The sequence below is a fragment of the Ranitomeya imitator genome, chromosome 6 (genome assembly GCF_032444005.1).
Source record: "Ranitomeya imitator isolate aRanImi1 chromosome 6, aRanImi1.pri, whole genome shotgun sequence".
NCBI lineage: Eukaryota > Metazoa > Chordata > Amphibia > Anura > Dendrobatidae > Ranitomeya > Ranitomeya imitator.
Window position 1 is genome coordinate 398,384,474 of NC_091287.1, and position 72,089 is coordinate 398,456,562.

The 72,089-nt window shown below is 40.9% G+C and overlaps 1 protein-coding gene across 7 annotated transcripts; it reads left to right on the forward strand.

The window, feature by feature from the left end:
• The first annotated feature begins 909 nt into the window (after positions 1-909).
• GATA6 (GATA binding protein 6) lies at positions 910-55,413 on the forward strand. 7 transcript variants are annotated; one of them, XM_069731186.1, is made up of 7 exons: positions 910-930; positions 6,591-7,506; positions 18,209-18,375; positions 38,989-39,114; positions 39,413-39,503; positions 43,230-43,339; positions 52,284-55,413. In XM_069731186.1, exons 2-7 carry the CDS (start codon positions 6,636-6,638, stop codon positions 52,452-52,454), a joined length of 1,536 nt encoding a protein of 511 aa, XP_069587287.1. In that variant the 5' UTR covers positions 910-930; positions 6,591-6,635; the 3' UTR covers positions 52,455-55,413. The 7 variants fall into 7 exon arrangements, with proteins under 7 accessions (XP_069587287.1, XP_069587282.1, XP_069587288.1 ...); XM_069731181.1 differs by lacking the exon at positions 910-930 and adding an exon at positions 5,744-5,831; XM_069731187.1 differs by lacking the exon at positions 910-930 and adding an exon at positions 5,875-5,894.
• The last annotated feature ends 16,676 nt before the right edge of the window (positions 55,414-72,089 follow it).

Here is a 72,089-nt window from a genome sequence, read left to right on the forward strand (position 1 = left end):
TTGAACTTTTGTTTGGTGTTTTCTCCATATACTGCCTATTATTTTTGTTCTTTCTTACTATTATTTATTAATTGTATTATTCTTACATTTGAATAAATAAAGTATATATGGATTCTAGACTCCCGATTCTTTAGAATCGGGCTGCCATCTAGTAATATATAATTAAATATGAAATCTAAACTTTTCTTCATGGTTGAATATGACTGAAAAGTAGAGAAAAGATGGATGTTATAGTTTTCATTACAGTACACCCTCAAACAATGCACAAAGAAACAGCCAAATGCCGTGTTTGGTATTTCATTTAGTAAAAGAAAGGAAATGATCAAACAATGCAATGAGAATAAGATAATTTCTACTTATATAGGATAGATTATTCAGCTAATGTATCCAGTGTCTGTGAAGAAGCAAATCATATATAATTAACGTATTGTTATAGCATGATTTTCAAAATCATTGGGGCTGAAATCATGGTTATATATTTTTTTATTCTTAAATTATAAACATGCAGAAATCCTAATTATTAAAATATTAATCATAATTATATCTACTAAGTGTGGACAACATTATTATTATTATTTGATTTTTTTCTAATATTATTATATTTAGCACATTCTCTACATTAGTAGTAGCTATAGTAGTAGTGGTATTTAAAAGTGCATCTATCTGCCGCTACCTGACAACCTTCCCCGCTCACTCACATGTCATATCACATAGCACCATGCATTATCAGTCAGAGACTAGAAATCATTGACTGTTGGGATGGTAACCACTGACCGCCATTGTCTTCCAAGATATCATTACCTACATCACATTATAGACACAACGGGAATAACATTTTCTCCATTGCAACTATTCTATCAACGCATCTGGCCAACAAATAGCTAATTCTGCAGACAGGATAGAGAAAAGGAAAAAGAAGAAAAATGAAAGGTGACTGTAGTATGTGTGGGGGAGGGGGAGATAAAGCCTGGAGTCAGCTCTTATCAGTTGGGTGCAGGGTATAAAGTAGGTGAGACCCACAGCATGGAGGAGAGGGGTCTGTACCCCAAACCTCACCTCTGCCAGCAGGGCTCATGCCTCTCCTGCAACCTGCTCTGCTAGAAAACACACACACACACACATATATGTATAATGCATCGGATGCCATATCTGATACAATGATATATATATATATATATATATATATATATATATATATATATATATACATTGAATTTACACTGAATTTATTGTCTGTACATGTCACCGCTTAATTGTAAAGTGCCGCGGAATATGTTGGCGCTATATAAATAAAAAATTATATATACATATATATATATATATATATATGATATAACAATGATATGTGTGTTTGTTTATTTCTGTAATTATAGTTATGGTCATAAATAATTTGTTCCACAAAACTAATGACTAATATATATACTTGTTATATATATATAAAGTTTGGAAGCTTGCTATATATTTTAAGACGGTGTGTGCATATATATATATGCACATGCACACACATATTTATATATAACCATATAATATATATATAATTATATATATATATATATATTCTATAATTTCCCACGGGATCAATAAAGTGTATCGTATCGTATCGTATCTATATATATATATATATATATATATATATATATATATATATATATATATACATATATATATATGTATATATATATATATATATATATATATATATATATGCACACACGCAGGTTATGTATATATCCGCCTATGATTGGAGTGCTTGTGAAGGTGTGTGCTATGGGGGGTGATGGGTCCCCCTCTAGGAGTCTGTGGTGAGAGATGCTGTGATAACTCCAGCACCCTGTGGCTCAGGTGGGCTCCAGCGCCAGGGTGACAATCCCATTAGTGCGGCCCCTGCTGAGCCCCAGTACATGGTGGCATTGTGTATGGTAATTCCTGGTAAACAGTCGGCTAATCATCAGCCCTCTCTGCTGTATATATGGGGTGTCTGCAGATAACGCCGGGTCACTGGGGCTTATCACTGGGCTGCCTGGACTCAGACACACCGACGGCAACACTGCGGCTCCCACCTCTCCCCCACCCCAACTGCGACCTCACTGTTGGGCAATAATGGGGTCTAGGACAAAAAAAATGGTTTATTTATTTGTTTAATTTAATTAGACATAGAACTAATGAAAATCCAGAATTTCCTGGAAAGTCGCAGTGCAGGGTGGAAGGTGCAAATCTCCGGTCACATCAGATCAGTAGTGTATAATTATTCCTAAACCGTGAACTCCACATTATATCATATATCCGTGACACTAAGCCCACCTCGCCGACAAGGGCGATACATGTAGAATATATATATACACGTGCATTAGTTAAGTCATTTCAAACTTCAGAAGCAAATAGAAATCTGTAGTTTTAGATTCCTACAATGTAACATCAGGTGATCATGATATATTATCCTCACTTATAAGTTTATTTTTTTTAGTATTACTTTTTTGTGTACAAAGTGACCCCCTGACATGTTGGTAATTACTAACTTCTTTCCTTATTTCTTTTATACCGCTTACTCCGTATTACTATCTGTAAACTTATAGGGACTGGACTTTCTTTTTCTAATTTGCACAGTTTACATGGCAGTTGTTTCGCTAAGTTATAGATTGTGTATAATATGATGATGATGATGATGATTATAATTAATCTGTAAGACAGAAACAAGAAAGAAGGAAAGAAAGAAAGAAAGAAAGAAAGAAAGAAAGAAAGAAAGAAAGAAAGAAAGAAAGAAAGAAAGAAAGAAAGAAAGAAAGAAAGAAAGAAAGGACATTTTTTCTGATATTATTGGTACTGTTTCTCTGGACACCGCATTTTTGTATGCATCTAGCCCCATTTGTGGGACATCGTACAGTTTAAATTCTGCTATAATATTTGAAAATGATAGAAGTTTATGTTTTTTTTGTGAGGATTTTCTTTACTCTGCAGAAAAGAAATAGTGTTTCAAATGTTATTATTTCATAGTAACCGTGGCCTCCAGATAAATGATTAGAGAGCAGACTTTTGTTTCTCCTTATCTGACAGCAAACCACATAAATAAAGGTGAAATCAGCAGCCTGTGGTCTTGTATGTAGATCAGAGCCTGCGATGGGAAAACACAGTCCAAAATATGCCTGGAAACTATGGAGTTAAATTGCACAGGTTCATCCTTATGCAAGAGACTGATCAAAGATTATGCATGATCTTACAGGTAGGGTGTGCTCCAATATATACCCCCAAATCTGAGACTTTTAAGGTACTGATATTATTATTATTATTATTAGTCAAAATTATTATTATTATTATTATTATTATTATTTCAATACAACCATATTACAAAAAGCAGAGCCACATCTTGATTGTGTAATTGTACAATGTTAGGGAATAATAATAACAATAATAATAATAATAATAATAATAATAATAATAATAATAATAAAAATAATAACAATAATACGTTTTATTTATATGGCACCAACATATTCGGCAGCACTTTACATTACTTGTTCTGACAATATCAGTCATTACAGAGCAGCACAATACAAGTGGTTGTAATTGTGTTCACTATATAACAAATAAAGCAATTCCATTGTTTAGCAATCTGTGTCTCATGCCATTTGTGTAATTTTCCTAAAAGGGAGTGAATTACCTGCCTCTGCCTGACAATGGGTAAAATACTAGTTTTATCTGGAATATTTGGAAATAAACAATATTCTGCTATGTGCAATGAAATAAATAATGAAATGATATAATGAATCTCTGGAACAATTCAATATACCACAATAATTCAGTTATATTGTATATTTATATACTTGTAAGTATATTCTATTGTATTGAAAGATGATTTCCTATCTCCCCTTCTGCCTATTCACCAGAGGACATACATCATAGCAGTACTGTAATAGTAAGAATAGCACAAAATAATAATATTAATAGAGGCAGGTTTACAAAAAAAAAAATGTTCTCTTCAATCCACCACAATGACATCAATTCATTTATAAACATAAAAGGATTAATATAGAATTACCTTCACAATAATCAGATTCTACTAGGAATTAAATCCAATTTGCAACAAAACAAGATAAAACACACACGAAGACTTAAAAAATGAAGCCTATCAAAAAAGTTTAAATTATATTTGTATCCATTTCAAAAGACCCAATGCATATTGTCATGTGTGGGAGTCAGACAGTAATGATGACATTTCTATTACATGTGATGTTTCCTGTAGATACCTGCCTGTGATCTAGTGCTCATTATACTCACCCCTCACTTATGTATCATGGCAATATGAGGCTGGGATTTATGGAGCTACAGAGGGCTGCTCCTATATGGTGGGTGCTGGTGACAGATCTGCTGCTGATAACCTCAGCTACTTTATATGAAGTCACTTTCCTGCTGCTCCAAAACATCACTATGTCCACATAGGAGATAACTAGTAGCTGCTCTCCCAGGTGTCAGGAGACCAACAGTCTTCATGGTGACTCTCTGTACTTTACATGCCACTGCCAGACATTGCACACAATCTGAGATTCAAATATAAATATATATATTTGAATTTCAGATTGTGTGCAATGTCTCTAGATAGATAGATAGATAGATAGATAGATAGATAGATAGATAGATAGATAGATAGATAGATAGATAGATAGATAGATAGATAGATAGATAGATAGAAAAATAAAACAAAAAGCAGCACCAAAAGAAGACAGAGGGTGCAAAAAATCCTTCCAGGTATATACCAAACCTCATGCTACTGTCCAGAAAGATGAAGGCAGCACTCCAATAGAAAAAATAAGAGTATTTTATTGGCCCATGTGCGAAGTTTCAGTCCAAAGTGTGGACCTTTCTCAAGCAGGAGAAAGGTCCACACTTTGGACAGAAACGTCGCACATGGGCCAATAAAATACTCTTATTTTTTCTATTGGAGTGCTGCCTTCATCTTTCTGGACTATATAGATAGATAGATATTATATGTAATATATACACACACACACATATACACTCACACATGTACACACACTCACACACACATATCCACACACTCACACACATATATACACACATACACTCACACACATATATACACACATACACTCACACATATACATTTACACTCACACACACGCATACACACATACATATACATACATACACATATACACACACACTCACACACATATACACACAAAAACATATACACACATATACACACACTCACACACATATACACACATATACACACTCACACATATACATACACACACATACACACATATACATATACATACACACACTCACACATATACATACATATATACACACACTCACACACATACACACACACACACACACACACACACATATACACACACACACACACACATTACAGTTTCTTTCCAAAAGCTAACATAACCCACATCTCTGGTGTTACCAAATAATGAAAATTCATGAATGATAATGATCACTGTATATTTTTGTGGATTTCCCCAGTCTTGTGCGCCATATGTGTTGCTTATGCATATAGATATTTCGGGCTGCAGTGAGTGGGCTGTAAAGCTATTAGAATCGCTTTGATCAGTAGTCATTACTGTGTTTGTGTAGCCCCTGGTTGGCTCCTATACACACAGTGAGCAGCAGTCAGTGTAGGTGGCATGTGAGGAGCTGGCACCCTGGGGAGAGCAGGAGTCCAGTCCTGAGTGGCTGCAGTTTGCAGGCAGAGCTGTAAGAGGCGCCTCCTCCTCACACTGTGCACACACTTCTGCTCTGACACTGGCGCTCGGACCGCACTCGGGAGACCCATGGACACAGCTCTGCATTATTAGGTTTGCACCTTTCCTTGCTTTCTTTTCAGACTGGTGCCTACAGATCACTACACTGGGAGGCGTGTAAGGATTCTGGATTTGGATCTTTGGGATCTGGGTTTTGGTTGGTGACTGCTCTGCAGATAAGGGGTTAAGGTGTAGTAATGAGATAAGGCTGCCACTTCCCTTCTGCTCGTTCCTTATTCCCAGGTGAGACCACAGTCCAGACACGGGCAGCGGTGAGGTAGGAGAGCTGCACTCTCTCTGAGACTCTCAATGTTGATAGTGGAGAGCTGCCATCCCTAAGGTGTGTTGGAACATGTAACCAAAGTGTAAACCTTGGGAGGCCCTAAGTAAATGGTGCTGACTGGCACGGACCTACTCCTGAAGACTGGCTTCCCCTCCCATAGGACTGAGTCAGAGAGTGTGGCTGGAAGCTGAGCACCAGCTCCTTCCAGGAGGGCAGAAGAGCAGAGCTCCGCAGAGCCTCCATATGGTACTGCCAGTTACTGGGGCGCTTGGCCTGGTGCGCCTCCCTGTGCTCACCCCCGTCATTGAGGACTTGTGATAATGGAATCATTGTCCAGGGGGCTTGTTAATGAGTCTGATCCTATTTACTTCTCCTTTGCATTGCACCATCTGATTATGTTTCCTTTGTCTAGAAGCAGATGATTAATTGAATTAAAGGGATTTCATTGTCCAATTTTCGACTCTATTTTCTAACCTTGTTCTTCTTTGTTTCCTTTTTCATATATCCACTTTATGGGCTGTGCTTTAAAGGACTCGAGGTTCCAAGTCCCCATTTCTTTCCAGCTCCCTACCTGGATGGACCTTCCTGAAGACGCCTGGTCCGATGTCAGGAGGCTCAATGTGGGGAGCTCTTTTTATCCAATCAAAGTAAAAGGAACTGACAGCTCCTCATCCTCGCCATCAGCCAGCTCACAAGGAGGAGAGCTGAGCTCCACCAAAGCCCACCACCAGCCTGACACCGACAGGAACCATCCAGCGCAGGAGGCCAGGTCGCCCACCGCCGCCCACCACTTTGGGGTCACTCATCTCTCCAGCTTGCCCAATCCGGAAGATATTATACTTTTTAGGGATTTGGATCACATCAACAAACTGATTCTGCCCAACAGGGACTCCAGGTTTAGCGCTTTGCCTGAACCACAAGGGGATATGTACCAAACTTTAGCCATCACTGCGGCTCAGGGGCCGGTCAGCTATGATGGATCTCCTGGAAGTTTTATGCACTCCGCTGCCAGTTCTCCAGTTTATGTGCCCACCACCAGAGTTGGACCCATGCTCACGGGCATCTCCTATCTGCAAGGGACCGGACCTTCTCAAGCCCCCCACTCTGTGAACAGTCACTCGGTGTGGTCCCAACCAACCTCGGAGAACTCCTCATACAGCAGCAACAGTCCACACACGTCCAGCAGATACCACTACTCGCCCAGCCCTCCTATGGCCAATGGAGGCAACAGGGAAAGTGGCTACAACAATGCCACCATCAACGTGAATGGCAGAGATCAATACACACCTCTCGCTAGATCGCTCAATGGATCTTACCCTAATCCCTACACATCATACATGACACCACCTCTGACTTCAGCCTGGCCCACTGGACCATTTGATAACTCCATGCTTCACAGTCTTCAAGGCCGACCGACACCAATCCCTATGAGAGGGCATCCTGGAGGTAAGGCCAATCCCTATGATAGAACACGTAGCTGTGCTGTGCTCTGTATGTTCAGATCTTAACATTAAGCGACATATGGATGGATCATTTTGCAATAGTATCATTGGAGAAAATAATGGACTTGTTGTTTTATGTTAATGGTTAATCCTAGGCTAAATTGCATAATGGCCACATAGCCTAGCTGGTTAGGCAAATTTTACTGCACACTGGTAAAGGGAAATTACCCTGTGTTGTAACTGATTACTGTACAAAAGGAAGATGCAGAATGACCTGAGGAATTGTATGGATTCTAGATTCTTTTTAATTTCAATCAAAAGGTGCCAGACATGTCCTGAAGTGGATCTTAGGCAGTGACAAACAATGACAGTACCTGCACACGTGTATTACCAGCTGGAGCTACACTTTTTCACTTTTTCCATTTTGTACACCCCTGTTAACAATTGTATCAATCAGTGAATATATATATATATATATATATATACATATATATATATATATATATATATATACATACACTCACGCACACATGTGTTGTTGAACTGGGCCTTGAAAATGCCACATTATTAGGTTCTTTCCACATACTGCCTAATATTCTAATGTATAATAGAATAATAATCCAAATATACTGTCGGTAGAAGCTGAATATTTCCCCCAAGGTTGTAAGCTGGGGCTAGAAGCAATGTAAACCTTCAGTGACAGAGCATTCTTCATCCTTTCTGTTATCATGTCAGGCTGTCTTATCAGATTGATTAGACCACTTTAGTAGAAGATCCCATGAAATAACAGGAGGGATGAAGACTTCTCCAATGTGCCATGTGCCTCATGGCTGAGTGCACTCATGGATCCAGCTGTCACAGAGTAACAAGCCATGCTATCAATGCAAAATAGGAATGTGCAGCAGCAAACTCTTATTCACAATAATATCATACTGTATATGGAGAAAATATCACTGATGAATAACAATCATAATATTTATTATTAGTCCTCTTTTACATCTCTGCAGCCATCAGGCTCTTTATCCCCTCTGGTGTGCCAGTGAAACTATAGGGGCATTTACATTCATCCAGCACATCAGTAGTAACCCTTCAAGGAGTTGGATCCAGAACACTACACCTTGAGGGTTTTTTTTCAATCCTGTTCACCAATTTCTTTAAAAAAGAAAAATGTTAATGGTGAAATAACCCAATGACAACTGATGCGGTTTTAACATCAATTGATGCACAAGAAAATGATCCTGGTGGAACGAATAAATGGAAACAGAGTCTAATTGATACAATCCTTATTATTATTATTATTATTAGAACAGTACAATGTGCTTTGCGATCTGAAGGCGATGCAATAAATTGAACAAGTAGCAAAGACGTTTGATCACCGATCGTGCCCAATAAGATGCCCAACCAAACTGAACCCAATTACTATATTATTAGTTCAGGTACCAGGCACCGCTTATCTCCGAGGAAGAGCAGAGAAGTGTATCAAACAGCTGCTTCCTTTTCCCACTTCACAGCTGGCACCAGTTGTCCATCATCCAGGCACCACAGTCATTGCTCTGCTGTCTGAATATAAAACCAATATTAAAGTACATAAAATAAAAAGAATAATGGAAATCCATAGTAAAACATTCTGCTTAATTGTAGGGACTATGGTGGAAAAAAATGTATTGTACAATTGTCAGTATTGTACAGTCACCTTTTTATTGTCTATTCGAAGGGTTATTGATGGGATGTATTTTTTCTTTTTTACTTAAACCACCCATATACATTAGATTCATGATTAATGGTTGACGACACATAAAAAACAATGATCGGGCATGTTGGCTTGCAGACGTGTCTTGTCCTCCTTGCCCTATAAAGCATCTGAACCCTGTGTGTGTATTTAGGGGGTCTGATGGGGGCTGCTGTCTTTTGTATATATCTGTATGGTTATGTATGTGCTTCAAGCAATTTGGTGGTGATCAGCCTTATTTTTCAGGTCTGTCAATAGAATGATGCTTTATTATTTAGGAACAAGCTAATGTACCAAGGGATAATTGATAGCCTCATTGGCAGGCATTTATGTGCTTTTTTTTCTGACGTTTTTAAAGTCCTAAAGAGAAGACTGTGCCATACCAGAGCATTCTGCGTTTTGGAAAATAAAAATAAAAATTACAAATTGTAAAAAAAAACAAAACAAAAAAAAAAACGCAAATATAATGCGGTGTAAGGAGAAATCTTTGAAGATGTTAATGAAAAACCGTGAAAAAAACTGCAACCTGTGTTCTGTATATCCAGCCATATCTGCTCAGTGTTCACACATCACAGGCTCTATTTATTGCGCTGGTAGAACCTGAAAACCAATTTGTGGGCATGTTTGTTGCTTATGTGCCCAACAGCAAACTATCATTTTCGAAAGATGCTTTTTATTTATTTATTTTTCTGAAAAATTCAACAATTATTGCTGGTTTTAGAATTACAACAGTTATATACAAAAAAAGGACTTGTTTAAATGTAATAGCATTTTTGGAACAAATTTGCAGATTCACAGTTTCTGCTGCAATTTTTTTTTGCTTGTAAAAATGTTATGAACTTAATCATTTATCAGCTTTTTGTTATTTTTTTCTTCGCTCAAACATTTCCACAAGCCCTGTTTCACAAAAGTGAAGAAAATCAGTTTAACAAAATGAAATTACATTGTGGTGCCATTTATATTTAATTATTGCTCTAATGCAAACATAAGGACACTGTAGCTGAATAAAGGGAAAACAACAAGGAAACTTTTTTTTTGTTGTTTTTCTAAAAATGATGCTTGTGAAACTACATCATGAGAGCTTCAAACATAAAATAATCCCTTCCCTGATTTATTTAGTGGAAGTTGTTCATGCCCACATATAACCACCGCTGTGCCACTGACTGGTAGTGAAAGTGGCCAGTATTTATAGCTATCAGCAGCTTTCGCATACAGAGTATAAAAGCATTTTGTGTAGCAGCAAGATCTGGGGTTTTGAAATTCTGTGACTATTTTTTTCCCTTTTTTACTTTTTTGTGCAACATCCTAAAGCTCTGTTTTGTTTTGTTTTTTTGTGTGTTGCTTTTTATACAGCTCATAAAAAAACTTTAATTTCACCTGAAAAAGGGTACAATTCAAAAAGCGCCAAATAAAATATATATTTCAAATATATTCCAAAGAAAAATGCTTAGATCTGCAGTTGATATAATATTATAATATTACCGTATATGTATTTGTTTTACTTCTCTAATTTTGTTTGTTACATATGTTTGATGTTTTTAGTGTATCAAATACCTACCCATTATGGTTTATAATAATAATCATCATCATCATATTTTTATTTATGGTTTATGTGACTGTCCAGGTTAGTATTTGTGACCGTGGAACACAAAATGTAGAGACTTGTCTGATTTTGATCCACATAGTGGCTATGGTCACACTATTAGTATCTGTAAGCCAAAACCAGGAGTGGGTGATAAATCCAGAAGTGGTGACGTGTTTCTATAATGTGCACACGTTGCGGATTCTCTGCGGATCCGCAGCGTTTTTTGCGGTGTAGAAACACTGCAGATCCGCAATTGATTTACAGTACAATGTAAATCAATGAGAAAAAAAAATGCTGCGCACACTTTGCGGAAAATCCGCTGCGGAAACGCTGCGGTTTAAAAGAAGTAGCATGTCACTTCTTTTTTGTGAATCTGCAGCATTTTTGTACCCATTCCATTATAGAAAACCGCAGGGGTAAAAAACGCAGCAAATCCGCAAGAAAACTGCAGTAAAAACGCACAGAAACCGCTGCGGAACCGCACAAAAAGCGCAACAAATCCGCAGGTGCGTTTTCTGCCAGGAGAGGCAGAATCCGCACCAGAAATTCCTAAGCCTAATCCGCATCATGTGCACATAGCCTAACACTGTGGTAGATCGGAAAAGTTTTTGTAATTTTAGGCTATGTTCACACTTTGCAGTTTTGTTGTGTTTTTTTATCAATGCAAAGTTTTAAGATGCTTTCAAAAAGCAGCATTTGATGAATATTTTTGCTCACATTGTGCGGCGCTTTTATTGCTGTGTTTTTGTCAGGGTACATTTGTCTCTTTTGCATGCTGCTAAAGTTTAGTGCATAAAAAAATAATCTGATTCAACGTGCTTAGGTTTTGGCATCAAAAACTCAGCAAAACCCGATACCTGCGTTTTTTTCATCATTTTTGCAGTGTTTTTTTGCACTGTTTATTTTTTTCAATGGTAAAAAACGCTGCAAAAATAGTGAAAAAACGCTGAAAGAAGTGACATGCTGCATTTTGCAAAACAGGAAAAAAAAAAAAAACAATTTCTGAAATCTTTGTGCTGGTACCGTGAAACGTAGCTGAAAATTTGCAGAAACAAAAATGCTGCAATAATGCAACGTGTGAACATAGCGTAATTATTTTTTTTTTCATTTGAGAAAACTCACTAATCAAACACTTGTGTCAAAAAAATGAAACATTGATGAAAATTGAACCGGTATTCGAGTACGGGAATAATCACTGATGTTTGAATGAGGACTAAATTATTTGCTGATTACTAACAAAAACTCACAGAAAGGAAAATTCACACAGAGCAGAATTGTGTCATGAGTTTCCACAAATTTAAAAAATAAATAAATGGAAAAAATAGTTTAAAGAGTTAGTTTCTCCATCATGGACATGGATTCCGAGAAGTTTCATGCAAATATATGGGACATCTGGAGACATTTCTGTAGTACACCTGCCATGTGTGATCTTACCCTTATATGAATACATAGTGTATGGGCATAACCATGGCAACCAGAATAAATACATCAATTGCGTACATTGCTAGTTATTTCTCAATGAGACATTATATACAAGGGTGATGAAATTGATATTAAAGTAGGACCTATTTTTTCAGTTTTAAGTAAATTTTAAAACTTTTTTCAGCTGAAAGGCATTTTTTTTGCATTATGATTATCTTTCATGTGCTTCAAATGATCCCATCTAATGTGCAAATATTTCTACTGCAAAACTGGTGATCTGCATCACAAATGTAACATGTAACAGTTTCTGACCCAGCTTCTTGAAGAATCGGGAACAATAGCTGACCTGCCAGATGAATGGGAACGATCAAATAGAAACTGGGACCAGCTCCCACATCGGTTCCCCCCTCTGGCATTTCTGTTGCACGTTGCAGGAAAAATAGCTGGATAAGTGGTAACAAGGCCCAACATAGTCCTTTAGTATAGGAAACAAAAAAGAAATATAAACAAAAGAAAAATCTAAATGAATTATCCGTAAGTCCACACAAGGGCATATATAATATATAAAACCGACAAGAAACAAAATGAGCAAAAACCTGCTGTAACTAAATAAGTAAAAGCAGACGTGCATATAAATAACTCGGGGTTCTTAGTAACGCTGATCAAAAATAGCATAAAAGCCATCCCACCACGACAAGGTGACTCTGATCGGGACAGTCCTACACTGTCTAATATTAAAAACCTTACCATGTGGCAGAGTTGACCTCAGTGTGTGAATAAGAAATATAAACAAAGGAAAAATCAAACTGAATTATCCGTAAGTCCACACAAGGACATATATAATGTATGTACATATATCTCCTTGTGTGAACTTATGTCCATATGTATGTATAGGAGACAGGAGGAGAAATAAACTTATACTATAATGTATACATAAAACGTAGTATTATATAATAATATCATATAAGTTTATTTTTTCTCCTGGTTTCTGGATTAGTAGTAAGTAGTAACGTGTTAACATGGCATTATAAAAGGCACCAGATAATAACAGTTATACCAATAAAGAGTAGCAGTTCTAGAAACAATAAGCACATTAGGAATTAGGAGGATGATAGGGATATGGGATTTTAGGGAGTATATGAGGGTTATAAAGAAAAGGTCAGAGAGCTCTGCTTTAGGGGTAGCAATAGTTGCATATTTAGGATGTATCTATATGGATTTATATAGGTTAATACATTATTTGCTGTATTCCTTGTTTAATATGATTTGAGGTTAAAGTAGTTGGAGAAAAAATAAATATAAATATCTGTGCGTGCATGCGTGCGTGTGTGTCCAAAGAGCTGACCTCCCCCTTACAAATAATGTCATTCTGATTTGGCCTTGGTGCATGTATGCAGTAGTTATAAATACACCTACAAAATATAACAGGTTCCCAATAAGGCCCCCACCTGCTGAAGCTTTTAATCCCCCAATATGTCCCATATATTTGCTATTTCACCCAATCTGCTAGGTAGGCAGGGTGCGCAATGAAAGGCCATATATCAGGCCTGATTCCCCCAGCACAACTCCCTCCCAGCCTCACTGAGCAGGCTGCAGACTATGGTGCCACTTCCAGAGATTTATTAATGTGCAGCTCACTGACAGTCTGTTTATCATAAAATTCCTCAGAGATTCTTCTTACAGTCAGGCAGGATCAAGGGGGCAGACGATTTAAGACAAAACATTTTCCTTTAGTTATAGGTAAGTGATTTAGATCACAGAAAATCATTTATTCTTTTCAGTTGAGATGATGGTATTTTAAATAATGCACGGATAGTTTACAAATATTGGTCAATTATCCTGTAGATGCACTCTAAAATCATTTGTAGCAGTAGTGCATTAGTACAAATTATTATAGGGTATCATCTTTTTTTTCCCCATGATTTTTAATAGTTATACATAAATAATATCTGTACAGTATATGTGCTATTATGTATTTATAAACATTGAATATTCAGAGAGAAAAAAATGCTACTAAGAAAACATATAGACACAGGGACACTGTGAATATTTAACATTTATAGCATCGACAACAGACGGAATATATATATATATATATATTAGTCCGTAAATATATGTTATTCCGTCTGTTATTATTATTACTATTATTATTATTTATTGTTATAGCGCCATTTGTTCCATGGCGCTTTACATGTGAGGAGGGGTATACATAATGAAAACAAGTACAATAATCTTAAGCAATACAAGTCATAACTGGTACAGGAGGAATGAGGACCCTGCCCACGAAGGCTCACAATCTACAAGGGATGGGTGAGGATACAATAGGTGAGGATAGAGCTGGTCATGCAGCGGTTTGGTCGATCTGTGGTTACTGCAGGTTGTAGGCTTGTCGGAAGAGGTGGGTCTTCAGGTTCTTTTTGAAGGTTTCGATGGTAGGTGAGAGTCTGATGTGTTGTGGTAGAGGGTTCCAGAGTAGGGGTGATACGCGAGAGAAATCTTGTATACGATTGTGAGAAGAGGAGATAAGAGGGGAGTAGAGTAGGAGATCTTGTGAGGATCGGAGGTTGCGGGTAGGTAGGTACCGGGAGACGAGGTACCTGTTATCGATATATAAATATATATATATATATAAAATGGCTATAAGTAGGTGTTTAGATTTAATTTTATTATATAATATAAAATACATGAATTTTAAACAAATACTGGGGAGAATTGAATGAAGTCATATTTCGAGTTAATGTTTCATTAAACAGTGAATATGACTGCTGCTCGAAAGGTCAACTTCTTGTAGATCCTGATAGATTAAACCTTGTATTTCTATGTTATTTGTCATTGCACCTCATTGTGCAATATAGCAAGGACTCATCCAGGTTGTAACTGATAACTCCCATTGTCCTTGAAGTGTCTCTGCAATGCTAGAAATTGCAAAATCTTAAAGTAGAATTGTCTTGTCTGGAAAATATACCGGTATTTCCCTTTTTTCAGAATGTAATCAATGGCTAGGTTCATGAAAGTGAACACATAAGGCATAGACATTAGATCTAATAGCCAGGATCTGCTGATCTGTACAGATAACTGGACTTCTGTGACACAGACATTCTAAAAATTCCTGGGTGTACCCTATCACATGATGAAAAACAAGAAGCTATATAATAGTTAAAATATATTGTAAGATGCAGTCTCTATAACGGATTGCATTAGTTCTACAGTAACAGCCAAAATTGGATGTATCATAGATTTTATTTTATGACACAAGTCAGATGTTACATCAAGAAGATGTCATATATTATAATAAAAAGATAAAAAGGAAGAGAAAAAAACATTAATTTAGTTAATGTTTTTTTCCATAAGTGAAAATGTATCTATTTACAGACAGTCATATAAACAGTATTTGCTTGCTTTTTTGATTTTTTCTTACATATGGCAGATGACTTTCTGTGGATATTTTTTTCTCCCTTTTATTGTATGGATCTTGCCTAATATAAAGTTGCACCATAATCCTATAAAGAATATCATCTCAATATTAAATATTTTTGTCACATGTAATCGAAAATATATTCTATAATTTACGACAAGTGGTAAATTTACTACATACAATTGAAAAAGATTTTACACACACACACGTACATATACAAATATTATTTTTTCATTATATTTATATGTATTAGCATTATATCAGAAATACGAGATAAGTAGAATAAACCTACACTACAATTACATAGATGCACAACATGCGTATGTGCATACATAGGTATAGTATGAATTTATAAAATATACAGCATTGTTATCAGATGGAATATGAATATTTAATAGAATAATCTTTCCCGCCATGACCAATTGAAATTTTTTGCTCATTCATTTTTTTTCCCCTTCCTTTTTTCAACTTTTCTATATGTATATTTTCTTTAATAGCTTTTAAATTAACAGTTGTTCGGGGGACGAGTTGTAGTTGTAAATGACACCATTTGCTTTACCATGTAAATTAATGAAAAACTAAAGAAAAGATTTCAGATGTGATGAATTAGAGAAAAACTATGTAATCCCAACATCGTTATTCTTTATGGTGTTCAATGACTGGTAAAAATTACACAACTCTCCAGGTCAGAGCCATAAGTGTGATTGATACCGAACTTGCAAAGTTTTCTTTTTTATTTTTTTTTATTTAAGATGGTGAAAACGTTTAGGGATATTTGTAAAAAAACAAAACAAAAGAAAAAACAACTGGTTTGTTTCACAAGAGTATGAGACCCATAATTTTTTCACCTTTCCATACATAGTACTATGTAAGGGCTTGCATTTTTTTTGTATGGAACAAAGTTTACTTTTTTTATCACTTTTGGGCACATACAATGTTTTGATCACTTAATATGACATCTTTTTTAGGGAGAGGTGGTGACTGAAAAGTCTCAATTCATTTTTCCCTCTATACAGCATTTACCGTGCAGGTTAACTTTTAATTTTATACACTGATAGATCGGGAGTTTACAGTGATACAAAATATGTTTTTTTTTTATTTCTTATTTTTTAAACTGGAAAATGGATGTGATTTGAATGTTGTTTGTTTTTATTTTTAATTTTATTTTTTAATCTTTATTTTTTAGTCCGAGCATTACAGAAAAAGATTGTTTTCCTAAGAAGCCCAGCCACAGACATGGCTGGACAGCCTATCGTTACATTACCATTGTTTTGGCAGTTGATAAACGGTTAGCACTGTTAGGGTATGTGCACACGTATTCTGGAGGACTGCGGATTTTTCCGCAGCGGATTTGGAAAAACCGCAGTGCAAAACCGCTGCGGTTTTTCCTGCGGATTTATCGCGGTTTCTACTGCGGATTCTGCTGCGGTTTTACACCTGCAGTTTTCTATTGGAACAGGTGTAAAACCGCAGCGGAATCCACACAAAGAATTGACATGCTGCGGAAAATAAACCGCTGCGTTTCCGCGCGTTTTTTTCCGCAGCATGTGCACTGTGGATTTCGTTTCCCATAGGTTAACATGGTAATGTAAACTCATAGGAAACCGCTGCGGATCCGCAGCTGCAGAAACGCTGTGGATCCGCAGCAAAATCCGCAGCGTGTGCACATACCCTTAGGCTGCCGTCACACTAGCAGTATTTGGTCAGTATTTTACATCAGTATTTGTAAGCCAAAACCAGGAGTGGAACAAATAGAGGAAAAGTATAATAGAAACATACGCCCCACTTCTGCATTTATCACCCACTCCAGGTTTTGGCTTGCAAATACTGATGTAAAATACTGACCAAATACTGCTAGTGTGACGGCAGCCTTAACTTTGTAGCATTGTGTTCCTGGTTCAAATGCCACCAAGGACAACATCTGCAAGGACTTTGTATGTTCTGACCATGTTTGCGTGGGTTTCTTCCAGGTTCTCCGGTTTCCTCCCACGCTCCAAAGACATACTGATGGGGAATGTAGATTGTGAGCCCCAGTGGGGACAGCGATGATAATGTCTGTAAAGTGCTGTGGAATATGATGGCGCTATTTAAGTCAAGCATGATAAATGCTGTTACAGGCAGATACTAGATGTGTAATATAGCTGACAATTGTTAGGTGTGGTGCAGGCTCACTTCCCCAGCTTGCTATATAGTACACTCCAACACTGATAACAGCTGATCGGTGAGGGATGCCGGGTGTTAGACCCCGGCTGATCAGACATTGATGACCTATCCCAAGGATAGGTCATCATTGAAAAAGTACAACCTCTTTAATGTTTTAGATAGGTTAACAACATCAGATCCATCATGTTCTAATTGGCTGGTTTCATACATATATTTATTATAATACACATACTCCTTGTAGTCTCATATTTGCTGGAATTCTGCAGATTTGGTCAAGGACTTTTTTAATCGCATTGGTCATATGAGATTGGTCTTTGTATTGATGGCTGCTCTTTATAGGCTGGTTCTGTGCTGCTCGGTGCTGTGTATAATAACATCTCTTCTCCTTGCAGATGTGCTGGATGAGCTGCCGGAGAGCCGGGAATGTGTGAACTGTGGCTCTGTGCAAACCCCACTATGGAGAAGGGATGGTACTGGCCATTACCTGTGTAATGCCTGCGGCCTGTACAGCAAGATGAATGGCCTGAGCCGACCCCTCATCAAACCCCAGAAGAGAGTGGTGAGTGATCTCATATATTATAATAACCTGTATTATTATTATAAGTAGAAATGAGCAAACCCAAACTTTACAGTTCAGGGTTCATACCGGACGGTGCTGAACTCTTCGTGAAGTCCATTTTAGTGTTCGGAGTTCCGGGAGGTGAAAGAGAGGAGAGAGATTCCTAATTCTAAGCAATATTATTAGTCAGATTGAGTTACGTTAATTGTGAATCATGTCATCCCCATACTCATAACCATTTTCTCTATTAATGAATTACTATCAAACTGTATGGTATTTCAAAGGTCATAAATAATAAGAAAATGTGAGCATTGTTCTTTCTGCTTACATTCATTAATTTATAGTTTCGGGAGGGGGGAATTTTCCGTGATATATTTATCCAAATGAGTTTAGACACATAATATATATTCCTGGTATAGAAATAAGGATTATAATTGTGACATACATTATAAGGCCGGTGTCACACTTGCGAGTGTGATGCGAGAAACTTGTGCGAGTCTCTCACATCAATACCCGGCACTGCCGCCGGCACTCGGGACCGGAGGCCGACACACGGGACCGGAGTGTGCGGTTGCATGTATTTGTATGCAGCTGAACGCTCCGGTCCTGAGTGCCGGCGGCAGTGCGGGTATTGATGTGAGAGACTCGCACAAGTTTCTCGCATCACACTTGCAAGTGTGACCCCGGCCTAGCCTCAGGGTTGTTCTAATCTTTCTTCAGGTGTGTGCCGCACCTCTGCATCCTGGTTTCAATGCCAGATCAAACCTTGTAGAGGCCCCTAGGCAGTCAAAATCTTCGGGCCCCACCAGCAAATTATTTCCTTATGCTTTTTAAATATGCTAACAACTATTTTAATGCACCAATTACATTTTATTAAACAGAACAGAAATTAAGTTAATAAAATTAAATTATAACCCAGAAAAGGTAATTAACAAAAGTTAACCTCAGATGAATACTATATGTATATATATATATTTATATTGGAGCATTTTTCAATTTTAACATTTAAGAAATTGAGGCAGTTAAGGTGTATTGTGACAGATCACTGTCCATTCTATTTGCCCCACTATATCAAGGTCATTATGTCCGACTGTAAGGACAGTTGCCTGTTGTTGTGTTTCCCGACTTGTCCACGACCTGTCACTTTTGTGCAGGGTTCACTTCTGTATTGTTGGGGCTCAATACTGTGCTGTACCAGCTGCTGTGAATTTTGTGGTACTGAGTTTAATCTTGTAAACATATGGGATGATAATGAGTTTTGTTGTAAAGCGGCACCATAGTCTTCTGCTTTTTACAATTCAGAAAATGCAAGTACAGCACAGACAAAATCGGACATTAAAGGGAAATAAACTAAATAAGGATTCAATCTATTTAAAGAGTATGGCCTAGGCTCGGACCCACATAAAGTGACTGCAGACCGCTTAATCGTGACAGCATGTGGTGTGCATGCCTTCTTGATTCCCTGTATCCCTGGTGCAAGAGGCCGATCATGTGATCGAATGTGTATGTGATCTTCATACTTGTGATCACATGCCGACTAGACATGAAAAAGACTTGAGAGAAGCCCGGGGAGACTAGTCGGCACATGACCATAAGTATGCGAATTTTCCACATGAGATTACATAACTACCCATTCACACCAAGAATACCGGGGGGTTCGTGAAAGCATGTGCACCATGCACTGTCATCATATACTGACAACAGACTTTTGTCCCAAGTACAGACAGTTACTTTAAGTGAAGATCCTGCTTGCAAGAGCTTACAATCTATGCATAAAAAGTGGTGACACAAAACATAGAAGTGTTCATTCCATAGTACAGCTTTTTTATACCATATAGCAGTGTTCCCCAAGTCCGGTCCTCAAGAGCCACCAACAGGTCATGTTTTCAGTATTTCCTTAGTATTGCACAGGTGATAATTGCATCACCTGGACAGGCAAGCATTCAATCACCTGTGCAATATTAAGGAAATCCTGAAAACATGACCTGTTGGTGGCTCTTGAGGACCGGACTTGGGGAACACTGCCATATAGGATGGTACACATAATGCTGCATGATCCCTGTACTAGAAAAAAATGAGGTGTATTAGACAGCAGGACTTGTAAGAGAGCAGCAAATTAATCTGAGATCCACAATAATAATCCTACACGACTTTAGAAATAAAAAGAATCCCAATTGTATTCTTTTTAGTTACTTTGACTGTAATGAAGCAGAATCTGCAGTAATGTTGTGCAGTTTTCTGTTCAGCTGTTCCGGCAATTGGTGATTATTCAGTGATTAAGTTGAGGGCCATTAGAAATAGTCCCACCAGATGTTTGGTATGGCAAATGCAATTATATGCCAGAACTTCCATTAAAAACGAGATCTCACAATATACTTTGTCATAAAGATACAAAAATCTGGTTTCATACAGAATCACAGGGGTCTTCCCTTTAAAGTAGCTCTACTCTATCACTAGTCCCTATTATATATACCGTAATTCAGTTAGTATTACCTTATTTACTTTTCCCTATTTATCTGGGAATTCATGGGGTACGTCACCAGTTATGTCAAGTGACCATATGTTGAACCCTTGGGAATTAACTGGGTCTGTGATCTCTTCACTGGGTCACCATTTCAGTTACCTAAACTCCTTATATGATGCAATTTCATGGCAGGCACCACACACTTTCTCCATGGGTAGGGGAAATTAAACACATATCACAGTTATTGATGAAGATTACACAGCTAGTGTCACACACTTATAATGTAGAAGATCACAGCTCTACCTTCTGACTATATATTGGTAAGCGACTAGCTCATTTAGGAAAATATAAAGGAGAGGATGATCTCTCTGTCATCCCTTCAGGCAGACATCATGTAATGCTAATCTGATATATTATGGTGTTTATAGCTGAGCATTGAGGAAAAAATACAGAATAGAAGCTAAAAATAAATTTGTCCAAATGGAAGATAATCGTAGACTGAACAACATGTATAAGACAAGTTCAAAGTGTGACCAACAATTGGGTGGGAGTGCAGTTAGAGAAGAAAGAAAAACCTGGGGGTGTTTCTTTAAATACCTGATTTTTGTTATTCAAGGTATATCTGCAACACTTTGACATTTTTAAAATCATGAAACCCCTGGGAAGATAGTAATAATATTAATAATAGCATAAGGACTTAGATGTGTTATATAACAATGGACGGCTGCAACTACTGTACATACAGGCTGGTGTTACGGAACTGCAACACAGAACTAGGATAGAAGGGGGAGAACTGACCCAGCACTGAGACTAGGCTGATACCCTACGATGGAGTGGGCGACCCATTCCTTGTGAATAGACCCACCGACGATCCTAGGTTAATCTCAGCGAAGACCTATAGATTGGGGAAGGACGTCCCTAAAAGATCTAAGGACTGGGTATAAAAAACAGGTCACCTCCTAATAGAAAACACAGACACGGCTGCAGAAACCAACAGAAACTAAAGATAGCAGAACCAGAGATCCCAGAACTGCACAATATCAAACACAGAAAGCTATCAAAGCACCTAGCCAGAACTCTAGCGGATTAACACTGTTGTCCAGCAAGGACTGGGAGGCAGGTGCTGGGTAATAAAGGGTGATACAATCACCTGACCAAGACAACCCAGCACCAGGGGAAAAAGACTAGCAGCCAGAAAACCACAACACGATGGCGGATGGTCAAAAACAAAACAGATTCTAACAGTTGGTGCTGCATATAATAACTGCCTACCTACCTCACTACCAACTGGTTGGCACTTTACTAGGGAGGGTCAATGGAAAAATTTGAATGGCACTATATAGCATTTGCAAAAAACGGTGCAGTAACCTCAAAAACTGGCTTCCTCAGTGTCCCACCTCACAGTTCTAAAAGCACTCCTATATAATATACTGGCTATGTTTTTTTTATTTACTGGAATGGTTCTGTTCAATGGTTTAGAAAAGTTACTTTCCTAGAAAGGATCTGGTATCAGACAGGGCAGTGGTTCTTGTTAACTATAGCTGTATCCAGTCTATTTGATGGCACATTACTTTTTCAATTTATAAATACATTTTACAGGGTTTTTATCCAATATAATAAAAACACTTGTACAAAGTGTAAAACATTTGCCTGGCAGTGTGATTAGGCACTACGGGTTGTGTTGTTTTATCATTTGCAGCAGTAGTAGCATCCATTTGTGTAGGCGATCAGTAGCAGATATCTCAGATTTTGAAACCAAAGCTGACGTGCTAAGACAGATATGTTCATAGCTGTATACAGAGAAACAACTAGAAATCCATAAAATATTAATTTTGTTGGTTTAAATGGAGCAGCACATGATGGAGCCTGCTATTTTGCAAGCTGCATTAATATCCAAAGCACTTTTAGAGATGGATATTACCAATAGGATCATAGCCTACACCTGATGAGTTTTCTCAACTAGACGGCTTATCCCTTAATGACCGCCAATACGTCTATTAACTGACCTGAGATATAAGAGAATAGCCTCCCCATACAGGTGACAATCCAGCAGCTGTCAGCTGTACACTATAGCTGACAAGTTGTTGCATCAGCCACGATCAGTGTTTGCACCGTCCAAATCTGTTTAACCCCTTAAGGTACCGTCACACTAGACGATATCGCTAGCGATCCGTGACGTTGCAGCGTCCTCGCTAGCGATATCGTCCAGTGTGACAGGCAGCAGCGAACAGGCCCCTGCTGTGCTGTCGCTGGTCGGGGAAGAAAGTCCAGAACTTTATTTGGTCGCTGGACTCCCCGCAGACATCGCTGAATCGGCGTGTGTGACACCGATTCAGCGATGTCTTCACTGGTAACCAGGGTAAACATCGGGTAACTAAGTGCAGGGCCGCGCTTAGTAACCCGATGTTTACCCTGGTTACCATCCTAAAAGTAAAAAAAACAACCACTACATACTTACCTACAGCCGTCTGTCCTCCAGCTCTGTGCTCTGCACTCCTCCTGTACTGGCTGTGAGCGTCGGTCAGCCGGAAAGCAGAGCGGTGACGTCACCGCTCTGCTTTCCGGCCGCTGTGCTCACACAGACAGTACAGGAGGAGTGCAGAGCACAGCGCTGGAGGACAGACGCCTGTAGGTAAGTATGTAGTGTTTGTTTTTTTTACTTTTAGGAAGGTAACCAGGGTAAACATCGGGTTATTAAGCGCGGCCCTGCGCTTAGTTACCCGATGTTTACCCTGGTTACCGGCATCGTTGGTCGCTGGAGAGTGGTCTGTGTGACAGCTCTCCAGCGACCAAACAGCGACGCTGCAGCGATCCGGATCGTTGTCGGTATCGCTGCAGCGTCGCTAAGTGTGACGGTACCTTTAGATGCTGCTGTTAATAGTGACTACATCACTATAAATGGTTAACAGAGTGTGGGGGCTTCCTCTTTATCCAAATTGGTGCCCTCAGATCATGATTGTGTGGTCCTGATGTTTGCAATGGCAATTCATGACCAAATAGTGGCCTGAGGCCATGTGCACACGTTCAGTATTTTTCCGCCTTTTTGTTCACTATAAAAACGTGATAAAAACGTGAAAAAAACGCTTACATATGCCTCCTATTATTTAAAGTGTATTCTGCATTTCTTGTGCAAATGTTGCTTTTTTTCCGCGAAAAAATCGCATTGCGGAAAAAAAAGCAACATGTTCATTAAATTTGCGGAATTGCGGGGATTCCGCACACCTAGGAATGCATTGATCTGCTTACTTTCTGCATGGGGCTGTGCACACCATGCGGGAAGTAAGCAGATTATGTGCGGTTGGTACCCAGGGTGGAGGAGAGGAGACTCTCCTCCACAGACTGGGCACCATATAATTGGTAAAAAAAGAATTAAAATAAAAAATAGTGATATACTCACCCTCTGATGGCCCCGGAGTCCTCCCGCCTCTCATCGGTGCATGCTCTCTCTTCCATTCCTATAGATGCTCTGTGTGAAGGACCTGCGATGACGTCGCCGTCTTGTGATTGGTCGCGTGACCGCGACGTCATTGAAGGTCCTGCACACACACACCATGTATAGGAACGGACGCCGCTGAGATCGACTGTCTGCAGGTAAGTATAACCTTTTTTTTATTTTTTTTATTATTTTTAAACATTCTATCTTTTACTATTGATGCTGCATAGGCAGCATCAATGGTAAAAAGTTGGTCACACTTGTCAAACACTACGTTTGACAAGTGTGACCAACCTGTCAGTCAGTTTTCCAAGCGATGCTACAGATCTCTTGGAAAACTTTAGCATTCTGCAAGCTAATTTCGCTTGCAAAATGCTAAAATAAAACGCGAAATAACGGGAAAAAAATGCAAGAAAAAAATGCGGATTTCTTGCAGAAAATTTCCGGTTTTCTTCAGTGTGCACATACCCTTAGAGTCTGCCGGCTGTAGTAATCTGTTCAGAAGTTAGAGACATTTAGGTGGTAAAAATACACATTTTCATTTCTGTCATGCCACTTTGCATTAATTCCTGTAAAGCACCTGAAGGGTTAATAAACTACCTGACTGCAGTTTTCAATATAATAGGGGGTGCTGTTTTTAAAATGGTATCACGTTTGGGGGTTTCCTTATATATGGGACCCCTAAAGTCACTTCAAACCTGGATAAGTTCCTAAAAAAATAAATTTTGAAAATTTCCTTGAAAAAATGAAAAATTGCTGCTACAATTTTAAACCTCCTAAAATGCTAACAAAATAAAATAACATTTTACAAATGGTGCTGATGTAAAGCAGATACGAGGGAAATGTTATTTATTAATGGTTTGCTGTGGTATGACCATCTGGATTAAAGGGATAATCATTCAAATTTAGAAAATTGCAAATTTTTTAACACTTTTCTCAAATTTTTGATATTTTTTATAAATAAGCACAAAACATATTGACCTAAATTTACCATTATCATAAAGTATAATATGTCATGAAAAAACAGTCTCAAAATCACTGGGATTTGTTGAAGCATTGCAGAGTTATTACCACATAAAGTGACACTGGTCACATTTTAAAAATTTGGCTCCGTCACTAAGGAGTTAATAAAGCTTGTGGATAGAATTATAGCACAAAATAACATCAAGCTTTCACATATGCATCTTTAAAGCATATACAGGCCCTTTGGATAGATTATCAATATGTGATCAGTAGTAGTGTGTTGAGCCACCTCCCTAATGTTCGGGTTCGGTGCGGTTCGTCGAACAGGGAGGTGTTCTCTGAACTGTTCGTCAAACACCGTCGAACCACATTGAAACCAATGGCAGGAAAACACATACAAACACATGTAAAACAGATAGAAAACACCTTAAAAGGTGTCCAAAAGCTGACAAACTGCTCAGAAGACACAACAAGCATGGAAAAGTCACAACTACATATAGTCATGCGAAAAGAAAAGAGGTGGAGGAGTAAAAGGAGGAGGAGACACTGATATAGGCATGTCATGCCCTTCTAAAATCAAGAAAGGCTGGAGTAAAAATCTAAACTCACTCTACCAACACCCAGACATCTTGACAAAAAAAATAAAAAAAGAAATATCTTTAGGTAGAATGACGGCGGGTCCATTCAGAACACTTTCCTTAGAAGTCGTAGTGGTACCCCCATTGGGAGTTGTGCCAAAAAATGAACCCAATACATTCAGACTAATCCACCATTTGTCATACCAAGGGGCAGGTCAGTAAACGACAACATCGACGCGGAACCAAGTACAGTACTATGTGCTGTACCTCCTTTGATGAGGCAATCAGGCTGGTCAAGAAGTTGGGAAGGGGCACCCTAATGGCCAAAACAGACATTGAGGGGGCATTCCGGTTACTACCTGTGCCTCCGAATAGTGTCCTCCCATTGGGCTGCTTCTGTGAAGGAGCATACTGCATAGATCGCTGTTTGCCCATGGGCTGCTCCATATCCTGCTCACTATTTGAGGCGTTTAGTTGCTTCCTTGAATGTGTTGGCATGGACATTTGTAAGGCGGCACATATTATCCATTACCTCGATGACTTCTTATACCTGGGCCCAAAAGATTCGCCACAGTGTGAAAACACGCGGTAGTCCACCTGTGAGAAGGAGAGAGCTGGAGGGAGAGTGGACACCCCAGAGCCGAGGGGTTAGATTGAGAAAGAAAGAAGGCGGTGTAGCTTGCTTCATGGGTGGGGTACTCTGCTGAGTAGCAGAAATTGGTACTAGGCCCAAAAGGATTTTCTGGGCTAGATGCCGTTACAAAATAGTAGTTAGGTAAACAGGCGGTGTAGCTTGCTTCATGGGTGGGGTACGTTGCTGAGTATCACTAAATTCTACTTGGCCCAAAAGAATTTCCTGGGCTAGATGCCGTTACAAAATCATAGTTAGGTAAACAGGCGGTGTAGCTTGCTTCATGGGTGGGGTACGCTGCTGAGTAACACTAAATTCTACTTGGCCCAAAAGAATTTCCTGGGCTAGATGCCGTTACAAAATAGTAGTTAGGTAATAGTCGGTGTAGCTTGCTTCATGGGTGGGGTACGCTGCTGAGTATCACTAAATTCTACTAGGCCCAAAAGGATTTCCTGGGCTAGATGCTGTTACAAAATAGTAGTTCGGTAAACAGGCGGTGTAGCTTGCTTCGTGGGTGGGGTATGCTGCTGAGTATCACTAAATTCTACTAGGCCCAAAAGGATTTCCTGGGCTAGATGCCGTTACAAAATAGTAGTTAGGCAAACAGGCGATGTAGCTTGCTTCATGGGTGGGGTACGCTGCTGAGTATCACTAAATTCTACTAGGCCCAAATGGATTTCCTGGGCTAGATGCCGTTACAAAATAGTACTTAGGTAAACAGGTGGTGTAGCTTGCTTCATGGGTGAAGTACGCTGCTGGGTAGCACCAAATTCTATTAGGCCCAAAAGGATTTCCTGGGCTACATGCCGTTAAAAATAGTACTTAGGTAAACAGGCGGTGGGTGGCTGGGCTACTCTGCTGACAAGCAGAAACTCTGCAGATGACCCCACCCACCTGGAATTGACGATGGCAACGTCATGTAAAACTCAGCAAGGGGACTAAATAAAAGAGTCTCCATTTTTTCCAAAAATTCGGCCACTTAAGTGGCATCAATTTCGCCAGAGTTTTTTAAAACGGTTGGTGAGGTGATTTTCAAAAATCATCAAGCTTTTAGTCTCCCCAAGATGACACAGGGGTAAAAATGTCCTTGCGGATCCAGGATTTGTTCATCTTGATGAACGTTAGTCTGTCTACATTGTCACTGTACAGCCGCGTGTGCTTATCTGTCAGCACACCACTAGCAGCGCTGAACACACGTTCAGAGAGAACGCTGGCTGCGGGGCACGACAAGATCTCCAAGGCGTGAGTGGCGAGCTCAGGCCATTTTTCAAGATTGGAAGCCCAAAATGAGCAAGGGATCAGATCCACAGTCATGGCATAAATGTTAACTTGGAGATACTCTTGTAATATCCTCTCTAGGTATTGGCTGTGCATCAGAGTTCTTGTCTCCTGTGGCCTTGCAAAGGATGGTCTAAAAAAATCTTGAAACGATTGGAAAAAATTGCTGTTGCTACCAGATACGATGTTACTGTTACGGTTTGAGTGATGACTCGATAGTCCCACAGTTGGCAAGTTAGAACTCAGAGATTGACTACGTGCACCACTGGTGTTTTGTGGAAAAGCAGATGTTAGATTCTGTAACAGTCTCTGCTGATACTCCTGCATGCGTGAATCCCTTTCTATGGCAGGAATTATTTTGCCAAATTTGCTTTTGTACCGGGGATCTAAGTGTGGCAACCCAGTAGTCGGCATTACTTTGGATTCTGACAATCCGAGGGTCATGTTGCAGGTAGTGCAGCAAGAAGGCACTCATGTGTCTTGCACATCCAGGAGGACCAAGTCCTTGTTGTCTTGGTGGTGGCGAGGTGAGAATCATGCTTCCTTCGTCTGCCCTCTCCCCCCAACCTTGCACAACAGAAATTTGATCAAGGTCTCCCTCATCTGATGAGTCTTCCATGCCCAGCGCCAGTTCGTCATCCACTTCTTCCTTGCCTCCTGCACCTTCCTCAACAGTTTGGCTTCTACCATGCGCCCTTGGTAATCCCTCTCCCCCTGCCTCCAATGCCAGCCGCCTTGGTGCTGCCAACCTTCTTGACCTTGGAGATATGATTCCTTCGGCATACAACTCCTCCTGTTCCTCCTCCTCCTCCTCCTCTTGTTCCACCACCTGACTCCGAACACTGTGTAAGGTGTGCTCCAGCATGTAAATTACCGGAATAGTCATGCTGATAATGGCATCGTCAGCACTAAACATCTTTGTTGCTATTTCAAAACTGTGCAGAAGGGTGCATAGGTCCCTGATCTGAGACCACTCCTGCAGCGTGATTTGCCCCACCTCTTGATCTCGTTGGCCCAGGCTATACGTCATAACGTATTGCACCAGGGCTCGTCGGTACTGCCACAGTCGCTGCAACATGTGCAGAGTTGAATTCCACCATGTGGTCACATTGCATTTCAGCCGGTGAACTGGCAGGCCCAACAACTTCTGTAGAGATGCAAGTCGTCGAGCTGTGGGATGCGAACGGCGGAAGTGAGCACACAGCGACCGTGCCCTCTGCAGAAGCCCATCTAGTCTGGGATAGTGGGATAAAAATTGCTGGACAACCAGGTTCAAAACGTGAGCCATACAAGACACGTGTGTGACATTGCCCCGGCGAAGGGCCGCACCCAGGTTTGCAGCATTGTCGCACACAGCCTTCCCTGGCTGCAGGTTGAGTGGAGACAACCATTGATGGAACTCGGTCTCCAGAGCTGACTACAACTCCTCTGCTGTGTGACTCACATTTCCCAGACATTTCAATGTAAACACTGCCTGATGCCGTTGAGCCCTGGCGAAAGCATAGTGAGGAGGTGTGCAGGATTCCTTCTGCGCAGTTACAACGCGGGTGGCATTACCAGACAGGCTTTGGATCCAGGTGGAGGACCGAGAGGAGGCTGAGGAGGCAGAAACAGTGGAGGAACTTGTAGATACAGAGGATCGATGAGCAACTCGTGGCGACGGCAAGACTTGGACAGCAGCCCCTTCTCCTGATGTCGCTGTAGTTACCCAGTGCCCAGTCTGTTGTGAATTCTGTGGCTGAGTTCACTTCTGTGGTCACAAGTGGTATTGCAGTCTCTGGGCTTCCTCCCTCAGGTGTTTTGGTGAGCTCGTTGGCTGCCTTGCTATTTAGCTCCACCTGAGTCTGTCTTCCTTGCTCCTTGTCAATGTTCCAGTGTTGGATCTGAGCTACTGCATCTTTCCTTGGGCCTGCTGCTCTGCTAGATAAGTGCTTCTAGTTTGTTTTCTGTTTTTTCTGTCCAGCTTGCTATTAACTTTTGCTGGAAGCTCTGAGAAGCAAAGGGGTGCACCGCCGTGCTGTTAGTTCGGCACGGTGGGTCTTTTTGCCCCTTTGCGTGGTTTTCGTTTTAGGGTTTTTTGTAGACTGCATAGTTCTCTTTGCTATCCTCGCTCTGTCTAGAATATCGGGCCTCACTTTGCTGAATCTATTTCATTCCTACGTTTGTCTTTTCATCTTGCTAACAGTCATTATATGTGGGGGCTGCCTATTCCTTTGGGGTATTTCTCTGAGGTAAGTCAGGCTTGTATTTCTATCTTCAGGCTAGTCAGCTCCTCAGGCAGTGCCGAGTTGCATAGGTAGTTGATAGGCGCAATCCACTGCTGCTTACAGTTGTGTGAGGATAGTTCAGGTACTGCAGTCTACAGAGATTCCACGTCTCAGAGCTCGTCCTATTGTTTTGGGTTATTGCCAGATCTCTGTATGTGCGCTGATTACTGCACGCTGTGTTGCCTGATTGCCAGCCATAACAGTACAAGGAGCCAATCAATGATTTCCAATAGAGGGAAAAAAGAAATCCTGACATCATTTTTTTTTCTTAGCTCTGTCTTCAGTCTTTTTTTTCCCCTAGACATTAGAGTGCTTCAGGACACAGCTGTGGACATGGATATTCAGGCTCTGTGCTCCTCAATGGATAATCTCGTTGTAAATGTACAAAAGATTCAAGATACTATTGATCAGAAATCGATGCTAGAACCAAGAATTCCGATTCCTGATTTGTTTTTTGGTGACAGAACTAAGTTCCTGAGCTTCAGAAATAATTGTAAGCTATTTTTGGCCTTGAAACCTCATTCTTCTGGTAATCCTATTCAACAGGTTTTGATTATTATTTCTTTTTTGCGCGGCGACCCACAGGACTGGGCGTTTTCTCTTGCACCAGGAGATTCTGCATTGAGTAATGTTGATGCATTTTTCCAGGCGCTGGGATTGCTTTACGATGAGCCTAATTCAGTGGATCAAGCTGAGAAAAATCTGCTGGCTTTATGCCAGGGTCAGGATGATGTAGAAGTATATTGTCAGAAATTTAGAAAATGGTCAGTACTCACTCTGTGGAATGAATCTGCACTAGCGGCTTTGTTCAGAAAGGGTCTCTCTGAAGCTCTTAAGGATGTAATGGTGGGATTTCCTATGCCTGCTGGTTTGAATGAGTCTATGTCCTTGGCCATTCAGATCGGTCGTCGCTTGCGCGAGCGTAAATCTGTGCACCATCTGGCGGTATTGTCTGAGAGTAAGCCTGAGCCTATGCAGTGCGACAGGACTATGACTAAAGTAGAACGGCACGAACACAGACGTCTGAACAGACTGTGTTTCTATTGTGGTGATTCTACTCATGCTATTTCTAATTGTCCTAAACGCACTAGGCGGTTCGATAGCTCTGCCGTTATTGGTACTGTACAGTCCAAATTCCTTTTGTCCATTACCTTAATGTGCTCTTTGTCATCATATTCTGTCATGGCGTTTGTGGATTCAGGCGCTGCCCTGAATCTGATGGATTTGGATTATGCTAAACGTTGTGGATTTTTCTTGGAGCCTTTGCGGTGTCCTATTCCGTTGAGAGGAATTGATGCTACACCTTTGGCCAAGAATAAGCCTCAGTACTGGGCCCAGCTGACCATGTGCATGGCTCCTGCACATCAGGAAGTTATTCGCTTTTTGGTACTGCATAATTTGCATGATGTGGTCGTGTTGGGGTTGCCATGGCTACAAACCCATAATCCAGTATTGGATTGGAACTCTATGTCGGTAACCAGCTGGGGTTGTCAGGGAGTACATGGTGATGTTCCATTTTTGTCTATTTCGTCATCCATTCCTTCTGACATCCCAGAGTTCTTGTCGGACTTTCAGGATGTATTTGAAGAGTCCAAGTCTGATGCCCTACCTCCGCATAGGAATTGTGATTGTGCTATCGATTTGATTCCTGGTAGTAAATTCCCTAAGGGTCGTTTATTTAATTTGTCCGTACCTGAACACACCGCTATGCGCAGTTATGTGAAGGAGTCCCTGGAGAAGGGACATATTCGCCCATCGTCGTCACCATTGGGAGCAGGGTTCTTTTTTGTAGCCAAGAAGGATGGTTCGCTAAGACCGTGTATTGATTACCGCCTTCTTAATAAGATCACTGTTAAGTTTCAGTATCCCTTGCCATTGATATCTGACTTGTTTGCTCGGATTAAGGGGGCTAGTTGGTTTACTAAGATTGATCTTCGTGGTGCGTATAATCTGGTGAGAATCAGGCAGGGAGATGAATGGAAAACGGCATTTAATACGCCCGAGGGTCATTTTGAGTATCTGGTGATGCCGTTCGGACTTGCCAATGCTCCATCTGTTTTTCAGTCTTTTATGCATGACATTTTCCGTGAGTATCTGGATAAATTCTTGATTGTTTACTTGGATGACATTTTGATCTTCTCAGATGATTGGGAGTCTCATGTGAAGCAAGTCAGAATGGTTTTCCAGGTACTGCGTGCTAATTCCTTGTTCGTGAAGGGATCAAAGTGTCTCTTCGCTGTGCAGAAAGTTTCATTTTTGGGGTTCATCTTTTCCCCTTCTACTATCGAGATGGATCCGGTTAAGGTTCAGGCCATCCAGGATTGGACTCAGCCGACATCTCTAAAAAGTTTGCAGAAATTCCTGGGCTTTGCTAATTTTTATCGTCGCTTCATCTGTAATTTTTCTAGCATTGCCAGACCATTGACCGATTTGACCAAGAAGGGTGCTGATTTGGTTCATTGGTCTTCTGCTGCCGTGGAAGCTTTTCAGGAGTTGAAGCGTCGTTTTTGCTGTGCCCCTGTGTTGTGTCAACCTGATGTTTCTCTTCCGTTCCAGGTCGAGGTTGATGCTTCTGAGATTGGTGCAGGGGCGGTTTTGTCACAGAGAGGTTCTGGTTGCTCAGTGTTCAAACCATGTGCTTTCTTTTCCAGGAAATTTTCTGCTGCTGAGCGTAATTATGATGTGGGCAACCGAGAGTTGCTGGCCATGAAGTGGGCATTCGAGGAGTGGCGTCATTGGCTTGAGGGTGCTAAGCATCGCGTGGTGGTTTTGACTGATCATAAGAACCTTACTTATCTTGAGTCTGCCAAGCGCTTGAATCCTAGACAGGCCCGTTGGTCGTTATTTTTTGCTCGTTTTGATTTTGTGATTTCATACCTTCCGGGCTCTAAAAATGTGAAGGCGGATGCTCTGTCTAGGAGTTTTGTGCCCGACTCTCCGGGGTTATCTGAGCCGGCGAGTATCCTCAAGGAAGGAGTCATTGTGTCTGCCATCTCCCCTGATTTGCGGAGAGTGTTGCAGAAATTTCAGGCTAATAAACCTGATCGTTGTCCGGCCGAGAAACTGTTCGTCCCTGATAGGTGGACTAGTAAAGTTATCTCTGAACTTCATTGTTCGGTGCTGGCCGGTCATCCAGGAATCTTTGGTACCAGGGAGTTGGTTGCTAGATCCTTCTGGTGGCCATCTCTGTCACGGGATGTGCGTGCTTTTGTGCAGTCCTGTGGAATTTGTGCTAGGGCTAAGCCCTGCTGTTCACGTGCCAGTGGGTTGCTTTTGCCCTTGCCGGTCCCGAAGAGGCCTTGGACACATATTTCGATGGATTTCATTTCTGACCTTCCCGTTTCTCAAAAAATGTCTGTCATTTGGGTGGTCTGTGATCGCTTTTCTAAAATGGTCCATCTGGTGCCCTTGGTTAAATTGCCTTCCTCCTCTGATTTGGTGCCTTTGTTCTTCCAGCATGTGGTTCGTTTACATGGCATTCCTGAGAATATTGTTTCTGACAGAGGTTCCCAGTTTGTCTCGAGGTTCTGGCGAGCCTTTTGTGGTAGGATGGGCATTGACCTATCTTTTTCCTCGGCCTTCCATCCTCAGACTAATGGCCAGACCGAACGAACCAATCAGACCTTGGAAACATATCTGAGATGTTTTGTTTCCGCTGACCAGGATGATTGGGTGTCATTTTTGCCGTTGGCTGAGTTCGCCCTTAATAATCGGGCCAGCTCGGCTACCTTGGTCTCTCCATTTTTCTGCAATTCTGGGTTCCATCCTCGTTTCTCTTCAGGACAGGTTGAGTCTTCGGACTGTCCTGGTGTGGATTATGTGGTGGACAGGTTGCAGCAGATCTGGACTCAGGTAGTGGACAATTTGACCTTGTCCCAGGAGAAGGCTCAGCTTTTCGCTAATCGCAGACGCCGTGTGGGACCCCGACTTCGTGTTGGGGATCTGGTTTGGTTATCTTCTCGTCATATACCTATGAAGGTTTCCTCTCCTAAATTTAAACCTCGTTTTATTGGTCCGTATAGGATTTCTGAGATTCTCAATCCTGTGTCTTTTCGTCTGACCCTCCCAGACTCCTTTTCCATACATAATGTATTCCACAGGTCGTTGTTGAGGAGATACGTGGCACCTATGGTTCCATCTGTGGAGCCTCCTGCCCCTGTTTTGGTGGAGGGGGAATTGGAGTATATTGTGGAGAAGATTTTGGATTCTCGTGTCTCTAGACGGAAACTCCAGTATCTGGTCAAATGGAAGGGTTATGCTCAGGAAGATAATTCCTGGGTTTTTGCCTCTGATGTCCATGCCCCAGATCTTGTTCGTGCCTTTCATGTGGCTCATCCTGGTCGGCCTGGGGGTTCTGGTGAGGGTTCGGTGACCCCTCCTCAAGGGGGGGGTACTGTTGTGAATTCTGTGGCTGAGTTCACTTCTGTGGTCACAAGTGGTATTGCAGTCTCTGGGCTTCCTCCCTCAGGTGTTTTGGTGAGCTCGTTGGCTGCCTTGCTATTTAGCTCCACCTGAGTCTGTCTTCCTTGCTCCTTGTCAATGTTCCAGTGTTGGATCTGAGCTACTGCATCTTTCCTTGGGCCTGCTGCTCTGCTAGATAAGTGCTTCTAGTTTGTTTTCTGTTTTTTCTGTCCAGCTTGCTATTAACTTTTGCTGGAAGCTCTGAGAAGCAAAGGGGTGCACCGCCGTGCTGTTAGTTCGGCACGGTGGGTCTTTTTGCCCCTTTGCGTGGTTTTCGTTTTAGGGTTTTTTGTAGACTGCATAGTTCTCTTTGCTATCCTCGCTCTGTCTAGAATATCGGGCCTCACTTTGCTGAATCTATTTCATTCCTACGTTTGTCTTTTCATCTTGCTAACAGTCATTATATGTGGGGGCTGCCTATTCCTTTGGGGTATTTCTCTGAGGTAAGTCAGGCTTGTATTTCTATCTTCAGGCTAGTCAGCTCCTCAGGCAGTGCCGAGTTGCATAGGTAGTTGATAGGCGCAATCCACTGCTGCTTACAGTTGTGTGAGGATAGTTCAGGTACTGCAGTCTACAGAGATTCCACGTCTCAGAGCTCGTCCTATTGTTTTGGGTTATTGCCAGATCTCTGTATGTGCGCTGATTACTGCACGCTGTGTTGCCTGATTGCCAGCCATAACACCAGTCACCAACATGTAACGCCCCTGTCCATGTCTACTCGTCCAAGTGTCTGTGGTGAAATGCACCCTGTCAAACACAGAGTTTCTCAAGGAAGCGGTGATGTTGTGTGCGATATGCTGGTGTAGTGCAGGCACAGCTTTCTTTGAGAAGTAGTGGCGACTGGGCATCTGGTACTGGGGCACTGCGACGGACATAAGGTCTCAAAAATCCTGTGTCCACCAGGTGGAAAGGCAGCATTTCTGTAGCCAACAGCTTGCAGATGGAGAAATTCAACCTCTTAGCTTTGTCATGGCTAGGAGGAAATGGTCTTTTACTTGTCCACATCTGAGGGACTGAGGGCTGACTGCCGTGCTTAGACGGAGTTGAGTAGGGTGTCCCCGGCAAACTGCTGGTCTGTGAGGAAGGTGCAGGTGGAGATGTTATGTTGCCTTGATCAAAATGTGGTGTTGATGTCGGAGAGCGCTCAACACCAGCAGGTGTTTCCACTAGCAAATGTCCTGATGACCTGCCAATCACACTGGCTGTTGCGGGTAAAGAGGTCTGCATCCAAAACCATGTGCGACTGCTGTCCCCACAGTCACAGAGGATGAAGAGGACATGGATGCACTTGATGGGGCAGACTGTGGTTGACCCGGCCCACTAGGCCGCATTGTAGCACAGTGAGATTCCCACTGCAACTTATGCCTCATATCCATGTGACGGTTCATGAATGAAGTACTCAAGCTAGTGATTTTTTTGGCCTCTACTGAGATTTTGATGACAAATCTTACAGACAACATGAGTTGGGTCATCCTTTGCGATGTCAAAAAATGCCCAGGCTATGCAAGGCTTAGAGCCCGTGCGGCGACCTTAAGAGCCACCACGACTTCTGGTCTGAGGCACAGTTGGGGTTGAGGATGCAGTTGTTGACATGTTACTCTGCTGACGTGCAGACACTGCTCCAAGGCCCAAAACTAATAACTGGATTAGATGCAGTGAAAATAGAGATACACAGGCGGGCTACTCTGCTGACGTGCAGACACTGCTCCTAGGCCCAAAACTAATAACAGGATTAGATGCAGTAAAAATTGAGATACACAGGCGGTGTAGTTAGTTTCACAGGCGGGCTACTCTGCTGACGTGCAGACACTGCTCCTAGGCCCAAAACTATTAACTGGATTAGATGCAGTGAAAATAGAGATACACAGGCGGTGTAGTGAGCTTCACAGGCGGGCCACTCTGCTGACGTGCAGACACTGCTCCTAGGCCCAAAACTATTAACTGGATTAGATGCAGTGAAAATAGAGATACACAGGCGGTGTAGTTAGTTTCACAGGCGGGCTACTCAGATGACTATCAGACAATGCTACTAGCCTAAAAGGATTGGCTGAGCTAGATTACACCAAATGCTGTGACAAACACTTGCACAGCACTGGCACAGACCTGCCTGGCAAACAGTGCTATGAACTGCTGTAACCTACCTTGAAAAGGGCTGATATTACAACTAGTCCCGACTCCTCCCGACTCCCTAAACCTATCTCTCTGACAATTCGCTCCAAAAAAACACTCTTTGTCTGTATAGCGCCCACAGCAGCAGCAGTGCCGTCTAACACTAAGGTGCAGCTGTGAGGAAATGGTGGCGATGGGGCAAATGGCTGGTTCTTATAGGGCAAGAACATGTGACATACACAGCCAATGACACATGCCCTTGCTTTTGTGCATCACATGCACATTGCTGTGTGTGTGCACACTGCTGATAGGCTGAGAGACTGCACCGCCCCACTGCAAATGCGGGAAAAAAATGGAGATCGGCGTTATTTCAGCACAGATCTATCCCCCCGCCACCCCCCCCGCCCACTATACACTGAAACAGTCTATTAACAATGAGAAACAGTTTTAATGTGCAATTCAAACGAGACTTTTGCTGAACGAACAGTTATCGAACAGAAACTCGAACAGCCAAATTTTAAGCAAATTGTTCGGGTTCGTCGAACGACTCGAACACCGCCCAAAACAGCTCGAATTTGAGATTGGCGAACAGTTCGATTCGAACACAGCTCATCTCTAATCAGTAGACACTTTCCTTTCAGTAGAAAAAAAGTGTCTGGTCAGATTTATTGTGAACATTGGGGCTCATTTGTTGTGCAGATCACCTGAGGTTTCAGAGGTTGGAACTCCTCTAGTCAATCATTGATGGTCTATCTTATGAATACAGGATGGATAAGCCATCTGTATGAAACCGGTAGCCTCCTTTCTGATAGTGTTTGACCCAGGCTGTAGTTTGTTAAAAAACAACAATCCACACATGACATGACACATGATGGAATATAGGCTGAACTGGATGGACAAATGTCTTTTTTCGGCCTTACTAACTATGTTACTATGTTACTCACCTTCCCCGGGTCCTCTCCACTGTTGCTCCTTGTGTCTGGCATATGTCATGACATCAGTTCAGCAACCAATCTGAGCTCAGAGTCTCTGTCCATGTAGGCACGGAACTCTCCCTTCTGAGCTCACTGATTGGCTGCCACGCTGGAGACAATGTAAGCAGCAACAGAGACTTACCGTGGACCCGGTGAAGGCGATTTCAGAGCTGATTGTTGTTTTTATTAAAATGCTGCCAAAGTCAAACATTATCTGAAAGTGGACAACCCTTTTAATTGCCCAGAGAACCCATTGATCCATTAGTTGTATGGAAAATGTTTTGCAAAGCCACCCAGAATGTTGTGATTTCCATATTCTCTTGGCTGCCTTTTGTCCAAAATCTTACAAATAAACAGTTGATGGTAAATTGATATCAGTATAGAGAAGCATACGAAGATATAAATTGAAGAACTGTTTATGTTCCCGTATTTACCCTGAAATTGTTTTAACATGTCCTTTTGTAACTTTGCCATCATTATTGAACCCACTTACCTTTATGTCTGTAAGGGACTCATTGTCCATTGTGCGCTCAGCACTCATAAAGCTGTGTTAGTTTTGTTATATGACTGCTGTACCTTGGCTCCAAACGGCTGGATATAGAGTCATAAAGGGCTTATTTGTAACGTGGACCTTGCTGCCAAAAGTTCACTCGTAGTTTGAGAACGGATTAAGACGAGATCACACATTGACCATATGGCATTTATTATTCTGCGCTTTTGAACAAGCTGCCTACTTTTTGTCAAATACAACATAGTTATTAACGTGTAAAGCTCATCCTATAGTAATGTTATAGAAGCAAACTGCTACATACACTACCACTCCTTTATGACATTTCTCTGACGGGCCAAAAGCCACCACCTTGATAGAAATTACATTGGACATGGATTACAAAAAAAAGTCTGAAACATAAACACGTTTGCTTCAATTCTTACTGTTTTACGGTGTTGGAGTTGTGACTTCTTTATGCTTTTTGCATCAATATTCATCAAAAGACTCTAATGCTGGAATCCCAATTGTTTTTCTTCCCAAAATAAAGGGGCCTTAGACCTAAGTGCAATACAATTTGGGGGGTTTGTCAGACAGAAGTTCATCAATACATGTAAAATTATGGTGGGCAACATCGGCACTGAGAGCACCTGCGGTGCCATATTTTACCTGGATTCACGGCTCAATGATTGCATAAGAAGTTTTACATTACTGAATCCAGATCGATCCCTATCTCTTCTTTATTACATTTATAAGGACCTTTATCTCTGGTGTTTGAAAACAACCATTAACTTTATAGATCGAGATAAGACATCTTTAATGTATTATTACACACAGGTGCATTGATCTTTTTTTTACTGTGGTTAATTAGATTTACAAGAAATATGTAAGACCGTGGCAACTAATAGTTCAACAATTGCCTTATTAGTCAGTTAAAATTTATATCTTAGGTTTTTTTTTATACACAGCCGTCTTCGAGGAGAATTGGACTGTCTTGTGCCAACTGTCACACCACAACAACAACATTATGGCGCAGGAATACGGAGGGCGAGCCTGTATGTAACGCCTGTGGCTTGTACATGAAATTACACGGGGTACGTTCCACTTTTTCTTACAATTTTCACTTTTACTACAGGTTCTAATTGGGCCAAAAGAGCATGTAGTATTTTGTGGCTGTTAGCTCTTTAACACCAATGTAAAAAGAAGAGAATAGAGAGAGCTGTGTAAGTTGGGGCATCTAGGACCTCCCCTGCGGTTCCTAGAGGCGTGAACTGCATCTATCAGATATTTTTGGCATCATTTTCAGTTGTAAATCTCTAGGACGGACATAAAGTGGGACATTCCTTCTTTTATGTATTTAGGAAGAATAATTTTGCATTCCTGATATTTCAGGTTCCTCGACCGCTCGCTATGAAGAAAGAGGGAATTCAAACTAGAAAAAGAAAGCCAAAGAATCTAAACAAGTCAAAGTCCTCTAGTAATGGTAGGTCACACATCACGTGCATAAAAGCATCTCTATAAGCAATGGCACTTATAATTTTTCTATATTTGGAGCCTGCGTTCATTTCAAGCTTTTTTTTATATACAGCTCTGGCAAAAATTAAGAAAACTTCAAAATGTTCAGTTTGTCTGATTTTTCTCTTTATAGGTATATTTTTGAATAAAATTTAAATTGTTCTTTTAGTCTATAAACTTCTGACAACATGTTTCCCAATTTCCAAGCAATAAATTTGGTATTTTTTTTTCTGAAAAGGAGAAACGGTAAAAAAAAAAAAAAACAACCCAGTGCTTTCAGACCTCAAATAATGCAAAGAAAACAAGTTCATAATCATTTAGAAACAACAATATTAATGTTTTAACTCGGGACGAGTTCAGAAATCAATATTTTGTAGAATAACCATGATTTTTAATCACAGCTTTCATGTGTCTTGGCATGCTTTCCACCAGTCTTTCACACTGCTCCTAGCGCAAAAATGTAAGCAGTTCTTCTTTGTTTGATGGCTTGTGACTATCCATAATCCTCTTGATTACATTCCAGAGGTTTTCAATGGGGTTCAGGTCTGGAGAGTGGGCTGCCCATGACAGGGTTTTGATGTGGTGGTCTCTTAATTTTTGCCAGAGCTGTAAATGTAAAAATCTCATGGATCTACAAGGGAAGTGTCTGCAGCCAAAGTCCATAAATTACATTTCTATTCTATTCTATTCTATTCTATTCTATTCTATTCATGGGCAGACATTTCATTGGTGCAACCTGTGCAGCTATACAGGGTCCCAAGAGGTAAGGGGGCCCATTTCTACCTGCAAATCAGGGGCAATCTTGCATTTTTAGGAGCTGTTGGGCTACAAAGGTTCTTTTATATTGTTCTTGCACAGGGGCCTTTTCATCCTGTATCCACCGCCAGTGATTCTATTACTATATTTTTATCCTATTTTGAATTTCATCAGTCATTTTACATCATCAAGGTGTGCATTGCCAATACACTGCATTTCTCTTACTGATCCATTAAATCTTTTTAGATCATATCTTAAAACAAACTTATTAAAATAAGAAAACTACAGTAATTACTTTTATTTTGTTTTGTGCTTTTTACATCTAGAAGTACATCTTTTTATCTTTACAACAAAAAAAATTCTTAGTGTAAAAACAACTCTTTATTACAATGAGGACCCCATAGCTAGAAAGGTAGAACCACAATGGAAAAAGTCACTATACAGTACAGTGTGCTTGATAGTAATACGTTAATATGCTTCATCAGGGCTGGCCGTTCCATTCTTTAAAACACCACCCCAGAATTTTTTTTTAAATTTTACAGCTGGATTGGTGCTTTTGGCCTAAGATCCCTGACCTCATTCTCATACTTACCTGTCACGGTCTTCCCCTTTTATCGCCGCCTCTCCCGTCAGTCTCCGGCAATTTCTGACCTGCTGGATTGCTCTAGAGTTTCATGGAGCGACCCGGAGGCAACACAACTCAATACAAGTCTATCAGAGTCTATTGAGAACCTTGTTTTGGCTTTCATAGACTTACATTGAGAGCTGGTGACCATTACTTCTGACTCCCGGACAGTCAGAAGTTGTGGTCACAAGATGGTGGGTGGTGCTGAAAAAGCGTGAAGACACCTGAGGGTGAGTATAAGAACGTCGGCACAGTGCTTACATTTAAAGCACCACTCCAGTGCTGAAACAAAAAGCTGCAATGGTGCTTTAAATGTATCACTATGATATATACATGATGCTGCCACAAGAGAAAGTTGTCTGTCTACATTTTCTATTGGCAATATTTACAGCCAACTTCAGAGCCCCCAGTTCAATGGAAGGGGAAGAAGGCAAATTTCCTTTAGTGTGAAACCTTTCAGGCTCTGTTCACAATGTGCATTGGAGGTTCCAATAGGAAGATGCAACACAAGTCCTGAAATTTGAAGTAGGAAATAGTGCATGACGAATACCATAGTTGAAGAATAATTATATTGATACTAGATGGTGGCCCGATTCTAACGCATTGGATATTCTAGAATATGTATGTATATAGCAGCCACATAGTATATAGCACAGGCCACGTAGTTTATAGGAGCCACGTAGTATATACCAGCCACGCAGTATATAACACAGGCCAAGTAGTATATAACACAGCCCATGTAATGTATAGCACAGGCCACGCAGTATATAACAGGCCATGCAGTATATAACACAGCCTACGCAGTATATGACAGCCCATGCAGTGTATAACACAGCCCACGTAATATATAGCACAGCCCACGCAGTATATAACACAGCCAACGCAGTATATAACACAGCCCACGCAGTATATAACACAGCACATGCAGTATATAACACAGCCCACGCAGTATATAACACAGCCCACACAGAATATAACACAGCCCACACAGTATATAACACAGCCTAAGTAATATATAGCACAGCCCACGCAGTATATAACACAGCCACGCAGTATATAACACAGGGCATGCAGTATATAACACAGCCCACACAGTATATAACACAGCCCACGCAGTATATAACACAGGCCACGCAGTATATAATACAGGCCACGCAGTATATGACACAGGCCACGCAGTATATAACAGTGGCCACGCAGTATATAACACTGCCCACGTAGTATATAGCAGCCACGCAGTGTATAACACAGCCCACATAGTATATAGCAGTGTGGGCACCATATCCCTGTTAAAAAAAAATAATGAAAATAAAAAATAGTTATATACTCACCCTCCGGCGTCCAGCGAAGCTGTCCCGATGCACGCGCGGCTGCCTCCATCTTCCGTTCCCAGAGATGCATTGTGAAATTACCCAGATGACTTAGCGGTCTCGGAACGGAACGGGTACGGAGGCTGGCGGCAGCGACGCGCGCATCGGCAGACAACGGAAGGTGAGAATAGCAGTTTTTTTTTTTTATTAGATTTTTTTTACTATTGATGCTGCATAGGCAGCATCAATAGTAAAAAGTTGGTCACACAGGGTTAATAGCAGCGTTAATGGAGTGCGTTACCCGCGGCATAACGTGGTCCGTTAATGCTGCCATTAACCTTCTGTGAGCGCTGACTGGAGGGGAGTATGGAGCAGGTGCTGGGCACTGACTGGAACGAAGTAGGGAGGCTGCGACCAATCAGCGACGCGGGATTTCTGTGACAGAAAGACAGACAAACAGAAGGAAGTGCCTTAGACAATTATATATATAGAGATATATAAAGGGGTTTTCCACTTTTAGAAAAGTGTATCTCTTAACATTGCCTGTCATGTACAACAACAAAAGAAAATTGTTACTCACAGTCTTTGGCTCCAGAACCTGCTCACTGCTGCTGGTCCTGTCTTAGTGTTTGGTGACATTTCATTGACAACTCATATCACTGCTGCAGCTAATCACCGAGCTGAGAAGCTCGGCTGAGGTAGACCGCACCAACCGCTGAGTACAGTCATTGTCTGCAGAGGTAATGTGAGTTGTTGTTGTGACATCACCAATGCAGCCAAAACACTAAGCATCAGTGGAGAGACGATGCTGGAGCAAGGGATGGTGACTGATATCTGCTTTTGTTATTTTAAATGACAATCAATTTAAGGGGTCCTCATTTCTTCTGTAATACATGTAGTGATGACATGGCAGAGATTCTAATTTCCTATAGCTTTTCTGATATTTATATACAATACTAATGTAATATCTAAACCAAGTCCTATTTGTTCACGTGATTTGCAGGTACTGGTAGCCACCAAATTCCTATGACTCCGACTTCCACAACGTCATCCACAAACTCTGATGACTGTGTAAAAAGCGGTTCTCCTAACAATCCGGGCACAGCTTCTGGGGTAAGTGTCATAATGATAACACAAGAATATAAGTGGTGTCTTATCTCTCTCGCTATCTTATCTTGGGGAAGTTATCTCCACAAACATTTAGCTTTCAATGTCTGATAGCATGTACACAAGAAAATCAGAAGCCATAACCAAGCCAATATAAAAATAGGATTACTTGTCAATTTCAGTACCTTACATCGAAGTCCATAGTTGCACATAAGTCGTACAAATTTTTTTTTTTATTAATTCTGGATTTATTAAAAACAATAACTAACATTCTTGTTAGACACATTGTGATCTTGGCCACAAGCATTTATCAGACATTTTCACAGAAGTGTGAAGTTGTCCACACGCTGGAATTCGGCTTTATATTTGTGATCAATATTAACCCTTTCTGTTAGGCAAGTTTCACACAACAGGTTTATATCTCATACGTCAATAACAGTTTCTGGGTTTTTTTTTTCAGTGTTTGGACCCATGTTTGGTCTGTGTAGGTTTTCACAATCATTGCTGCATCCATCGTACTGTATGAAGAAAAAAAAATCTTAGCATTTGCAACCCTTTTAACAGTAAACTATAGATCTGTTTTTTTTCCCTCATGTGGCCATTAACATGTGATGAGGCACATTGATTGTAATGGATCAGTGATCTATTTTCAAAAATATGGAATAGCACTTGTAGCATAAAAACTGATATGTGAAAGCTCTCACTTAGAGGATCATTATTTCCCTTAAAGGAGATATTCCTAGCCAGAATTTACTAAAGAGGAATAGTAACTAGTGATGAGTGAGTATCCTCGTTGCTCTGGTCTCCCCGAGAATGCTCGGGTGGTCTTCGAGTATTTCAGTGTGCTCAGAGATTTAGTTTATGTCGCCACAGCTGCATGATTTGAGACTGCTGGAGAGCTTGAGTACATGTGGGGGTTGCCTGTTTGTTAGGGAATTCCCACATGCATTCAGCCTGTCTACAAGTCGCAAATCATGCAGCTCAGAGGATGAAAACTAAAGGTACCGTCACACTTAGCGACGCTGCAGCGATGCCGACAACGATCCGGATCGCTGCAGCGTCGCTGTTTGGTCGCTGGAGAGCTGTCACACAGACCGCTCTCCAGCGACCAACGATGCCGGTAACCAGGGTAAACATCGGGTAACTAAGCGCAGGGCCGCGCTTAGTAAACCGATGTTTACCCTGGTTACCATCCTAAAAGTAAAAAAAAAAACAAACACTACATACTTACCTACAGCCGTCTGTCCTCCAGCGCTGTGCTCTGCACTCCTCCTGTACTGACTGTGAGCACAGCGGCCGGAAAGCAGAGCGGTGACGTCACCGCTCTGCTTTCCGGCTGACCGACGCTCACAGCCAGTACAGGAGGAGAGCAGAGCACAGCGCTGGAGGACAGACGGCTGTAGGTAAGTATGTAGTGTTTGTTTTTTTTTACTTTTAGGATGGTAACCAGGGTAAACATCGGGTTACTAAGCGCGGCCCTGCGCTTAGTTACCCGATGTTTACCCTGGTTACCAGCGAAGACATCGCTGAATCGGTGTCACACACGCTGATTCAGCGATGTCTACGGGGAGTCCAGCGACCAAATAAAGTTCTGGACTTTCTTCCCCGACCAGCGACAGCACAGCAGGGGCCTGATCGCTGCTGCCTGTCACACTGGACGATATCGCTAGCGAGGACGCTGCAACGTCACGGATCGCTAGCGATATCGTCTAGTGTGACGGTACCTTAAATCTCCGAGGACTCCAAAATACTCGGGGAGAGCCGAGCAACAATGCTACTCTCCCATCATTAATAGCAACACATCCTACATTTATGTCAGGGTTCCTGTATGTTTACGCCCTATCCCCTGGGCAATTTTCCATTTTCCTTCATCCCCTTCCTCCAAACTTTTTCATTTTTTCAGCCATATGAAGTTTTTTTTTTTTTTGCTTTTGAATGACACCATTCATTCTACCAAGCAGAGTACTGGAAACAGGAAAAAATATCCAGTGTGGTGAAATTGCGAAAAAAAAAAATTCCACAATGTTTTTTTTTTTATTTACCATGTTCAATATACGGTAAAAATGACCTGGCAATATGATGCCAAACATGTATAGTTTAATTTTTTTTAAATAGTGAAAAAAAATTCAGAAATTTAAAAAAAAAAAAAAAATCACTTTTGTCACCATTTTCCAAGACATATAACATTCTTATTTTTCGAGATCTGGGGTTGTGTGAGGGATTATTTTTTGCACACTGAGCTGAGATTTTTGCTGATACCATTTTGGTCTAGATATGATGTTTTGATTGTCTTTAATTGCATTTTATTGCGAAGCTGTGGTGACCAAAAAATGTAATTCTGATTTTTTATTCTTATTATGCGGTTACCCATTGGACTAATTTATTTTATATTTTGATAAACCGGGCTGGGCAAAAGGGAGGTGATTTGAATTTTTGTGTTTTTTCTTTCTTTTTTTTATAACTTTTTTCTATTTTTTAATGTATTAGTCCCTTTAGGAGACTTGACGCTGTGATCGTCGGATCGCTTGCGATATACATAGCAGTGCTCCAGCCCTGCTATGTATTGCAAAAATCACAATCTCCTATGAACACTGGCCACAAACCGGCATTCAAAGGAGAAAGGAGTATCGTAATGACAGGCCCGGTGGTCTTCAGTTGACCCCTGGCTGTCATGACAACTGCGATCATGTGATAGGCACGCCAATGGGCTGGATCAATGATGCCCTTCCTGTATGCGCTTCTTAAATTCCACTGTTAGTGATTGACAGTGACATTTATCTGGTTAACAGCAGTGGGTAGATCCGAGATCCAGAGGCACTTGATAGCTGATTAAATCCATCAAGTGCAGGGAAAGCCATCAAGTGCTGGGAAAGATGTGTGCTCATCATCAAAAGCAGGGACACGTCGATGACGTAAATATACGTAATCGGTCTTGAAAATAGATAGGGTAGAACTGAGTTAAACATTCTGGGAAATCTTTACTGGCAACTGAAAGTAAGCATTTTTCTGTAGGTGTAGCTATCTATACTCTTCCTATGTAGTCATCAGCAATGTGGATCACACAGTAGGAGCCATATATCTTACAACGACCCCAACCATTACAGTATTGGGAACCCTACCATTGGGAAATCCAAAAAGTTTGCAATTTTCTTCAGAATATAAGGAATATTTTAAGCAGACGATTAGAAAAAAAAACTACTTTTGCAGCATTAGATTTTTTTTTAATCAATATATTTGTTAGTTATAATGGGGTTAATGGGGTTTTACAGTTTTGTAAACTCTTTCTCCCCCGGCTGCATTTAAAAACCCCCAAACTGCTTCCCGAGGCCATTGCTCTGTCTCCGCCGCAGTCTGTCATTGTCTACAGCGCTGCAGCCGATAGCTTTGCACAGTGGGTTTGCCTGTTCAGAACTGTTGAGCTCACTGATTTGCTGCAGTGCTGTCAGTATGACATCAGTGCTGCTGACAATAACAGAAAATGGGGACAGTGGTGGAGACTTAGCGGTGCTCCCCAGGAGGAAGAGAAAAGCTTGTTTTTTTTTAGCAAAATGTAGTATGAGTATGGATGGGTGTTTTCCAAAACCATAAAACCCCTTTAAATATGATATTTTTTATTATATTTTGCAAGCCTCATAGTATATCAATTTAAATAAGAACTATTTGGATTATAGCCATATATATAAAAGAGCTCAGTAAAAGTAAAGGAATGCTGAAAGAATTCAGTGTTTAGGGCACTAAATGGATTTATTGCAAAACGGTTCCCAGTACTGAAAGACTCTGGCTTAGATCTGTTCACTAGAAAGTGGCGTCAGCAACTTCATCTTCATACCATAGATATTTTATCTACACACCCAAACCCTGCACACAATGACGTTTCACTATAAAAGGCAAAAATATAGATTCTCCTGTTAGTCCTGAGGCTAGAACAGCAGGAGATGATCATTACAATCATTATCATCATCAATATTAAGATTTTTACTTCTATTCTTGATTACTTTATTTAGGTCACTGAGAAGTGAAGACGTGCCAGCTCTCCTCTGAAGGGCATATTAACATTATAACTGATCCAGGTTCATAGTAATGCCTATAGTGTTAAACCTGTCAGACACCCCCTATACATTGTACTGCTTATTGTTGCAGCATGGTAGTTAACAAAGCGTAATATATTCTCTGGCTCCATGACTCCATGGCTGGTTGACACTATTATTACTTTATCTCGGTGATCTTTTTTATCAGATAACCAGCACAGAAAAAGCAAACAGTTCAGTATCAAGAGTCCATATTGGACCTCAACCCCCCAACAAAAATATTCAGAGTAGGCGGCATTAGTATATATATCCATAGACACAGTTAAGTATATATCACAGCTTTTAAACACAAGGAAGAGGATTTTGCCTCCCACAGGGAAATAACCCCTTTCCACATAATTTGATACCCCACAGTCAATTTCCTCACACAATTTACGGTACTCCACAATAACGCTCACATCCACAATATACCAACCTCACAGCAAGCCCCAACAGTATGATGCCCCAATACTGACCCCTTACAATATTATGTCTGAACAGCAATCCCCTCATCCTTCACAACATGAGTTCTTTACAATTCCCCCATATGTCATATGGTGTCCCAACATTACATGCCATACATAGTATGATACCCCCTTATTACCCTTATACTGTATGATGGTCCCACAGCCACCAGCACAGTAAGATGCACCCACGCTGAACCCCACAGAAGACTTTTCAGCAATCTCATTATCATAACAGACAGGATTACCATGAATATTAACTCTTCTATACACAGTAGATGACACAAGAGCCATCTTTTTACAATAGGTGATGTCACAACTCCCCCTGCTTCCACTCCCTTCATAATACCCTCGCCCTTGTGGGATCACCTACATATTCCTCTTATCTTCAGTGCATATCAGAATAGGTATACATCAGACATTGAGATTCTCGTTACCAATCCTCTCCTCTCGGAAGCCGCTCTTTTCCTCGGGTGGTCACTGCCAGGAGGCAATGATGAAAGGGAGGCCCTGCCTTTGCACTGTACGCACAGCTGGTACACATGCGCAATGCTGCGGTTAGGGCTCAAATAAAGACTGTCAATCAAAATCAAGGAACTGCTCAGCATGGAAATTGTGGGGAGCAATGAGCTTTTGGCTACACCAAAGGTACACCAAACTCCCCTCACTTGCACTTGGAATAAAACAAGTTTTAAAACTAGTTAAGCGATGAAATATGCACGGCTTTTAAAATAAAATATACTGGATATGGGAAAAGTCACCTATACAACTATTTAATTAATTTAATTTGCATTTTGGGAGTGACAGGTTCCCATGAAGAGGAACCCGTCTCTAATAAAATGCTGTCCACCTGTGACGTGTCAAAACGTGTAATAATTCTGACATTTTCTACTAAACCCTGTAGTTATATCTGTAATATTCGATTTTCAAGTCACCAGATATTATAATACAAGCTTCACCAATTATCAAATCAATCTCTTGGCTCTGATGAGGCTGTTGTACTTACTTTTAAAATTCGCGTCTGCATAATTTTAATATTAAATTAAGCATTATAGGAGTCACATAAAATACTTATGACAATATCAGGTGTGAGCACATTTTAAAGGATTACACAGCTATTCTTACTTGGCTTTCAAAGAAAGTACACCATGCTCATCAGGTCTAGCAGATCTATTCAATGCTGTATGCAGTTTGCAGTTTGAAATCTGTTGACAGAACACAATCTATGACCTATAAATGGCATTATAACACTTCATATTATTGGCCGATGACTGTAATTCCATAGTTATTAGATCCTTCTTGCAAATCTTGATGCCATAATTTACAATGACAGCTTAAGTATAGCTGCATGGAATTCCTACCAGAGAGCGCCTGATTTGTCTGGCTCTGTGAACTCCTCAGAGAAGAAAAACACATATCTATCTTTTGTTTGGAGTTTGGAATCTTTTCACTAAAAGTAACAGTTTTTGTTAAGCAACCTAGAAACTATCTTTCTTCTAGAGAAAAACATGTAGATTATAGGTCGCATTCTAAACCCTACAGATAAATACCAGCACATTAAGACAACTTATTATACTGATGCCCCATATATATAAGTAGTGTGCCACCCTAAAGTCCTGCATGCTTCAGATTCATAAACAGGGTGTACAACCTATTGATGAATTTGCCATAGGCTAGAAAAAAACATTTGTCGCTGTTTCTTACCTAAGTGGCATACAAATATCGATAAAGTTGCCTTAATGTGTTTGTTAAAAATGGCTTATGCTTTATTGCCATATTTTATGACACATTTACACCATTATATTACACCTCTAGTGTCCTTATAATGCAAATATCACCAAGGTGCACTATTATTTCATTCTATTGTAGATTAAAGTCCATGTTCTTCAGTCGATAGAATATATGCTATCGCTTTACATGCCTTAAAATAAATGTCAAATGTTTGTGAATATAAATATTTCATTACTATATAGTATCTGTTGTTCTTTTTTTTTTTTTATATATCGGATTCTCATAGAAACAATATAAACAAGGACAGCTTTTCTAATTACTAAGCATGAAGCTTACCAAAGCACATGTATAACAATGACAGTTTGTATATATATATACACACACTGTATATCAAGCTCATGATGTATGAACAAATTGTTGATGGGTGAGAATGCTACTTATATCGCTGGATTGGGAGAGTGATTTTTATACTAGACAACCAAACACTGACATGTACATGTTTATATTCAGTGTATCATCTTCTATAGTTGCTAATAGTATTTTGAGTGGTATTTTAAGGTGGTACCGTTTTCCATTGTGAGAAGTAAGCTATGGACTGGTAGGCCAAGGTCCCAGGGAATTTCACTCTTTAGCGAAACATACAGTGACCTGTGAAAGTATTCTCCCCCTTAACACTATTGTCTTTGAATATTAAAAATATACAGTACTGAGACTAAATTCTGTGATAATATGGTGGTCAGGCCACTCAGGCGGTCTGCAGGGAATGATCAAAGGCAGAGTCAAAGGCTGAACAAATAATTATACAGAGGGACTCACCGATGACGTCTTTTTCTATTGGAACTGTCAAAGTTCACTATCTTCTCTATCTTGCACAGACCCCATTATGACTTCTAACTACTCAACTGCAAAGCTTACAACCTCCACATCTAAGGCCTCTTTCACACTTCCGTTTTTTACAATCCGTTATGTTGAAAACATGGATCCTGTGCAGATTGTAATAAATGAATGCACTGGGTCCGTTTTTTTTGACGGACCGGTCAAGGCTATGTGCACGTTGTGTATGCGTCTTCGCTGCGTTTTTCCGCTGTGAAAACGCATGCACAACACAACCCATGTTAAAAATAATAAAAAAAATTAAAAATTGTGATATTATTACCTTCCGGCATCCCCCGCAGCCTTCCCGTGGCCCCCGCAGCCTTCCTGATGCTCGCGATGCTGCCGGCAGCACACGTTCCCAGTAATACCTTGCGAGACAATGACCTGTGATGACGTAGCGGTCTTGCGCATGCTCAGTTGCAAAAGACTGCATTCGTCGCTGGATTCCTGCATTTGACAGTCAGCGATGGATCCTGCGTCCATAGGCTTCCTTTATAGCCAACGATGGACAGCCCAGGATCCGTCGCTGAGCGATTTTCCGACGCACACAAAAAACGTTTCTATGTGCGTTGTCTCCACCCGACGGACAGCAATTTTACGATGGATCCAGCGCACGACGGATGAAATGGAAGGCCATCCGTCACAATCCGTCGCTAATGCAAGTCTATGATAAAAAAAAACGGATCAAGCAGAAATATTTGCTGGATCAGTTTTTTTCACAAAACGAGGCACTGTGATGGAAAGAGAAAGATGGAAGTGTGAAAGAGGCCTTAGTTTCACTTACTTTAAGCAGGTCCCCAACGTCTCTAGTACTAATCTGCTGTTACCTCTAATGAGTCTGCTGTGATGCTAAGTGCCCCCCAAAGACTGTACGGCAGTAAAGAAAACAGTGTCTCTATTGCTGTGGTAGGGGGTTATTGTTTACTGTTTTAGGGGCTCCTCATGACACAGCACAGCCAGGGCCAAGATGTAAGTTTGTGGAGTGGTAATGGCCTAGAGCTGCTTTGTCGTTTGATTTCAGTTCTACACATGCTGTAGGTAATATTGTTCTAGGTTGAAGTTCCTGACAGCTGACTGGTCACAAGGGGTAGAAAATTGTCCAGTCCATACTAGAGGGGGTCTAGTGGTGGAGGAGCCTAGCAATAGAGGGGTTTTGTATACAGGCAACAAGTCCCACTGTATGCTAATGTTGCAGCCTACCACTCTGAGATGTTGACAGAGTATTAGCTACACCAGGTTCTAACATACTGTGTGGATTAATATGGCACGCACTAAAATAAATTTGCATAGTAAGACACGCATACATACCACACACACAATCTCTCTGGCTGGTGTATTGTTCCTGTCTTCAGCCATTTCTAGCTGTTCCATCTTCTAATAAAATGGACTTCTAAAACTTACTAGAATTGCTCTTTCTAAGGGCTTGAGTGCATGACCAATTTTCTCGAACCAGTACTAACTGTGATTTTCACAGATAGAACTCGTATCAATGATATCCTCTCTGGCTGTGTTTCCGATTTTGATCTGAGTGTCGGATCAAAATCGGCAATGCAAATGTATGTAAAAAAAAATCAAACCGCACTTGGATGACATCGGTCTTGTGTACCTTTCCTAACTATTAATGTTGATCAGAGGAGCCCCAGTCAGTCAAAAATAAGTGGCAAATTCCTTATTACCCTGTGTATCCTACTTGACTGTTAAGATAAAATCAGGTACATATCACAGCTTTTGAATGGTATTAGTAATGTTACCGGTCATGCTCCTATGATTCACTTATGTTTAGTTTTTAATATCTTTCATTTTCTTTTCAAGGTTGGGTCATTGTTGATGTCTTCTCAGCAAAGTGGGAGCACCAGCCCAGATAACAATGCACTAAAATACACAGGGCAGGATGGGCTGTACTCAGCTGTCAGTTTAGGATCCTCATCTGAAGTTGGCGGTTCTGTCAGGCAAGATTCTTGGTGTGCCTTGGCTTTGGCTTGATAACTGTTGGAATGGTTTGGGTATCAGTATGCCTCCTCCTGATACATGTTGAAGAATATTTGCAGACTTCTGATCCTCATACATCCATGAAGAACACTTTCTTATCCTTAGTGCCTTGGTTCATGTAGAGAGTTGTGAACATTGTCGATCATCTATGCAAGAGGAATGATACCAAGAGATACATGTCATACTTGTTCAAAGAAACCATGCTGAATGAACTTCCTAACCAGGATGGATGCAAAAACTGCTCTTCAGAAGAAGGCCTTTATACTCCATCACACATCGAGAAATGCTGCCTTGTGAAAAGACACTTGACCCAATTTTATTTTTCAGGCTTCCAGGTGGTGACTTTCACCATAAGTGGCTCATCTATGGTAACTGGCTCAATCACTATTTCTTTTGTCATCTCAAGAATTTCTGCTGTCACTCCTATTGCTCCTCCATTAAGCAGATGGCATGTCATCCTGTACAATACTAACCCGGTAATTTATATTGTGGTGAAAAAAAAAACCATTATAGCATTATAAAACTTAGCATTACTTACTTGACTTAATTGCCAAATGGTCTTGTGAATGAACAGATCTTCCTGGATGTCAGGTTGCCTATTGCAAACCCACAGACATAACTGAATCACAATCACAAATTAAATAAATAAACCTGTTAAATTGTTTTTTGTTATTAAAATAATACCACCATGAAACAGATCTTATAAATACATTTTAGCAGTGCTTCTGTGGAAATCAGCAGTCTAAAGTTGGCATACATATCACCAATCTCTCCTGACTCCCTCATACACATGAACCATCAGCTGATCCAACCATGCATGAGTGCTTTATGTGGTGAGGAGGAGAGTGAGCTGCTGCCAAGCAAAAAAAGCATTAGCTTATCTTTAGGGAGAACATAAGAATGGGGGTTGAAATCAGAAGTGCCCAATCCTTCTTCCCCTCCAATCCACCCACTCCCACCCTCCTCCTATGATCTGTCAGAGTGGAGCTTGAGGGACCCATACACATTGGATGATTTTCCGGTCCTGTAAAAGTCGGTGAGTTTGCCTGACTTTAATATCTAGCGGGGCCTTTACAAGGAAGGAGAAAGTGAACACATGTGATATCAATTAATGGAAAGTGACCATCATTAAAGTGGGACTTTTATTACAAGCATGACTACTGCAGCACAGCCCAGATGACTATTGAGATCCGTAGCAATGTTGAAAATTCATGTTCTTCCTCCTTATCAAACTGCCATAAGCACAACTCTGACAAGAGATTTACAGGCACTGTTGGATGGTGGTACAAGTTTAGTAACAAAGATCCAGCTTACAGTTCCCTTTAAATAGAACTTTAGCATGCTAGATTGGCCAAATCATGGAATGATTCCCGAATAAAACGTTTTGATTTTTGAATTTCTCATCTCTTGCAAGTATATTATTTTGTACAGCTTAGGTTTTGATTTCTGATGAATCCAAATTTGTAGTAGCAGAGATTTTTTTCTCTCCATGACACTTGACCAGTCGTCATAAGCAGGGGGAGAAACAGATGATGCCCCCAGAAGGTCAGAAAAACATGTTTTCTTCTGTGAAAAGTAGTGACACAGGGCCCTGCTCTCAACACTAATCTATGCACCTACTGTAAAGAGCAGATCTGAGTGTGATTACACTCAGCATTAAACCCCTTTTTTCATCTCACATCAGTCAGTGGGGGGAGGGGAATAATGCAGATTTATATGATTGCAAACAACTCTGAGTGTCACATTTCTTGGTCCCATCAGGGTTTACGTTCAAACTTCTCAACAAAATTGGGTCCTATGTGCTGACAGGGTCATAGACTATAATGGTGCCGACAGAGTGAATGTTAGCTCTGTTGTGCATAATTTTCGGACATATATGCCTACTGGAGATTGACAATCAGATGTGTAGTTCTGCGTCTGGGTGTGTGTCTCCAATAAGTGTATACGCCTGAAAATTATGCACTACAGGGCACACATTCACTCTGCACCATTATAGTCCATGGCCACATAGGCAGATACACCCGAATCCCATCTTTCAGGGGGTTCGTACATAAGCCACGGGGCCTGCAAGCGTGTGACAACGCAATGTGAAAGCACCCTTAGTGTTAGTAATCACAGTTGGCAATGCTGTATGCCACACAGTAGCTACATAGATCATTACATATCTCTTAGGAGAAAGCTTGTTCAAGCTTCTTTAGGGGTGTGTTCTTTTTTTCTGCCTGTTTTTGATTGGGCAACATCATGCAGGGGAAAAAACACATATTCCCAGAGACAAATCCCAGAGACAAGCCCTGCCCTGGAGTTATCATAATTTATAACAAGCTAATGTCTGCACAACAAAGATGACAAATTATAAGAAAAACTAAATGTTATTCATCTCTGCAGCCACTATTCCATGGTGTAGCCAGCTTAACACAATAAAACTGGTTCTCTTTATTGTTGTGTGGGCAGGAATGGTGGTTTAATAAAAGTTTTTTCTATTTAAAAAAATATGTCTACAGCCAAATATGGATTGGGAAAATACCAAGCAATAACACAATTGGTGTACTTTTGGGTATGTAAGCAGGTATCACTTACTATATGACCTAAGAAACTCGAGACTGAAACCAACTATATGGGCCATCCATTCTTCTTTATTCTTTCAATGTAGACTGCATCGTTCACCACAATTTCAACGTTTTGCTGTATTTTTCTTGAAGAAAAACAATTGTCACTTAAGGTACCTTCACACTAAGCGACGCTGCAGCGATACCGACAACGATGTCGATCGCTGCAGCGTCGCTGTTTGGTCGCTGGAGAGCTGTCACACAGACAGCTGTCCAGCGACCAACGATCCCGAAGTCCCCGGGTAACCAGGGTAAACATTGGGTTACTAAGCGCAGGGCCGCGCTTAGTAACCCGATGTTTACCCTGGTTACCGTTGTAAATGTAAAAAAACAAACACTACATACTTACATTCCCGGTGTCTGGTCATGTCCCTCGCCTTCAGCTTCCCGCACTGACTGTGCTTTACGGCTGGCTGGCGCTCACCAGTCAGTGCAGGAAGCTGAAGGCGAGGGACATGACCAGACACCGGGAATGTAAGTATGTAGTGTTTGTTTTTTTACATTTACAACGGTAACCAGGGTAAACATCGGGTTACTAAGCGCGGCCCTGCGCTTAGTTACCCGATGTTTACCCTGGTTACCAGTGAAGACATCGCTGGATCGGTGTCACACACGCCGATTCAGCGATGTCAGCGGGAGATCCAGCGACAAAATAAAGTGCTGGACTTTCTCCAGCGACCAACGATCTCCCAGCAGGGGCCTGATCGTTGGTCGCTGTCACACATAACGATTTTGTTAACGATATTGTTGCTACGTCACAAAAAGCAACGATATCGTTAATGATATCATTATGTGTGACGGTACCTTTAGGTTCAGTTGTCACCAAAAACTTGTGAGACTAATACTGTCACCCCAGATAAGAATAGCTTCTAGGACAGTGTAAGATAAGGTTTCGGGAGATGTTTTTTCCTTGTTCCTTCTTTTTAGATCCTGCTTCCATTTATGATAAAAAAGCAGAAATGAGAACAGATCTCCTTAACTTGAGTGAGAACCAAACCGAAGTGACATCAATCACACCAATCTAGGTTTCTAAAGTGTTCCAATTACCGTAACCAACATTCTGGTGGAGGGTTTCTCGCTATTTGAGGTTTATGTATGTGACTGGATTGCTCAGTCTCTATGTGCATACAGGGTAGCAAATGATATGTTTTCTTCCACAATACAATGTTTTTGTATAGAGAAAAGTGCAATTGTCATTGCAGCAATCAGTGTTGAATCATTTACATAAGATTTAACAACTTTTTGTATGGAATGTATACATTTTAACTTAATGGTACTTTAATAATTTAATAATAATAATGTTAAGCTGGCATTTTTATAACTTTCCCATGTCTTGACCGGCGCCCCAGTCCCTCCCTCAACAAGATTTTAAATGAACATTTTGTATTTTGTTTTCTAATTGTAATTTTTTTCTTTCAAGAACAAATATTCTCAGGAAAATGGTCTTTATTATTGAACTTTATAAAAAAGAATGCTAATAACCCCACTACCTATTTGCTGTTGAATATGTGCAAAGTGCAACACATGTTAAATTTTAAAAATGTTTATGTGTTAAATATGTACATAAGGTAAAGAACCACACTTGTGTGACTGGCACATTGCTAAGTTAGTTTTATGTTATTTTTTTTGGTCTTTTTTTTATGGGATGTTGTTTGAAACGTTGCCATAATAGAGCTTTAAAAATAATAAAAAAAAAGCCTATTGTTTTTATCATTGCTTGTGCCTTACTTGAATCCTTGAACTATGCTACCGTGATGCAATGAGTGCTTGCATAGCTGGAAAAAAAATCCTTTCTCATACCTACATATTACGTCAAATGGTTTGTTTTATAAGTGAGGGCATTTTTTTCACGTGCCATGTTTGTGTTGCTGCAATGTTTGTAGCTGGTCAAAAAAAAGACGAGGTCAGCCCTTTGACTAACTTTGTAGCTAAAATACTGTATGGTTTTGCAATAAATTAGAGAAGGGAATTATTTGTCAAATGTGGTCAAATATAGCTTTAAAAACAAACCCCTGGTATTTCAAAAACACATGATAATAGCGTTGTTTTATAGGCTGTAGTAATCAAGTGTAGAAAGCATACCACTAAAGCTTTGACATTTTATTGGATAGAATCAATCTTGTGCTACATTCCCATGATGAGTTTTTGATGTTGCATATTTTCTGAACCTATTAAATAAATTTGGTTACTTGTGCTTTTCAGGGCTTTTTTACATGCATTTATCACATTTTTTACTGTGTTTTTTTGTCTCTTGTTGGTGTGTCAAGATTTAAATTAAGCTGCTTTGTTTTTTATGCTTCCTTGTATTTTAAAAGGAATATTCAGAAGTTAGTCAGTTCAAAGGCAGGGAGCTAGATTATTACAAGGGATGGAAGGCCTCTCATATGATGAGAGGTTGCAAAAGTTGGGCTTGTTTAGCTTAGAAAAAAGGCGCCTCAGAAGGGGATCTCATTTACATGTATAAATACACGTGTGGTCAGGACAAGGGTCTGGCATCTAACTTATTCCAAAGACCATACTAAGGACCACGGGATATTCATTACAGGTGGAAGAAAGACTATTCAGGCAGCTAAACAGGGAATGTTTTTTTGCCAGTTAGATCAGTCAGACTGTGGAATGTCCAGCCACAAGAGGTAATAATGGCAGACACAATAACAGCCATTAAAAAAGGGTTGGATTTGATTTATGGAGGCCTAGCTCAGAGATTTGCTTAGAGGAGAAGCACTGTCTTGTATGTTCGCAATAAAACTAGCACACAGGGTGCCTTTCAGACCTACTCCACCAGGGTCTCCACCAACACCCTTTGTACTGAAGTTATTGCACTATAGCGATAAAGACACAATCCTGCACAGAGCACGTGACAGTCCTAATTTATCCATTGATAATATTAAGGTGGCCATGTTTCCTGACTTCTCTGCTGAAATGCAGAAATGCAGAGCACAATTTACACATGTCAAGAAAAGGCTGCGAGGTATACAACTCCCATACTTGATGATGTATCCTGCACGCCTGAGGATTGTAGTATCAGGAAAGGTGCTCATTCACGACTCTCCTCGGAAAACATAACAATGGTAAGACATTAATGTAGCTAAATTGAGAGTGGCGAAATCCGGTCTCCCTTAAACATCATTTTGTTACCATATAGTATGGATAGCAGGAATCTCTGAAATGGTTCCGAAGGACTTTCTTTTTTTTTTCTTTTTGACAAAGAGTCCTCTCAGTCAAGCTCTGGACTTATAAAGTCTCCCAATCTCTTCTGGGGAGAAATGTTCATATTGTTTGACTGGTTGTGTTTATGTGTTTGATTTTATGTTTGGTATATGATAAAAAGGGGTACGGTACATGCAAAAAAAGAGGGTTGGATGGAAAAGAGCTTGGGGCGGTCTAGTGATTATTATGTCTTACTGCTGCTATATGGCTAAGCCTTTAAATATTATAGCATGGAATGTGCGGGGCATGGGAGATCCAACTAAGAGGTGTGCTATATATACGCAGCTACATCAGTATCAATCAGCTATTGTCTGTCTATTGGAGACTAATTTGGTCCATGAGACAAAAAAAATGTAACAGAACATGCATAGGCCATTTTTTCCCCTTGGTATACTCTTCTCACCCTAGAGGGGTAAGTGTCTTGAATTACAAATTGATCCCATTCAAATGTCTTAAAACAGTTATGGACGCTGAGGGATGATTCGCTGATTTATTATGTTAAACTTATGGTATCTTAGTAGCTGTATATATACCTCTCCATATGAAGATAGAACTATTAAAAAAAATTATACTTTACATTAGAATTTCCTATGACACCGGCTCTGTAGATGGGCGATTTTAACAACTATATTCATCCACATTGGGATAGACTACATACAGGTAAGATACCTGCTTCGGCTTCTTCTACAGGGATGTCCAGGTTATTAGCTGAAACTGGATATGTAGATATGTTGATGTTGAGAAAGAGAAATCCTCTAGCTAAACAATATTCATGCTAATCAATGTGACATCATTCTTTATCACGGATTGATCTGGCAATTGAAACAGAATCTCTGTTTCCGGTAATCCATGAAGTGGAATATCTACCACGGGGAATCTCAAACCATTCTCTAATTCGTGTGCACATGAGAACAGGGGAAACAGAGGAGGCAATGAGATATATGTGGCGATTGAATCCATACTGGCTCATGTTGGTAGGTAATTCTATAAAGGAAGAACTGAAAGGATTTTTTTAAATACAGTAAATGAGGAATCAACATCAAAAATAATATTGAGGGATACCATGAAGGCGTAGAGGAATATTTATAAAAAAATAGTTTTAGATGCAAAGCTAGAAATAAGGAATTCACGCAAACTCACCAAAATGATGTACAACATTCTGAAGGTCAATATATTTTAAATCTATCAGTTGGTACTGGACAGGAATTAGAAGCAGCCCAGGAATTATTTAATGATCAATTTTTTATAAAGCAGACATTTTTGGAACAGGGGGAATATGCGGGGAATCTTTTGTCTGCCATAGTTAAATCACAAGAGAGACCCTTTTCTATCAGTAGAATGCGGAAAATGGGGACATAATAATGGGAAATGATAATATACTAAAGACCTTTGATTCTTACTATACCAACATATGAATCCAGGCTTAATAGCAATGGGGAAGAGCTTGGGTCATTTATAGATGGAATAAAATTAACTAAATTTTAAAAGGAAAATAGCTCCTATTTAAAAAACCCATTAGCAATAGCTGAACTAGATGAAGTCCTACAATCCCTGGCAAATGAAAAGGCGCCAGGATCCGATGGACTGCCATGTGAATTTTATAAAAAATACAAGGAATTTTTGACTCTTTGATTCAAAAACTACTGGAAACTTTTAATAAAGCCATAAAGGTGGTCAAATGACAAAATCGATGAGTGAGGCAAATGTTTTGGTCCTTTTGAAACAAGGGAAAGACACTGTGCCCTGAATTATATCGCTTCATCTTTCTTTTATCAATTGACATCAAAATTATTGCAAAGCCCCTAGCAAACAGACTACTTCACATCATTATGGATGTTATCCATCAGGATCAATGAGGCTTTATGACAAACCAATCCACAGCAATAAATCTGCAAAGATTTTTTTATTGAAAAAATCAAATTTAATAATTGGACTTAAAGCTATCCTATCTCTTGATGCTGCCAAAGCGTTCAATAGTGTTGAATGGAAATATTTGTGGGAGGTTCTTAAACTGTTTGGGTGGCTCCTAGATTCCTATCATATACACAGCTATTATACTCTGGACCTCAAGCTAAAATAAGGACTAATGGTCTTTTATATACTGTAGTTCAATTGTTTTGGGGAGGGACAAGGATGTCCCTTGTCTCCCCTCCTTTGCGATAACTATCAAACCTTTGGCCTGCATGCTAAGCTCTCGCCTGAATTTCACTATGGAAATCTGGATGAAAGGGTTTCCCTATATGCATATGATATGTTGATACATTGGTGATGTCCAAAAGTCTGTTAATCAATAATTAATTAATATTATTGAAGAGTTTGGTTCATGGTCAGGTTTCTCCAATAATTGGGATAAATCGGTTCTTTTACCAATTGATAATCTATCTAATATGGCTATATTAGAACATACCAGAATACAAACGGTTGAGAAATTCAAATACCTTGGTATAATTGTTAGGAGATAGACTGGACCGCGGGTACCATTTGTTCCGGGTCCGGAACTGAAAGGGCTGCATCCTCTGTTTCAGGGGGCAAGTCTGAGGGAGGCAGACCTTCCCCTGCTGCAGGAGGGGAGGAGAAAGACAGAGTTTCTTGCTGACAGGAGGGGGCAGGGAGAGCCTAGAGAGAGCGCGCAGCCACAGGAGTATGAGAAGGAAAAGCGCGCGCTGCAGGAAGGGTTGGCGCCAAGTAAGTGCAGTGTGCAGAGTGATGAGCAGCGCGCTCGGCTTCCTGTACCTGAGAATGCTGGGCCCGTGACTGGCCATGCTGCTGCAGTTCAGGATAAGAGCTGTAGTGTTGGGGCGATTATCCGTGCCAGCAGAGCCATGCAGAGCCGTGCCAGCAGAGTCATGCAGAGACGTGCCAGCAGAATGGAGCTGTGCGTCGCTAAGCCAGGTGCCATATCCGGCGTGATAGTGAGTTCTGCACATGCTTTGCCCAAGAGTGACCGTATACTTGACAGACCCTTGTATACAGGTCCACCATTTGTGGACGACCAACTGTCAGCTCCCCACTACCCTCCACGCTAAGAGGTGACCCTAGTTGAAGGTAGAGACTGCACTGAGTCTGTGACACAGAGAGAGAGACAGAAGGCTAGGCCAGAGCCTCTCTACCAAGGCCTTGTGTATACCGCGGAGTGAAGTTCGGTTCCGGCGGTTCCCAATACTGGACTCAGTGCTGTGCTAGATACGTTTTGAGCATGGGAAATCTTCCTACCTCCCAGAGACTGTGACGAGACAACCCACGCCACTGTTGTTGGTGCCATCGTTGGATTCCTGTCTGTCAGATACTCCGTCGAGATGACCCACGCCGCTGTTGCTAGTGCCACCATTGGAACTTGATCTTCCTCACATCAGAAGTCTACAGTCTGATAAGTTTAACCTCTTTATTACTGAACTTCCTTTCGTCCCTATCTTACCCTGCCATCCTCCCAGTTCTGCACCATTTCTTACCTTCACCCTTCAAACCCCCTACTCCATGCAAGTATTGTTCTTTGTTAAATAAATACCTTAACTCTTGGTCTGCCTCCTGTCCGTGGCAACATCACGCGTTCCTGCGATTTCTACATAATTATCACAGAAAGAGCTCAAGAGTCTATACATCTCTGAATCTATATCTTCTTTTAGAAAGGTTTAAAATGAAAATAGAAGCATGTGTAGGCTACCACTATCAGTTGTGGGTATATGCAACTTATTGAAGATGATCTTAATGCACCAACTTCTATATATTTTGCATAATGCCCCTAGATGGATCCATAACGCTCACTTTCAGAAAATTTATAGTATGTTTCGTTCTCTCATATAGAAAAAAAATCTGCAAGAATAAAATTTGAGCATATGCAAAGGGACAAGGAATCAGGTGGATTAGCGATGCCTTATGGTCTAATATAGAATGAAAAAAAAGGTATGAACTGGAATATAAACTGGTGTGCATGCAGCGGGTAAGCGCATGTTCACACTGGCCACTGAACAGAAAAAAAGCAAAGACAGAAACATAATGATTAAATGCCCTGCAGTAAATAAATAAATAAATAAATATCATAGTGAAAGAAAATAATATACAGTATTTAGTTAAAATAAAAAAATTCAAAAGCCATCCTAACACTTCACGGTGACCTATTTGGGACAGGACTAACTTTTAGGCCGGGGTCAGACCTAACGTATAAAAATATGGTCCATTTTTTACAGGCCTAATACGCAGAAATGTTCCCTGAACAGTGATCTGTATGTCATCCGTTGGCAAGGTGTGGCTGCGTATTTTGCAAGTGTAATCCTCCATATGTCATCCGTATTGCATCCGTATAGCGTTTTTTTCTCGCAACCTTCCAAAATGGACATTTAACGGTTTTGAGGCCTGAAATTAATTTAAATCCTCATCAGCGACCCTATTTATTGCCTCTACAACAGGTGGCAGCCTCCAGTCTGGCCATTTTGCTGCTGTGCTTGTGTTGGTGTATTGGTGCTTTGCTGGCAACATGTCAGACCTACTTCATTTCACCCCAACTGAGCGTGTCCTATACAACTGGGTTTTCTCATGCCGCTTTGTCCAGCTATACCCAGTGATTGTGGATCCGAGGAGGAGACGAATGTGGGTCCATCTGCTTTTAAGGCAACGCCTCACTAAAGGCCATTTCCACAGTCTCTATGCAACTCTGCGGACACATCCCAACAAGTTTTTCCAATATTGTCACATGAGCCTTGTCACCTTTGATATTTTGTTGGAGACAGTGCGCCCTGGGATAACATTTCAGGACACCAGGATGTTAAATGTATATCTGCAGAGGAGCACCTTCTCCTTATGTTACGGTATGTATTCCTCCTCCTCATACTCTATGTTGATGATGTGTCTCTAATAAATGTGTTATCTAGTTATGCTTACCGGCTGCTGTTAATTTATTAATAATATATCTAAAATCTCTACTATTAGTACTAAGAATATGTTATTAATGTAAAATTCACATAGCCATTGTAAATTCTTTAAGGTAATGATAGCCTGGCTTGTTAGTCCCACACAGTACTAGTGCTCTATATGAATGTTTTAAAACCTTCAAACATTTTTATGTTTTTTTTATCTTTCAGCTTCCTGACAACAGGTCTTTCCTATTCACCACTCCATAATGAATTTTTGATTGGGAGGTCTACAATCTCAGGCATAGTCCGGTCTACCTGCTCTGTAATCTGGTCCACACTTCATCAAGTGGTCATGCTTGTGCCCAAGATGGAAGACTGGTTGCGGATTGCCTGTGGATTTGAGGAGCAATGCCAATTTTGAAATTGTATTGGAGCCTTTGATGGAAATTACATCCGTGTGCATAAGCCGCCGAACTCAGGGGCCCAATTCTATAATTATAAACAATATTTTTCTATAGTGCTGTTGGCTCTGGTTGATAGTCACTACAGGTTTAGAATTGTAGACATTGGGGCTTATGGGAGAACTGGAGACTCTAGAGTCTTCAATTCTGCCATTATGGGTCGGCAGCTGTGCAATAACCAGTTGGACCTACCACCACGTCAGCTTCCAGGCTCCAATCAAGATTCTGTGCCTTATGTCCTTGTTGCAGATGAGACCTTTCAGTTAACCAGGCATGTAATGAGGCCATATCCCCGTCGAAACCTGGACCACTGGCGTAGGATCTTTAGCTTGCGCCTATCACGTGCACGGCGTCTGGTGGAGTGCCCCTTTGGCATTCTTTGTGCCAAATGGCGGGTCCTCCAGTCAGCCATTCAGCTGAGTGAAGTCAAGGTAAATGAGGTCATCAAAGCATGTGTAGTCCTACATAACTTCACCCGAGTTCATGAATGCTCATCATCTGATGGTGCTGAAGGTGTGTTCGGCAATGTGGGTAGGCCTAGAACACATGTCATCCCTCAGCGTCGTCTGCAATCAGGACTGAAAGTACGTGATATTTTCACTAATTATTTTGTGACACCTCAGGGTGCTACTCCCTGGCAAGAGCGTGCTGTATCTATGTTGTAAGTTTAAAATGTTTGTGTATATAAATATAATTTTTTCATTTAAGTTGTTGTGTGTGTTCTTTTGATTTATGTAATAGATAGTTTTGGAATTCATTTTGTATCTTGTATTAATTATTGTAAGAAAAGACAAAAATTGGCTTTTTTAACTTTTTTATAAAGCCAAAATCGAATATTTTGTAAACAAACCCATATTGAACTCATATGGCTTTTGCGGCAATATAAATTTGGCCATACCCATTTTTTACATGTACAGAAACATAACCAGCAAACAAACATATTATTTTGCAACAGCAAAATCAAAGACAAAAACAAAATTCGACATTTTGGTAACTTGGTGGAGGTGATGGCGGAAGTCCAGCCTCTATTGTTGGGTTTGTGGGCCAAATTGTCCTTCACCCATGTGTGGGTGCATAATCTTGGCCATGCTGTATGCTTTGGCCTGGGTCAGATTGCTGAGTTGCAAAGTGACCATATGGAAATTGGAGATGAGACTCCTGGGGATTGTGGAACCGACGTGACTCATACCCCCCCCATGTGGCCATGTCGTCCAAACCCAGGTTGGGACCAGCCTCAAACACTGGGTCTGTACAAATGGGCAGGTTGGTTATAGGATGCCATTTATGCCTGTTGTGGCCATGGTTGTTTTTTGGGGGAATGGGATGAGGTGTAGGCACCCATGGAGGAGGTGCCTCAGATTCATGTTGACCATGCACTTGTGTGTTTGGTTGAAGTCTCAGCAGGTTATGGGGTGACAGCTGCCACCTCTCCAAGAACTCAAAGACTTCATATGGGGTATTGGGGTGTGTGCATGCATCAATGAGGATCTGAATGGACTCTTGCACATGTAGCCTCACCTCACGGGGTAGGGGACGAGGGTACCCGGTCAGATTGCGGGATTATGCCTCCTCACCCTCATCCTGGGCAGCCCTGGCCAGGCAATTGAGAACCCGCGTGTCAACATGCCTTCTGGTATCTGAGGCAGGGTTCTCTTGCCTTTGTTGCCCACGGCGGGATATGACAGCAGGCTGAGGGGAGGCCTCCAGAGGAATAGTAGGGCTGCTGATGTTGCCTGGTTCTTCCAGGCTGACGGGTGCTGGTCCAGCTGCTGGTGCTGGTGCAGGTGGAGCTACTGGTGCTGATGTAGGAGGAGCTTGTGGGATGCAGCTGGAAGGCTGAGAAGATGGGCCAGCCACCTCTTCACCTTCCCCGATTGGATCAATAATGGCCTCAGAATCCGACCCTGTCTCCGTCTCAGTGAGGTTGGACTGAGTTCTGTTAGGAAATTTGATTATAAAAAACAATATAAGACATATGACCCTAAAAAACATATGTGTAATGTGGTGTGATGTATGAACTTACGGTCTGAGTTCCATACTGGGAGCCAGACATGCCAGGCGGTCAAAATAAATGTATTTCCGCTTTGTCGGTGCGGCATCTCCACTCCTGGCCCGCTGCTGACGTTCCCACCTATATTGATCGCGGATGCTGCACCAGTGTCTCATAACATCTTCAACAACGACAGACAATAATAATGTGTAAAGACATTGCGCACATTGAATACACAAGTATATTGAGATTTTACATAGTCACGTGGCCTAGTAAGCTGTATTTTTTAAACATAATCTTAATTACTAATAATAGGTTAAAAAACCTCATAATAGGATTTAAGGGGATAGTGTGAAAACTTGTTATTTAGTGCAGTTAATAATATTATTTTCAAAACATGAGTGAACTTATTTGTTGCTGTCCCTCACGTGGACAGTCTGCAAAATCAGAAAAAAGTAGCCCACAGATCCTCCACCATGCTGCCTCTTTTCTGGCCCGGTCTGAGTAGTGTGCATCCCTTTGGTCCCATAGCTCTGGACTTTCTTGGACCAGAACAATAAGCATCTCCACAGTGATAAATGAAGACATGCTGCAGGACTCCGTGAATGCGTTCTTCCAGGATGTCTGGAGCGTTTTCTGAGCTAATTAGCATGTCTAAGCTTCCTGATAATGGCTTGGCCCATTTCCTCTCACCTGGAAAAGTCTTGCATAATTCTCACAAGTCACACGCATGGTCCATGTGTAATCCATATTTTTCTCGCCCCCATAGACTTTCATTGGTGTATTTTTGTAGGAATACGCTGACAATCGCAGCATGCTGTGATTTTCTCAGCCCGTACAATACAGCAAAGAAATATACGGCTGATGGAAGCTGCCCCATAGAGAAACATTGATCCGTGTGCAATGCGTTGTTTTTGCCTAGTGTCTAGTGTGACCCCGGCCTTAATATTAAAAAACCTTACTGTTTGTCAAGTGACATGCATGTGGATAAGGGCTGACAAGGACTGGTCCCAAGTAGTGGACACACAGCCATGGGAGATCACATCAATATAATGCCCATCTCAAGGAAAGGCAGGCCACACCTTTATATGCACATGATGCAAACAGACTGAGAAAAACCCCAAAGGTATGAACTGGGATATAAACTGGTGTGCATGCAGTGTGTAAGCGCACGTTCACACTGGCCACTTGAACAGAAAAAAAAAACAGAAGCATAACGATTAAATCCCCTGCAGTAAGTAAATAAAATAGCATAGTGCATGAAAATAATATACAGTACACAGCCCTTAGGCTAGGTGTACATCACGTTAGTGCCGTCCGTTTAATGGATCCGTTACTAGGCAGCACTAACACAATGTAACGGATCCGTTAACGCACCTATTGTCATACATTATCGTAATGCAACCTAACGCATGTCAAAATCGGAATGCGCTAGCGATGATGCGTTACTTTGTGACGCACCCTCGCACGCCGTCCACTGCGTTTTCGGGTACGTTAGGTCTAGCGCACAGCAAATGGACGCATTCGCTGTGCATAGACCTCTATTACTAATGCATCCCAACGCAATGCTACCATGCGTTAGCGAAATCGTAGAAAAAAAGGGAATTTGGGCATCAGCATTAGCGCATCTGTTTAATGGTAACGTTAAACGGATGGCACTAACGCGATGTGAACCTAGCCTTACACGCTGCATCCACACCATGCCATACAGAGCCACAGCATCCATTTTTTTGCAGATATATTGCAATTCTATAACATAGGAAACTGTGAAGAATCTTTAATAATAATAATTAATTCATAGCTGCTGCTGTAAAAAAGCAGATTTCACATGGATGGCAAGTGAGAAAAAAATCTTCCCACTTTTTTGAATGACACTGAAAATTTTTATATATGCTTGTATGAACCTACCCATAGGCTGGGAGTTGAGATTGACACTGTTTACTATACACTGTGTGCAGAATTATTAGGCAAGCTGTATTTTGATCACATGATACTTTTTATACATGTTGTCCTACTCCAAGCTGTTCAGGCTTGAGAGCCAACTACCAATTAAGTAAATCAGGTGATGTGCATCTCTGTAATGAGGAGGGGTGTTGTCTAATTACATCAAAACCTTATATAAGGTGTGCTTAATTATTAGGCAACTTCCTTTCCTTTGGAAAAATGGGTCAGAAGAGAGATTTGACGGGCTCTGAAATGTCCAAAATTGTGAGATGTCTGGCAGAGGGATGCAGCAGTCTTGAAATTGCCAAACTTTTGAAGCCTGATCACTAAACAATCAAGCGTTTCATGGCAAATAGCCAACAGGGTCGCAAGAAGCATGTTGGGCAAAAAAGGCGAAAAATAACTGCCCATGAATTGAGGAAAATCAAGCATGAAGCTGCCAAGATGCCATTTGCCACCAGTTTTACCATTTTTCAGAGTTGCAACATTACTGGAGTAACAAAAAGCACAAGGTGTGAGATACTCAGGGACATGGACAAGGTAAGGAAGGCTGAAAATGACCACCTTTGAACAAGAAACATAAGATAAAACGTCAAGACTGGAACAAGAAGTATCTTAAGACTGACTTTTTTTATGGACTGATGAAATGAGCGTGACTCTTGATGGGCCATATGGATGGGCCAGAGGGCTCCACTCCGACTCAGACGCCAGCAAGGTGGAGGTGGGGTACTGGTATGTGCTGGTATCATCAGAGATGAACTTGTGGGACCTTTTCGGGTTGAGGATGGAGTGAATCTCAACTCCGAGACCTACTGCCAGTTTCTGGAAGACAACTTCTTCAAGCAGTGGTACAGGAAGAAGTCGGTATTTTGCAAAACGGTGTTATTAACCATTTTTTTCTATTACAAAATTTGGAATTTTTTAAGCGGCTAAAATAATAAACAACTATAAAAATTTGGTGTCACTGTAATGGTCTTGACCTGGAAAATAATGTAGTCAGGTAATTATTAATGCACAATTAATGCCGTAAAATAAAACCTAAAAAAAGTGTGTGTGCAAAACTCACTGTGACATATCCATTTTTCTGCCATATCACGGATGAAAAATTCCAATACAAGTCTATGGATTTGTGAAAAACACGTACAGCACATGAATGGCATAAGCGTGCCAATTTGGTGCTTCCCGTATTTAACATTGCAAAGGATTGGAGAAGCTTTGTAATTTATTTATTCATCTGTCAAAAACACTAATGACACACTGATGGTAAAAAAAGAAGTGCAGATTTGGTGGCAAAAACAGACACACGGATGGTAAAAATGGACACAAGGACCATACACTGATGACACACTAATCCAAAACACTGATGACACCAGTAGCATTTTTCATGTACAGACGTGTGAATGAGGCCTAAAGGTACCATCACACTGGACGATATCGCTAGCGATTCGTGACGTTGCAGCGTCCTGGCTAGCGATATCGTCCAGTGTGACAGGCAGCAGCGATCAGGCCCCTGCTGTGATATTGCTGGTTGGGGCAGAAAGTCCAGAACTTTGTTTCGTCGCTGGACGTCCCGCTGACATCGCTGAATCAGCGTGTGTGACACCGATTCAGCGATGTCTTCGCTGGTAACAAGGGTAAACATCGGGTTACTAAGCGCAGGGCCGCGCTTAGTAACCCGATGTTTACCCTGGTTACCATCGTTAAAGTAAAAAAAACAACCACTACATACTTACCTACCGCTGTCTGTCCCCGACGCTGTGCTTCTCTGCTCTGGCTGTGAGCGCCGGGCAGCCGGAAAGCACAGCGGTGACGTCACCGCTCTGCTTTCCGGCCGCTGTGCTCACAGTCAGTGCAGGAAGCAGAGCGCCGGGGACAGACAGCGGTAGGTAACTATGTAGTGGTTGTTTTTTTTACTTTAACGATGGTAACCAGGGTAAACATCGGGTTACTAAGCGCGGCCCTGCGCTTAGTAACCCGATGTTTACTCTAGTTACCGGGGACCTCGGGATCGTTGGTCGCTGGAGAGCTGTCTGTGTGACAGCTCTCCAGCGACCAAACAGCGACGCTGGAGCGATCTGGATCGTTGTCGGTATCGCTGCAGCGTCGCTTAGTGTGACGGTACCCTAAGGTTGTTTTTAATTAGTGCTTGATCCTATCTGCCCTTTAAATTTTTAGCCCAGGAAGGTTAGGGTCCATTCAAAGAAAGGTCACTATGTGGGGGCTGGTGGGCTGATGAATTAACCAATTTGTCCACAAAGAACCTTAATTTTATAATTATATTGTATATAGCAGTAATGCAGTTTGAATTTCATACATTCAGTATTTGCACACATACTGTATTGGTGCACACAGTGTAGAACGTATGTCAGAAGAAAGATCAAAGCATGCACTAGTTTCTCCGGTAAATCAGATGAGTCTCGCTCATTCAGGTCTATTGGTGCCCCCCAAAAATACAGAGCCACAGTATAGCATGTGATTTTTTCGGATACATTGCAATTCTTGAACACAGGAAACGGTATATTGTCTATTAAATTATTACTAGCTGCTGAGTAAAAAAAAATTCAGATAAGCAAAAACATTATTAAATCTCCTCAAGGACAGGTGTCACCAGTTTGTACCTCGATGTTTATTCTTTCTACCAGTATATCTGAGATATTACTACAGTCATGGAGAACAAAACACGCCTTGGCAGCATTTTTGCCTCTAAATAAAGTCATCTCCAGATAAATATTCTTTTGCCAAGTGGTGAGAGAGGTGGTTGTTGTGTACACACGGCTACCTTTGTACCAGGTTTGAAGCACATGAAAGCAAACACTTTTCTTCTCCCAGTGGTTGGAAGCACTTTGTTTAGAGTGATATGATCAATGAGCGCTGAAGCCTCCTTAACCACATTCTTCATAGTTCCTGCAGAAGTGACCCAGAGTTCAGGTGGTGGGGAACACTTCTGAGTACTTGTAGGGAGAACATTACCCACAGTTAACTGTACGCCGTCTTTGAAATTAGAATAAAAAACCCTCTTGAAGTTAGAAAGGAAATATTTTACATTTGATTAAATAGTAATATAAAATACAGTACTAGTCAGGGGTATATTATCTATCTATTAATGGTGGCTTGAAAAAGTATTCATACCCCATGAACGTTCACATTTTTTTTCACTCTACATTCACAAAGTTAAGTTTATTTTATTGGAATTTTATGTGGTATACCAACACAAAGTAGCAAGAATTTGTAAACTGCAGTTAAACTTACAATAGTCATTCAGCAATATTTAATATTGCAACTTGAGGGATGACTGTACATCTGTGTATCACTATTATGATTTCTCCAAGTCTTCTTGTTCTTGCTCAAATAAAAAAAAATTGGAATTTCTTAAAAAAAGTTTTCTATAAAAACATGCAATGCCAATAGATTCAGCAAACAACCACACTACTTTCTTTGGCTCCACTTGGGTGAAAAAGGCATAATGTTTTCCTTACAAGAAGATATATTGTTACGTGCACGCCGCTAGGTTAAGATAGGGACGGGACCGGTCTCATTAATTCTTTAGAACTCTCGGGAAACCATTACTCAGGGCAACCATGCACTACAGCTTCCTCAGGCGCAAGATGGATCTACTTGCTCACACAGACACAATTGATAGAGTCCTCATGAACATGAACACTGTAGTTTAATGTCACAGCACATCCAATACAATTTAAGTCTCTTAAGCGCTGGCTTCATAAACAGTACAGCTGCTTCTTAAAGGCACATTGACTAATAGTCTCTTTTGTTAGAACAGTTCAGCACAGATCAAGGCTCTTTACAAAGGCACAGTAGTACATAGCATTCCTTCTAGCACAGTGAGATGGAGGGGGGAAGGTTTGCTGAAGGACATGATTCCTGTTACACAATTCCTTCCAGTTCTTATCTTCCTGCTCCTCATAGGCTTTCTCAACTAGAAGTACAGAGGTTAGCCCAGCTTCAATCTTAAATGGAAACCTGTGTCCCTATGGTTCACTTGCCTTAACTTTTGTGAGAGATAGATCACACACCACTCATCCCTTCTGCTGCTGCCAAAATAGTAAATAAGTTCCCACCAATCCACCCCTGGGGCTCTCCTAATCACTCCATGACTCATGTGACTGTGTTAACCCATCTAGTTGTTGGATGCTTTTGACACAACAGCACTCAGCACCACTTTTGCATGTCACATTCTTCCCTCCTTTTTAAATGTCGTCCTCGACATTTGCCTAAATTGATCGATCTGAACAATTCTGAGACAGTGGTGGGAGTTGTGTCACTTTATATTCCTACTGGCATAACATTTGTAAACATTAATAACAACCTATTCTTATGACCTTTTACTTGTAGTACTCCTGTAAGAAATAGACAATTAAAACAAACAGCATCTCTTCAGCTGGAGCTTTTCGTATGTCTTCAACCAGCTCTCTTTCTCACTAGGGCTTAACAGTTCTTTGTTTCTACAAAGTCTTTTAAGGAAAATCAGAGCATGAAAACAAGTCTTTCCACCAGGCAACATCTTCCATACCATTACCTGGTCCGTGAGCAGGGATATCTGTTTCCAATCGATA

What these genes read in the sequence shown, in the direction of transcription:
- GATA6 (XM_069731180.1), top strand. An exon ending in TGTACATGAAATTACACGGG is followed by an intron (nt 39,115 to 39,412) that starts GTACGTTCCACT and finishes CTGATATTTCAG; the next exon opens with GTTCCTCGACCGCTCGCTAT. An exon ending in GTCAAAGTCCTCTAGTAATG is followed by an intron (nt 39,504 to 43,229) that starts GTAGGTCACACA and finishes CGTGATTTGCAG; the next exon opens with GTACTGGTAGCCACCAAATT.